Raw genomic sequence first — 65,979 nt, 5'->3', positions numbered from 1 at the left:
TCCCTTCCCAAACCTTCCCTTCCTAAACCTTCCCTTCCCAAACCTTCCCTTCCCTTCCCAAACCTTCCCTTCCCTTCCTAAACCTTCCCTTCCCAAACCTTCCCTTCCCTAACCTTCCTTTCCCTTCCCAAACCTTCTCTCTCTCTCCCTCCCTCTCCCTTACCCTCCCCCCAATTAATTCCTATGGTTTAATACCATCTAAGAGTCCTTAGTGAGAAGAGGATCTGCTTGCTACGCAGGTGCATGTTTTCAGCACCACAGCACAGCAGCAATACCACCCGCTCTGCCCTCCTCAGGGCTTCTCTTTGTGAGCCACTTTTTCTTTTCTTCCTTTTCAACTCGGTGCTGAACAACCCCATGCACTTAATCTGATTATGCTAATTTGTACTTCATGAACCCAAAGACTGTGAGGGGATCTGCAGAGGCTGAGCTGAGCCGGGGATGAGGGTGGTGAGGACAGAAGAGAGGTTTGGGAGGGGGGAGCACAGACAATGGGTTCAAGTCAGTTAACAAAACAAACCGTCGGTATTGTCAAACAAAGCACACTCCGAGTAACCCCTTGCTGCTCTTGACAATTTAGAGTGTCCCAAACTGGCCTGTGCTACTGAGCAGAAAAGGGAACATGGAGAATATACAATGAAGGGGCACAATGAGAAGTCTGTTTCCTGTTGAATGTTGCCTTTTTTTCACTCCTTAACTAATCCTTCCCAGAATCTAGTAGTTGAAGTAGGGTCCACAAATTGTTGGATGGTAGCTATGGCACTAGACAGCTTCTGAGCACATGCAAACTTATCTGTCCAACTAGATTGACGATGCACTCAAAATGTATTGAATAATGGGCAGTAACTTTGCAGACACACACTCACAAATCTACGTTTGGACTCCTCCCTCTGCAGAAGCTGACAGTGTCCCAAGCCTGGTTTTACACTACCTTTGTTGCAGCTGTAATTGGTTGGGAAACCGTCTTGAGAAGAAACATATAAAGGGTATGGAAAAAAAATATTTTCAAGATTAAAGCAATCCTATGGTAGAGTTTTGGCAATCATAAAGCAGTCTGCATTGGCAGGGACCGGAGATCATCTGGTCCAAACCTCCTGCTCAAGACAGCTAGAGGTGTCTGTTCAGGACTGTGCCCAGTCAAATTTTGAATATCTCCACAGATGGAAAGCTCACAACCTCTCTGAGAAACTGATTCCCATGTTTGACTGCACTCATATTAAAAAAGGTTTTTTACTGTGTTCAGATGGATTTTCATGGGTTTTAATTTTTGTCCATCACCTCTTATCCCTTCAGTGGGCACAACAGAGAAAAGACTGGCTTCCTTCCCACACTTATTGGTACACATTGAGAGGCTTCCTTTCAACCATCTCTCCTCTAAGTTTTCCTCCAGGTTCAACTGTGCCATCTCTCTCAGTCCCATCTTCTTAGAAAGATGTTCTGGTCCCTTGATTGTTCTTGTGCCTCTCCACTGGACTTGTTCCCGTAAGTCTATGCCTGTCTTGTACTGGGAAGCCCAGAACTGGGCACAGAACTCCACATTTGGCCTCACCAATGCTGAAGAGAGGAGATGGATCATATCCCTCAACCTGCTTGCAGGACCCTGATTGTTCCCAATGATATTAGTATCGGTGGAGGATCAAGTCTGACTGTTGATCTGAGCTGGTTCCAAGGATGGAACTCTGCCACTTCCTGCTCTGTATACATGTGTCACCACTACAACCAGAAGTATATTTTGTCTTTCAAACCGGAAATCACTGGAGGGAGGCATCTTGTTTCCACACATAATAACAGCACTGTCTATAAGTACATGACTGAAGAGATGACAAAAGAGAACAGGTGGCAATTCCAAACTGCCAGAAAGAGATAGGCTTGAACTTACTATCCCCAAAACTCTGTTTGCTACGAAAAGTACATGGATGAACATTAACTGTTTCCTTAACATCTGCTTTTTGGTCTGTACACCTTTTAGGCAGAAAATCAGGAAGTTAGTTTCCTGAGAGACAGTTCCTGCTGCTGGTGAAGACAAATCCTTTGTTACTGAGAGGTAAAAGGGAAGAGGGAAGGAAGACACTTGCTCTGTACTCCACTTTAAATATGATTGCTTGCCTTTCTCATGTAGAACATATTATTTTGTTCAGTTCTGCAGCCCTAAGCAGAATATTTCAGGATACCATTTGTCATGGGTTTACTAGCCCCCCCGGGGCTGAAAATGGTTAGTTCCAGATGGACTTCCGATGCAGAGTCAGTCGAAAACTTTGGTAATGCCTCTGCAAATTACATATTTAAGTAGCCGAAAGAAGGCTTGCGGTGCAGAAGAAATTAGAGCTGCAAAGGTGGCAGAGAGAGAGAGAAAGCAAATGGAGAAGGAAAAATAACTGTCTTAAAGCTGTCATCTCAGGTCTAGTCTCAGGTTCAGGTGCATTTGCATTAGAGTATTCCATGTAGTTTATCTGATAGGGTAGAAAAGATGCAGCATCTTGCCAGGATTGCTCTTCCATATTTGAGATCTCATTTGCTTAACATGTAGTGCATTATAATGTATATATCAGTATTTAGAAAAACTAGATCTAAATAATACTGTGAGTGAAGGGACTGAGCACAGGAGAAAAAAAAGTATCAAAAACGTAAGATTAACAGGTTAAATTCAAGTATAAAGAGCATTTTGAAATTACCACAGAGCCTCTATGTTCATAATATGCATGGAGATGTCCCTTGCTTTTCTTCTTTCCATGGGAAGTTAATCAGATAAAAAACAATATTTTCATAACTGTGTAATATTATCAGTAGATCTGTTTAAAGAAATAACTTTAAATCTGAGACAATCAGCAATCCCAGATCGTATGCTCCCTGAATGCCAGGTTCTTGAAAGTCTTGGAACACTTAAAATCCACTGATATCTAATGGGCTTTAAAGACTTGGAGTTTTGCCCTACATGTAACAGAAATGGCAGTGAAGGCAGCAGGACTCACGTCACAGGATTAGTTTGAGGCCTGGTCATTTGTACTGTATGAGGTCTTACTGCATCCTTTTCTTCCCTTCTACAGCAGGTCTTGGGTGAGATCAGACTGGTGAGGATTTGACAAAAGAGATAAACAGAGTAAGTAGAATAATCTTGAGAAGAAAGCTCTGTCGCCTTGTCTTTCTCCTAACCTGAGGGATGACCTCCAGACCACTGCTCTTCACAGTTTTTTGTTTATATAGTGAGTTAGTACTAAGTGAGGATGTTTCTTTTGCTAAACAAGGAGTTTAATGCGCTGGGCTTTGGCCTCATTTGAAACTCCTCAGTAATATTGTGACATACAATTTTAATACACTACAATTATAGTAACAGGAGTATGTAAGGAATGTATTGCCAATTGTTGTTGACTATACCCTTGAAAATAGCTAGCAGTGATTATCAGACATGCATTTTTCCAGAAAAAGAAAACCCTGAGAGGTTGGCTGAAGTAGTTCCACAACTTTCAGGCCCAGAACAGACTGTGATGTGGATGGAGTGGAACTGGTCAATTACCTACAGTGAGTCATGCAGAGATGAAAGGTACAGGAAGACGTATTGAGCACGCGCTCCTGAGAATCATGTATGCAGTGAAAGGAGAGAGAGTGTGGGAGACCAGGAAAGGTTTGATTATGAGCAGTGAAAAAAAGAAATAGAGATATGTGAAGAGATCTGTGGGACCCCTGAGGACAACACCTTCTCTACATTCAGATAATGGATGGGATTGTTGAGACTCTGCAATTGTGTTCATGTTCAATGCTCATTGTATTCTTACCCTTTATTGTACCCTCTTCCCCGTTTTTTTATAAAAAATCCTCAGTGTTCTGTACCCTGGTTTATGCCCTTCTCCCTGATTGGCTTGCAAGTGTCTCATTGCAGTAACTCATTATTTAGTAATCCCTTATTTGGTTATTACCTCCCCTTTTCTCCTTATATAGTCTACATTAGTACCCTCCTCCCTAACCCATCCCTAACTCCTCCCTAGCTCCTCCCTACCTCCTCCCACTGTTCCAGTACCTTCTAGCCCTACCCTTTGTAAGTCAGCTCCTCCCGTCAATAAAAGTCCATTTCATCCTCTGTCTCCGAAGTGGAAGAACCCTTATTCTCCCAGGCTGTGTCAGCTGGCGCCCAATGTGGGGTGGAGCTAGAGGTCCTTCATATTGAGGGAACTCACCCCTCACAAGGAATTCTTGCTGCGGTACTGAACTGTCAGTGCCGGCAGCTCCCGAGACCACATTGCGACCGTGGGTCCACGACTGGCAGGCTCCACAACACCTTGTACACTAGAAGTTGAGCAGTCTTGAAGAGACTTCCTTCCCACCCCATCCTGAAGCCTTTAAGTAATAATTATGAGAACTGCAATGTCCAGGTCCGTATAGGACACTTATCATTGAATTAAAACCTTTATACTTGCACATGGACATCCTTTAGATAGAAACTCCCTAAAGTCCCTTGCCAGATGGCTGGAAAAGAATAAAGAGAAGATCCCTGAAAAGTTAACTTATGAACAGTGGGATCAAATGGGACTTATGCTTTGGAAAGCTATAGAAAAAGGAGATCAACTAGCATCCAAAGTGCAGATTGCATGGAGGATGGTATTAGCAATTTTGAAACAGCGTGAGATAGAAAAAAGAGGAGTTAAGTTCCCTGAAAATAACCCTAGAATGGAGTCTTCCTGAAGAGGATATAAAACACAAAATGGCGCCGGGAGCCCAGCTACTCACAAAATCGGTGGGAAAAACCGTAATGGCGACCAAAAGAAACTAACACAAAATGGCTGCCCAGATAACCTTGACACCCAAAATGGAGGGCTCAGCCAAGGACATCTACAAGATGGCTGCTGGGAAGTACTAACACTCTCTTCCAGTGTGGGAAAAATTAATAAGATTCAAGATGGCGTCGCGGCAACCCCAGTTCCTATGACAACAATGATGCATGACTCTTGCCAAGATGGCGGCGCACAGGCCACTTCCAGTTTTCCAGAAGTAAACATCCGGCAAGATGGCGGCCTCCATGCCTTACCATCGGCAGATACTATTAATATTGGTGACAATTGTATGAGACATTCCCAGGAATATGCAATGAACAACCAAGGGACAAATAGGTTGGCAATCACTTGACAAAGGGCAGAAGAAGATGGAGATCTGGATTTAGTGCCTGCCTTTCCAGTCTATCTGGAAGAAGGTAAAATACCTACATGGCAACCAGTCTCCTATCCCATATTGAAAAATACCAAAAAAGCAATAGTGGAATATGGCCTTAGCTCACCCTTTGCAATTGGACTTAAAGAATCTTTGTTCTCTGCCTACACTCTAACACCCAATGATTTATGCACTATTGCTAAGGCAGTTCGTAATACCTTACAGTACACAATGTTTGAAAATGAATGGCATAGCTTGATTAGAAAACATGTTCAAGATGCATTAGCAATGAAGTGAGTACTGATCCAAGAAACCATTAACAGATTATTTGGGGAGGGCCCATATGCTAGTAATCATGCACAAGCCCACATACCCCTGGACTACCTGGACCATGCTAAAACTCTGGCACTTTCTGCTATAAAAATAGTTGCTGATGCTTCCACACCTACCCAATCTTTTTCAAAAATCCAAAAAGGGCAAAGAGATTCCTTCTTTGATTTTGCCACCCAACTGAAGGAAGCTATCACCAAACAAGCTGCTGAAGCACAAGAGGCATTGTTCTTGAAATTAGCTGTAGAAAATGCTAACAATGACTGCCAAAGAGTTCTGAAAACTCTTAAAGATCCTACAGCTACTGAAATGATGCAGATGTGTAGAGGCGTTGGCTCTTATCAATTAAAAATGAAAGCCTTAGCAAATGTGATCATACAAGGGAACAAATATGAAAGAAAATGTTTTAAGTGTGGCAGAAATGGGCATTACCAAGAAGACTGCACACAGGATGTTCCAACCTACTGTGAAAAGTGTGACAGAAGCCCACAATTAGATCCACCACCCAGCCCATGTCTAAAATGTCACAAGGGTCACCATTAGACACACCACTGTAGAGCAAAATATGATGCCGATAACTGACTAATCGTTGATTCTCCAAAACTCTATAAAAAGCAGGGAAACTGGATGCCGAGCGCTCCGGGGAGCGCTCAGACAGAAGAGCCCCCAAGGAAAGCTCATTGCCACCAAAACTCAGTTCTCCTGGAGAGAGAGGAAGTAAATTGACACCCTCTCCAATAGAACTTGTTCCTGTCACTTTGTCAACAATATGGGACAATAGAATCTATGACATTGTAACTCACCCTTCTATGTTTGTTTCACCTTTGGAAACTTATTTACTCTCCGGAACCTCAGAAGTAGCAGAAGCAAGTTTAATAGTAATTCCTCAGATAATACATCAGCCTAAGAAAGATCATGTTTTAGCGAAAGTACAAGCTTCCTCCCCACCTGTTGAAATCAATAGTGAAGATCCAATTGCCAAATTATAATCTATAGAAGAATTAAAGGAACAAATGGGAATCAAACCACCACTAGTCAGCTGGTCCCAAGACATTCTCAACCAGTGCCATATGTTAACCTGTTCAGTTTTTTCTTCCTCTGCAGGACAAGAGGTGAAAATAGAGGGTTTAATAGACACTGGGGCGGACCTAACCATTGTAGCTGAAAAGGATTGGCCTAAGTCTTGTTATATGATACAGGCTTTTGCAGAAATCACAGGTGTAGTAGGAGCCCAGATTCCATGACAATCTCAGGATCTCCTGGCGGTGACAGGACCAGAGAAACAAAATGCAACAGTAAGACCCTTTATCCTGGATCTCCCTTTAACCCTTTGGGGTCGTGATCAACTGGGGCAGTGGGGAGTTCTCACTTCGAGTTTTCATGGGGGGCCACTGGTGCGCAGCACCTCCCCCGCCTAAACTGGCTCTCTAGTGGACCAGTCTGGGTGGACCAGTGCCCTCTAAGGGGGGACAGGCTTCAGGTTTTAAAGCAATTAGTTGAAGAACAATTAACTTTGGGTCACATTGAGCAGTCTACGAGCCCGTGGAATTCCCCTGTCTTTTGTATTAAAAAATCATCTGGCAAGTGGAGACTCCTGCATGACCTTCGGAAGGTTAACAAAGTTATTGAACCCATAGGAGCTCTCCAGTTGGGGATGCCGTCACCAACCATGATTCCACGGGACTGGCTCATAATAGTAACTGACATAAAAGACTGCTTTTTTAGTATCCCATTACATCCACAAGACCGACCCAAATTTGCTTTCTCAGTTCCCTCCATCAGTGCGGCAGAACCCCATCAGAGATACCAGTGGAAGGTTCTGCCGCAAGGAATGAAACATGGCCCCTTGTTTTGTCAACGCTTTGTAGCAGATCTCCTGTCTCCACTCAGAAGACAATTTTCCAAAATGCTTTGTTACCATTATATGGATGATCTTCTCCTGGCAGCGTCAACCACAGAGGAATTAACGGAACTTGTGCAAGCAACCATTTCAGCTCTGTCAAAAAAAGAACTTAAACATCCTCACCGTGGAGACATCTGGGATGGCAAATTTTTCTGAGAAGTATCTCCCCACAACAAGTCATTATAACTCCAAAAATGTAGAGTATTTGCAGGAAAATGGACACATTATGAACAATCCACATTTTTAAGAAGCACTAGGCCTCGCTTGACAAAACTTTGGAGGTTACAAGCTGTGTGAAAACTCTTTGTTTATACTTGCAAACTGTGTGAAACTATGCAATGTTTATAGTTGTTAGCTGTGTGAACATTGTATGTTTATAGTTAAGGTATTGAGAAAATCATGTGTTTATGGTTGAAAGTTGTGGGAAAACTGGAGATAAAGGGACACCTGGAAAATCTCAGAAAGCCCCTAAAGGCGGATCGATGGGAGGAACTTTGGGTGGCATGAATGATGTCAGACCACGTGGACAGAGCACCAGAACCAATGAACTGAAGGCATGAGACGCGCGCACAGCCTGAGCTATCCAATCACCTTGTTGTGATCACGTACCAGGAAAAAACTAAACTGTATAAAAGTTAACTCATTTAAATAATAAATTGAACATTACCTGATCATATTGATCGTCTGCGTGTGTTTCCTGAACTCCTGCCATCCATACAAAAATTTCAAATTTGAACAATTTACAGAAGGTATTGGGTGTAATAAACTGGTTGCGTCTCGTAATTTATGATCTCCACCCTTTGTTTCAACTCCTGAGTGGAATTCCAGGCCTGACCTCTCCCCAGAGACTCACTCTGGAAGCACAGAAGTCCTTACAGATTGTTAACCACAAACTCTCTTCCTTTCAGATCCAAAGGCGCCTCTCGGGAATACCATCTGTACTAGTCATCCTTCAGGGTCTGACACAGCCTTTCCGGCTTTGGGGCCAATTCCATCAGAACCAGACACAATTTGCCCTATGGGAATGGATTTTCCTCCCTCATCAGTTTGGTAAAACTATTGTATCATTACCCAAGTTAATTTCTAAATTATGTGTAAAAGGCAGAACTAGGTGTTGGGAACTCTCGGGCGCCAATCCAGAAAAAAATTATCTGCCCTTGACTTCCCAACTCCTAGAACAAATGTGGACAATCCACTTGGAATTTCAAATTGCCCTGTCAGATTACAAAGGCCGGATCAAAATCCATCTGTCTGCATGCAAATTTGTTCAAAAAATCAATCAAATTCCATTGAGTTATCAATCTAATTGGTCACAAGGTCCAATTCCAGAGGCACGCACAGTTTTTACAGATGGCTCTGGCTGGACAGGGAACGCTGTGATAGTCTGGAATGAGTATGGCACTTGGCACCAAGATGTCCATAAAGTTCCAGGCTCACCACAGCTAGTGGAATTGTCTGCAGTTGTTAGAGCCTTGACCCTTTTTTTCAGATAAATTAATATTGTTTCAGATTCGAATTATGTTGTGGGCGTTGTAAAGAGGTGTGAGCATGCCTACCTTAAAGAAATTCAGAATGAACAACTATTTACCTTATTTAAACAGTTAATTTTTTCATTAATCATCATTCTTCCCCATTTTTTATAATGCATTTCCGTTCCCATACGGCACTCCCTGGCCCAATAGCCGAGGGGAATCACCTTGCTGACCATCTGGCAGGAGCAGCAGTGGTCCCCCAGTGCATGGAGCAGGCAAGACTGTCCCATTTCATCAGAATGTGAGAGCCCTTCAAAAGGAATTTGGACTTATTAAACTACAAGAGAAAGATATAGTGGCAACCTGTCCAGACGGCCAGTTACTCACACCTTTACCAACAGAAGGAGTTAATCCTTGAGGCTTAGAACCTCTTCAGATCTGGCAGACAGATGTCACACATATTGGCTCATTTGGTAAATTTAAATTTGTGCATGTGTCTATTGACACCTTTTTGGGCTTTGTGGTAGCAACAGCATATTCTGGTGAAAAAAGCCAAGATGTTCAAAGACATTTTCTTGCTACCTTTGCCCACATGGGAGTTCCTAAACAAGTCAAGACTGACAATGGACCATCCTATGTGGCAAAGAGAACACAGGCGTTCTTTGCACTGTGGGAAATTGAACATTGGACTGGCATTCCCCACTCTCCAACAGGTCAACCTATAGTAGAAAGAGCCCATCGGACTATTAAGACCATGTTGGAGAGGCAAAGGAAGGCAAGTGTCAGACTCACCCCCCAAGAGAACTTACATAAAGTTACAAATGTTTTAAATTTTCTGAACAGGATGGAGAGTGAGAAAACACCAGCTAATAGACTTTTTTCTTCTTCAGGACCTACCAGTCCCATGCAAGCTAAAGTATTATACAAAGACTTAGTAACTGGAAAATGGGTGGCACCCTTTCCCCTAATAACTTGGGGGAGGGGCCATGCCTGTGTTTCCACAGACAAAGGACCTACCTGCGTGCCATCAAAATGGGTACGGCCTTTCAAAGAACCTTCTACGCAGCAGCCATCATCTCCACCATCATAAGAATCGTCCATCCCATGCCGCTACCAGCCTGGATGGAGCAACTCCAAGAAAACCTTTGGGTATCACTGGTTAAGGCCACTGGTACAGATACTATGTGCCTGGCCTTAGCTAGTGTTCCTAACCCATTCCAGACGTGTTTTGTGAGAGTTCCAATAACCCCTGGAGAAACATGGAAACTGTTTCTGAGTCATATTTCCGGAATCGTTCCTCTAAATCCCATTACTTTGTCGCAGAGTATCTCAAGGCAGATCTTTGGCACAGCAGAGCCACAAGAGTTAGACCTCCTTGGGTCTATTCCTGCTAGCTCTTGTGTGACTTCTCATAAATACACAAATAATAATCTCTTTAAACCTTATGATGTATCTCCCGCTGTGAAAATCTACCAAAATGCCACCATGTGGTACAACTATTCCAGCCCAGGAATAGTTGCCACAGAACATATTCCAAAACCCATGAAATTACTAGAGGGATTTTTTCTTCTCTGTGGAAATAGGGCCTGGCAGGGAATATCTGCTTACCCAGAGGGAGGCCCTTGCACAGTGGGGAAATTATCCCTCTTCAACCCTGCCAAATTCAAACTATTGGACCAAATTAAATCTAATTATGACCATTCTACACAGAATAGAGTAAAGAGACAGGGAGTAATTCCCTATATTGCCCTTAGATTTCCTTCTGCCAAAGAATCAAAATCAAAAGAATCGAAACCACAAGAATTGAAACCTAAAAAAGAAACTCCTACAATTTTAGGAACCCAAACAGTGCCTCCGATAATTTCTAAACAACAATTATCAGAAAAAACTTTCACCCCCCTACCACCATTACCCTTTCCGGAAGACTGTGACTCTAAAATTGAAATATAGTCGCAAATGAAAAATTTTTGGGCCTCATTCCCTATTCCAGGTATAGGTATGGCCCATACTTTATCCCTTTTAACCCACCTCAGCTGCTGGCTTACAAAAGAGGCTAATGCCACTACAACAGCCATCGAGGGATTGTTAGCTGACACCCAAAAGTTAAAAGAAGTAAGTCTTCAAAATAGAGCAGCTATAGACTTTCTGTTCCTGGCCCATGGCCATGGGTGCCAGGAGTTTGAAGGTCTACGCTGTATGAATCTTAGTGACCATTCACAATCATACATAAAAGTATTCACACCCTGAAAGGTTTAATTTCAGACGTCTTTAAGGAAAGGGACAAGGGACTGAATGGCATTTTTAATTGGTTACATTTTCCCCAGTCACCAAATTGGGCAAACAAAATTATTGTCACTCTTGTTGTTTCTCTGTTTACCTTTATTTCTATTATAACTTTTATACCTTGCATAATACTGTGTATTCATAAAATGATCTTGAAAAGTTTTTTGCAGGCATTTCCCGTGTTAAACATGAAAGGGGGAGATGTGAGAGACCAAGAGAGGTTTGATTACGAGCAGTGGAAAAACAAAATAGAGATACGTGAAGAGATCTGTGGATCTCTGTGAAGACCCCTGAGGACAACATCTTCTCTACATTCAGATGATGGATGGGATTGTTGAGAATCTGCAATTGTGTTCATGTTCAATGCTCATTGTATTTTTACCCTTTATTGTACCCTCCTCCCTGTTTTTTTATAAAAATTCTCAGTGTTCTGTACTCTGGTTTATGCCCTTCTCCCTGATTGGCTTGCAAGTGTCGCATTGCAGTAACTCATTATTTAGTAATCCCTTATTTGGTTATTACCTCCCCTTTTTCTCCTTATATGGTCTGCATTAGCAATCTCATCCCTAACTCCTTCTTAACTCCTCCCTAGCTCCTCCCTACCTCCTCCCACTGTTCCAGTACCTTCTAGCCCTACCCTTTATAAGTCAGCTTCTCCCCTCAATAAAGGTCCATTTCATCCTCTATCTCCGAAGTGGAAGAACCCTTATTCTCCCAGGCTGTGTCAAGAGAGGATGCCCAGTGTTTGTTGGAGCTGACCACAAGTCAATACAATGGATAAAAGTTCACCGAGGAAACATCACAGGACAGTGGCACTATGGCACTCCTGCATCCCATGTGTCTGCTGAAGGAAATTCAAGACTGCAAGGAAAGCCATCTTTGAACACTTCTTGGATCAAAAGAATGCTGGAACTTGTTTCAGACCTGTCAACTAAGAAGCTAATGATATATCTAATGATGCAGTAGGGAGATGAAGGCAATGAGAGTTCAAGCCCACATTATAAATCAGCACTGCTTGAAAAGAATATTGTTAAGGAACAAGATGAGCTAAGGAGAGGCTTAACCCAACACTGAAACCTAAGCAGAGAAGAAAAGAGATGAGCATTCAGGAGTCCAGTGACCATATTTAGAAGAGCCACATGCCTGTAGCCAAGTTCATAACTTTTGTACAGTACCTGAATTCAGCTCTATGCAAAGTCATGATTGAGTTTACTACTGCAATAGAGATACAAAGTATGTGGAGTATGTATTTTGTAGACATACAAACTTGTATTCTGTACATACAGTCTGCACCTAGGAATGAAGACAATGATGCTGCTTTAGAGGTTGTAGAGAAGAGAAATTTTAAATGTATTCTTAAATATTTGTGACACTCTAATCTGGTGCGAGGAAGGAGGGATCTGAGGTGGATGTAAGTCAAAACGCCACTGCTCAGTTTAAAAGACACTTCAGTTTCTCCACTTTGCAATCCAGATTGGCACTAACCAGCACATAAGGAAAATAAGCCAGAGTAATGTTGTGTTAAGAGATGAATGGCCACATGAACTTCCTGTGATTTGTTCTCTCACCTCATTTTTTTTCAAAGTACTTTAACAACACAGGTCATAGAAAAAACTGAAAGGAGACAAGCTGTGACCTTCTGGAGGAAGATTGTGAAAAAGAAGGAGGGTAACATTAGTGAAACACAAAGTTGGAAGGTATGCAAAGGTAAAGCTGAAGGCTGAGTATATGAGTATTGACTGAAAGGTGACAAAGATGCGATGAATAGCCAGATCCGCAGAGAGAGACAGGAGACTGAGGTGTACTAAGCCATGACTAAATGCTGAGGATGGCATGGAGAAAGCAAGAAAATTGGGGGGAAAGCAAGGAGTGACACTGAAAGAAATAGGCAGGGTTTGTGAATATATGGTGCTAGGGAGAGATGAAACAGAAGAAAATGTACTAGAAGATCAAAGTAAGCAGCCTGAGGGGGATAAAAGACTCTTGGAAAATGGGAAAACTGTGTGGCAGACAGTACAAACCACAAACATGGCAGGATGAGAGAAGACAGTAGGAATGTCCATTGCCATATGTGACAAAGATTACTATTTTCACATGACTTGATTTTGATGCATAGAGTTGAGTTTGAGAGATCTTCTTCTTAGAAGATAAATAAATTTAATCTAATAATTCCTAAAACAAGAATATTTCTAATTTCCTAATTTTGGGAAGTAGAGCACGGTTTTGAGACATACTGATGACTAAAGAAGTCCTCCTTTTTTTTCCTCTAAGGCACAATTTTTGAATTCCAGGCCACTGTCTGCAGAATCCCACAGATCACAAAATAAAACACGAAATAAACATATCCCACATATAGCAGCAGCTTCACCAGCCATACTTCCACTCTAGGTACACAGACCTTTTTTTTTTCAAACACTAAATTAGCATAATCCTGCTGAAGACTACTTTGGAGCATGTGCAAATTGGGTAGCTATTCAGCAGGTGTTTACAGTGCGGTTTTTAAAGGTCATGATAACATTCCATGGGCAAGAGAGACAGTTCAGGCTTGTGCTTTGATTTCATGTTGAGCTTTACACCCATGCAACAAAGCAGTCTACTAACCAGGCCATCTTTAAATTTCTTATATGCATAGTGTGCTCAGCTCTTTTATTAGCCTACTCCCAAGAAATGAAGAAAAGGGCATCTGTTCTTCTTGTTTAAAATCAGCAAAACACAAGAAATTGTGTCACGAACACACACATACAAGTGTACCTGCTCACACAAGTGCCATCTGCTCACACTGTCACAGTTCTCTCAGCATCAGTAAATTTGGTTCAAGGATGAACAGGATTATTTCAGAGGTTTTTATCCTCTGCTGTCTTTAAATTATTCTTGAAATATCTGGGACAGCTGGAAAATCAATGACCAATTTTAAGTTTTCTTATTTGTTACTCTATTTTTATTACACAGACTGTGTTCCCTGATCTGATTTCTCCCTGGTGGCTGTTCTGTGCTCTGCTAGGATGCCACCCTCAGTGCACAGGAATCTTTCCTTGGTTACCAGCAGACTTAGAGAAACTGTTGTTCTTATCTCCTGCTGATGCTGGAGGTGGAAAACCCACCAAAACTTCTTTCTTGTTTAACTGCATGGCTTAACATGCATTTACCATTCCGGTGCTGTGAGATCCACCTCCACACTCCCTATATCTGTGTCATACTTTAACCCCGGGGCCTCTGGTGGTCTAGTGGTTAGGGTGCAGGACTCTCACCGCTGCGACCCGGGTTCGATTCCCGGCCCCCCGGGCAGATGGAGCTCGTCAGCCCTGTAAGGCAATCCATCTAAGAGAAGGTCACTCTAAACAAACCTACGTCCTGAGAACCTCACTGCCACTGTCCAAGTTTGCTTGGCCCCGGCAGATGAACCTCAGGATTAAAGGGTGGGCTCAGTTCAGCGCACGCTGTGTCTCACCTAAAAAATCCACTGCGCAGGCTCGAAGGGTTAATGACCTTTCCCAAATCTTCGCTCGCGAAGACTGGCCATTATTATTATTTTTTATTACTTTAACCCCAGTCAATCCAGCCCAGCCACTCACTCACTCTCCCACCAGTGGGATGTGGGAGACAACTGGAAGGGTAAAAGCTGGAAAACTCATGGGTTGGGATAAAGATAGCTTAATAAGGAAAGCAAAAGCCATGCAAACAAGCAAAGTAAAACAAGGAATTAATTCACTGCTTTCCATGGGGCAGGCAGGTGCTCAGCCACCTCCAGGAGAGCAGAGACCCATCACATATAGTGGTTACTTGGGAAGACAAACCCCATCACTCCAAACTTGCCCCTGTTCTTCCTTCTTCCCCCCACTTTATGCACTGAGCATGATGTCATATGGTCTGGAATATCCCTTTGGTCAGTTGAGGTCACCTGTCCTGTCTGTATCTCCTCCTAACTTCTCATGAACTCCCAACTTCCTCACCAGTGTGGCAATACAGAAAACCAGAAAAGGCCCTCTGTAAAAGCCCTGCTCAGCAATAACAAAAACATCTCTATGTTATCAACCCTGTGTTCAGCACAAACCTAAACCACAGCTCCATACCAGCAACTGGGAAGAAAATTAACTCTACCCCAGCCAAAATCAGCACACACTGCTTTGGAGAGCAATGCATCGGGTGCAGTGATGACCTCCTGACAGAGCACGGAGTACTATGTATTTGAGGACCTGACTAGAAATTCAAAATTCAGGTGGCTATTGCTGATCTGCTGTGAGATAGCACCAGTAGAGGTATCACTGCTGGCACAGCAGTATCTGCAGTGTAGATGTTGTGATCAAGCACAACACGTTGCTGGCCCAAACTGTGACTTTTTTTGTGTCACTATAGGTTTGTTGTGGTCACTGTCATTTTTATTTCTCTCCCTCTCCTTCTATGATCACATATGAGATAGTCTGAGTAGTTTTCACTGTATAGCAGTGAAACGGATGCCACTCTGTGGGAATAAACCAGTACTGCAAGGAGTGAAAATGGACTGGGCTCCGTTGTTTAAAATCCTTCTAGTAACTCAGTTGTTGCATGGACACATAGCCCTGTTCAGTGGGAAAAAAAATGATGTCGAACTGATTTCTGCCACAGAATGCAGCTTACTGATGTATTATGTCTTATAATACATAAATCATCATTCTGCTCTAGAAAACAAACTGTGGTTTCTATGTCTGTACATAAGCACAACAGAAGATAAGAATTAGAATTGTTAATGATAAGACTAGTAAGAGATCACTATGGCTTAATTAAGATCTCTTCACATAGATGACATGCAAATGGAAATGTTCAGAAAACATAAATGAGCTACAAGCACAGGGCTCAAGCGTTAGTGAGAAAAACAGAGTCACTGAGTACACAGAAGGGAAGAGGTATTAAGAATAAGAACTTATACTATGAATATGGTACTGATAAGAGGAAACTCAATGAAAAGAATGGCTTGCTATTCATGGTGAGCTGAAATTATTCTGGGAAAAGTTCAAGTGTTTGCTATCTCACCCTGCATAAACTTGTTTCCCAGAATGATTCTACAATTCCAGTTATTTCCTGAAATTAGTTCTTGGTAGGCAAAGATCAAGTTTAAGAACACCTGTGAAAGTTGTATGTTTTCAGACTGCTCTGCTTAACTTCACCACACAGTAGGGAAAATTTAGAGCGATTAATAGTTCTTTTCACCAGCATGTGGAAGTTGAATGGAAAAGACAAAAATGGTGTCTTTTTTCAGTAGGGAAATCCAGCCAAACCCTCAGAAACAAGTAAACTTAAGTTCCATCTGCAAGGGAAAAAAAAAGTTAATATGATGAAAAGATGACAACAACAAACCTTAATATGGCTACATTATGAACAATGTCAAGTTAGTGTAATTTGACTTTGGACTGACCTAACTGTAGCCTTCCAATGCCTGAAGGGAGACTACAAGAAAGATGAAGAGGGACTATTTACAAGGGCATGGAGTGATAGGACAAGGGGTTTAGTTTAGATATGAGATAAAAATTCTTCCCTGTGAGGGTGGTGAGGCCCTGGCACAGGTTGCCCAGAGAAGTTGTGGCTGCCCCATCCCTGGAAGTGTTCAAAACCAAGGTTCAATGGGGCTCTGAGCAACCCAGGATAGTGGAAGGTGTCCACCCAGGGAGTGGAACAAGATGAGCTTTAAGGTCCCTTCCAACCCAAACCATTCTACAAATTTCCTTCAGTTCCTTCAAGGCAGGTAGTCTGGTGAGCAAAGAAAAGGCAAATGTCATGAGCAAAGAAAAGGCAAATGTCATGAGTAAAGAAAAGGCAAACGTCATGTATCTGGGAGTTGGCAGATCTTTGACAACATTTCACTTGGGAAGCTCAGGAGCGAACTAGTTTTGCTGAAAATACTGTAGGATTGATGCAGAAATGGTTACAGATCTGCTCTGAGAAGGCAAAGTTAGCACAGACCTTCAAAATCAGAATGGATGTAAAGATGTATTAAAGGGTTTCTGCTGAGCCCTGACCAGGATCTGGTGTACATTCATGCCCTCAGCGACTTATAAATAACCCTGAGTGACAGCCTACGTACACATTGGTAATCCTAAATACTACTGATGAACTTCAGTACTGAAATACTGAAAAAAGGGGCGGGGGGGGGAGGGGGAAGAGAGAGATAAAAGGTATCAGGGCGTGTGCGTAAGGTCTGCCAGGGAAGCAGCACCAGTGTAGGAAAGGCTCTAGGGGATCCCAAACTGTACATGGAGCAGGACTACCAGTATTTTGACAAAAAAAAAAAAAAAAGCAAACACAGGACATATTGAAGATGTCTAGTGTTCAGACAGGCACAATTCAGACAGACAGTTCAGACGGCCCACGCCGAGGAGGGTAATCCCCTGTACGGCGCTGTCCCCTCGCCGCCCCGCCCCGGCGCTGACGGCGGCCGGGAGCGGCCAAGCCGCTTCATCCGGACGCACCCGCCTTCTTCTCCTCCTCCTTCCCGGTGCTCAGTGCCTGGCCATGGACCTGTGGCAGGTGCCGCTGCTCTTCTCCCGCCTGCCTATGTTCCCTTTCTTCGACCTGGCGCACTATGTCGCCTCCGTGGTGGCGTTGAAGGAGCAGCGGGGTGAGCGGGGCGGGGGGACGGGACGGGACGGGCACCTCCCACCCCCTCATCCCAACCCCGGTGTTCCTTCGTCGTGTCCCTGTGTTTCCCTGTGTCTCTCCACCGTGTTTGTGTGTGTCCCCTGTATCACCCGGGATCCCCAGCCCCGGCAGGATGACGGTGGGCGCCTCTCAAGTGCCGGGGGGTCCCCGAGGGAAGCTGGATAGTCCAGGACGGTGCAAATGGGATTGTGTTCCCTCTGCATTAGTCCGTCAGTAAATTATGTCTAATTGTCTGCAGAAGGCACCGAACCAAGCTTTTCTTCCTTCCCCGAACTCCTGACGAAATCAGCCACGAGTTTGTTGAAAACCATTTTCTTGAAGTGTTAACGTTTTGAAAGTCTCGAGAAGAAAAAGGGCTGAAACTCGTAATTGCTTAATTTCAATTGCTTGAAATTAAGGTGCAGAGAAGGGGTGTGGAACACAGGCCAGTGTGTCCCTCTGTCCAGAACTGCATCAGAGGGGTGAGAGGAGGAATGCTTAACTTGTATCCTTATATCGTTCACACACCCGATGTGTGCAGGAAGTTGTGAAGGCAGTTCTGCCTTCTAGGAAACATAGTTCTGGAATCTAATGTCACTATGCCTGTGACTTTTCATATAGTACCCTGTAGATTGTAAAGTGAATTTGGAGAAGCTTGTCAGTCTCAGGACTTTCAGTGACAGGACTTACTGTGAGTGCTCTCTTCTAGAAAAATCTTTTGCATTATGGCTGTTAACCCCAAGCCTGATTTTTTGTTGTCACAAATATAAGAGACTAGCCTTGTTTTAATATTTAGAATTAAACTACTTGTGGTGTGCCTTTGGTTAGCTACAGTAACTGTGTATCCGAGATGATAACTAGGAAAATAAACTGGCTTTCAGGATTATAGTGCAAATTTGGGAGTTTCTACTTGCCTCAGATTTCTAAGGCTCTGCACTGTTCGTTTATTGAGAGCTTGTTCTTTAGTCCCTTACTAAATGTGTCGAGGTGAATTTTGACTTCCTGCTGAGGAATTGCACTTAGCAGACTGTGAAGACTGATACAAAATGCTTAGGTACTCTAGAGTCTTCACCAAATTTTGTTATTACTGCTAAAATTTTTTTAGGGTGCTGCCTTATGGCATTATGTAATGTATCTATTCCATTCAGAAAGGGACTTTCTAACATTATCATGCACTACTTTTAAACTTTCCTCTTGAATGGACACACCTAAAGACCAGGATGAGGAGCTCTCCAGTTTGCATCAGCATATTTTTAGTGAGACAGCACTTAAGAGCAGTAGAACTGCTGTCAGAAATCTGATCAGATCCATGCCAGTAATTTATTTTTTTTATTCTCTAATTTTGATTTAGTAGCTGGGTAGTTCAGAACCTTTTTCTAATACTTTGAATTAATAACTGTAATCCAGGTGTCTGCATGCTGCTCTGTTTCTCACTTGTAAGCAGTTTGAACTGAGTATTAAATCATAAATAGCAGTCATTATGAAATAGGATGGATATATTATTGTGGATTAATGCTCTCTAGGCATTACTATATGTTCTTTTTGGAAACTTACAACAGTAGCTATATTTGATGGGGAAATAACAGGGCAGCCCTTAAGTGCCTGGTGATGTAAGATTAAGTGCCTGGTGTGGTCAAGTTACAGCCACGTTTATTTTATCCCAGATTACTGTCTCATTAAAATACCAACCCACCCCCACTGCTTAAAATCAGGCTCAATGTGGGCATTTGTACCACGGATGGGTGCACAATAACTGGGACTTTTCCAGCCCTCCTAACTAGATTTTCTTGCTCACTTTTGAGTGCTGGCAAACTACAGCAGTGACAACCAACATGTTGCTTTCCACATGTTTTAAAGTAAGAGTTCTTGGTTGGTGTATTTGAGATGGCTTAGGAGTTTCTAGTTTGTGACTCCAGTCAGTTGTAGAACTGGCAATTTTCTCTCTTTGGGATGGAGGGACACCAAGAGGTGTTGAGGGTTGAGGATATCTCATATTTGGAAGCAATGTGCTGTTTTTGTTCTTGCCATTTTTCTGTGACATGTTTCAGGTGACTTGAAAAGAACTAATTTTTTTGGCGTAGGTTTTGCTAAATCAAGTCTGACTCTGTAAACCTTTTATCTTAATTAATATTATTATGTATAGTTGAATGGGGTACTAGAAAAACTTGTAAAAATCCTCCTGGTCTGCTCTCTAGATGTGTATGTGGTATTTATTCCTGATTGCCTATTTGGAACATGTTGGAAAGGTTAAAGCAGATCTTCTCCTATTGACAGAAATAGTTAGCTGGCAAGGGTTCTTGGTTCTTTTTTTTTGTTACTGTCATCTAGAAACAAGATTTAAAACTATATTCAAAAATAGTCCTTGTGTTTTGAAGCCTTATGTTTACTTTCTAAAGTGTACCTTTGCAGCAATCTGCAAAGAAGTGGCTTTCTGGCAGATGAACCTTTGCATGGTTGTATGATGCCTCATTAATTCTGCAGGATGCATCAGAGGACAAATATAAATGACCACTTGTTTAAAAACATGTGACCTACTTAAAACTGAGTTTGTCTTCTGAAACATTACACCCCAGTCATAATTTAGGTGGCAATGCTAAGATGATCTTTAAATTAGTGTCAGCATTTTTTGCCTCATTTGCTTTTATGTTGGGTATATTCCTTGTTAGAAAGTGGGTGTGAATTGTTACATACTGGCACTTGAGCTGAGAAAATTCTAATGTTGACCTGCAGAAAAATCTTGAAGTGCAGTAGCATTTCTAGTCTCTTGTAAAATGAAAAAATTTACCTGCTTTGTTGTGGACTTTACTCATAGAGGGCAGTCTGGTAATAATAGTAGTAATTCTTATATGTGTCCTCAAAAGTGAAAACCACTTGCTGCTAGTCATGGGGAAGAGTGCAGAAGTGGTGATTACTGAAAGGCAGGACAATGGATTTGGAAAGAGAACAGATACCTAATTAATTTTAAAACAACTCTGACATTTCATTAATTTTTTTTTTTGGTATTTTCTTGTCGTTGCAAGAAAAGGAATTTGGTCTTTTCATGCTATATTAATGTGGCTGTGTCATCAGACAAGAACAGTGACATGTGAAGCTACTGTAGTTCTTTTGGACCAACGTATGTCCACTTAATATAATTTTGTATCTGTTTGTTTTTCTGAATGCAATGGTTGTCNTTTTTTTTTTTTTTTTTTTAATTGAGGAAATCTTAATGTAGTAAGGACAAGCTATTCATATTTTGCAAGTGTCCTACCCTTTTCAAATATGTTGGTGAAAATAGATCTACATTCAGTTATATGGGATCTGGGTGTAATGGCCCACTTTATATTTTTACTTTTGCTCTTAAGTAACATTATCAGACTTTAGAATTTTCTCCTGTGTTAATTTTTTGCACATGAACACGATTGATAGCTATTTTGAAGAAGTGGTCATATGCCATAACAAACCTGAGCACAACAGATTTGGAGCACCAGGTATGAAAAATAACATGCAAAATAGTGAAACATATAACAGATGTTATTTTATATTCAGATATTCTGAAATACGTTGGAGTGCTCATTTTTATAAGTTGGCTGTTACATAGGAATTTAGATAGTGCCACAATACATGATATCTGTGCCAGCACTAAAAGTATAAAAGTCTTGTTAATATGTTAAGTGAGCTGTATTGAGAGTGCTGTATGATCTTTTATATGTTTGAGCATCTCCTTTTGGGCAAGAAGCTTCTTTTCGCACAGAAATGCTTGAAAAATCCAGAGCTTCCCCTCTGAATTGGGAATAGATGCGAGATTTCATTTTGGGGCAGACAGAGGTGCTTTTATGAACTTCAGCCTTTGGACTATGGAAAGTTAAACTTGTTCAGGCAAACAGAGCTCACCAGCAGTGTAAAGGGGAAGCTTTAACACTGGACTTTTGAAGTGGAAAAAAACAACTACTTGAGAATATTTTTATCTTTGATAAAGTGTTTCCCCCTGAAACTACTTAATGCTTCCCATTACCTCCAGCATAACCCTTTAATATTGAATACTGTTTTGGCATATTTCTATTGCAATTTAAAGGGGATAATTTATTTCAAAATAACAAAATAAACCAAACTGTCAACCTTTTAATAACAAGGGAAACTTACATTTATTATTATGGCTTCAGGTAACCTGTTTTCAACTCTCCAGGAGTCAGGTAAAACTATTTAATAATTGTTTTGGATACTGTTTTCATTTTTATCAGCAAACACAGCAAGGCATTATGAGGGAAAAGGAAAACAGTGACCCTGAATTCTTGGAACACTCAAAAGCAGAAATGGAATTTGTAGAATAACCCTCAAAATGTAACCTATCTTGTGCAGTTCAGGAAAGCCAATTCTGTGTTTTTAATACAAATTTGAAAGCAAGTGTATATCTGTACCAGGCTATTAACAATGAGACCTCTCAGCCATGCTCTGAAAGCTTTTTCTTCTTGGTAGCCGAACAGTTATAACAAACCAATGCACAAAAGATGTTCAGAGAGCACATTCTGTTTAGATAGCGAATGTTAAAGCCAGTGTGCTTTAACTTTGTATTTCTGAAGAGTTTTCCTGTGAAACCCTACAAATTGCTGGAGGATTTTTTCATTACCTAAAGGAGCAATGTTGGACTGAATGGTTGAAAAATACTGGCTTTTAGAACGTTATGTGAGTCTCAAATGTTCATTTCTGTTTTTGCATCTTTTCACAGGAGCTGTGGAGGTGTCAGTCCGGAGTCCATTTGCCTGCTGGTTTAGTGCTATGCTTTATTGCTTTGGTGGTTCACTTTTGTCCTCGTTGATGCTTGCGGAACCTCCAGTTTCATTTCTGGCCAAGAGCGCAAATATTCTGCTGGCATCTTCAGTCTGGTAAGCAGCCACAATTGAGTTGGATGGGTAACATTGGTTCTGATGAAGATACATGTAAGCTGATACTACACCATCGAGGTTCCATGAAAATCAGTGCCTTGACTTAAAAGTGTTATGGATTTGGATCCTATTTCTTCATCCAGAGTCACTGCAACAAAATAGCTGTTAGAATCCTTCTTCTGTAGGAATAGAATGCTTGTAAGGGAGCAATTCTTATGGGCTGTTGTATAACAAAGTGCTCTGTTGCTAGACTAGACTTGTCTTAGGTTTTTATAGTTTTCCTGGTCAAACAGCTGAAAACATTATTTTGTAATAAAGTGATTTTCATTTGCTGGTTTTCTGGACACAGGTAAGTCATAGATGCAATCTAGTTTTATAAAAGTAGCTCTTGAAGGCTGTATGCAAAAATTCTGGACTTTTCTGTAACTGCGGATCCAAGACAGATCTTTCTTCACCTCCAGTTTCTGCCACCAGACATGACTTTTTTTTTTTTTCTGTGTTTTGTCCCTTCCCAAATGGATGGGTGTTGTAGTGGAAGACAGAGCTGAATGGGAAGTCAGGTATGTGGCAATTTGGCCTGTTTTGAAATTCAAAAAAAGAGCTGGAGTTATTGTCATATAAATGTGGCCTTCCAGTGAATTTAATTTATTCCAGAAAGTGATCTTTGAAGAAAACCTCAAACTTAACAAAAATTATGATCAGCCCTGGAGTTTTGAATTTTAAAAGCTCAATTCCTGCCTTAGAAAGAGTCTGACCTGCTTAAAATCCTTTAGCTCCTAGTAGCCCCTTACGTTTTATAATTGCAAATGAATTAAAATGAAAGTGTTTCTGTCTGTCTGTGTATGTTATATTAGTTTTCTGGCCTTTGTGTTGCAGTGAAAGATGACAGATTTTATTTAGGCAGGGGAGTGAAATGAAAAATGTGCAATAATTAGTGCATTATTAACAAAGCTTATAGAATCTGCCAATAGTTGCTTAACAAGTGATATGACTTAAAAGTACACTTGAAGAGAGCATGATTTCTCTTGAACTTTACATGGTCAAATGTGATTTGCTGTGCACAAACAAAACAGGGCTTTAACGAGGAGCTGTGAATGTTATGAAACCTTCTAAGCTCCTACTTTTACTAAGTTCTCTCTTCATGACTACAATGACCTTAATTCTCGGTCCCGGATGGTGCAAAATGAAATTCCCCAAGCCAGACATAAAATAAGGGGGGTTGTGCTACACTTGAGAAGTGCTCCTAAATAGTCTGTAGGACAGCGGCATCTACTGTTGGCAGAGGTTACAGGCAGAAGTGCCGTGGTCGGTCTGCAGGGTCAGGTTCAGTCCTATTATCAGTGCTTCAGGGTCCTAATCCCACCTCCTGCAGCTGTAAATTAATTCTGATGAGGGTTGTCTGTTGAGTAGGTGGCTTAAATGGCTGTTAGCAGTAGTCTCTAAAATACATGCTTTGTACATGTCTTTGGCTTCCTATCAGCTGAAGCTTGGTTGCATACAAAGGCATCTGACTTTAGAGTGAGAGAAAAAGGGAAAGGAAAGGCCTTAGGAAGAGAGGACTGAGCTCAAAAGCCTCAAGAAAAGGGCCTGTGTCTCTTTTAGAAAATGAAAAGGTATCCTTCCCATTTTTAAATACTTTCTCTGCTTTTACTTAATTATTACTCTCTTATTCCTGTGCTGAAATAATCTACTTAAGATAACCGAATCAAGTTACTTAGTCTTGGTTGTTTGTTTTTAATTTAATTCAGTTCTCTGTAAGAACTAAATTTTGTTTATTAAGAGATACAATAAAACAACACATAATCTAATCTTTTAAAATATACTGTCATACTAGAATTTCACTGTTAGCCATTTTTACTTTTGATACCTTAAGCCCCTAATGTTTTTTTTATTTTTCTAATATTGGTAAGCCTTATAAGTTTTATAAGTAGATTTTAAAAGCAGCAACCCTCCCTCCCTTGTCCCTTGTCCCTTTCCCTTTCCCTCTAGACACATTCCTTAACCCTCCTACTCCCGAATCCAGTAGAAATGTTTAGTCTTTTGTCAAGGCAAGGCCTAGATTGTTGGCAGAACAGCGTATCAGGGCCTAAACCACAGAACACGGTCAAAAACTGGGTGACTATGTACCCTTTGTGCTCTGATGAAGATGAAGATGGGATGAACAGAGGGCCCCAAAAAGCCCCCAGACCCATTCTCAGGGGGTGGACCAGGGGCGGACCAGAGTAAAGGCCACAGGGTGGACACATCTGAGATTGGATGGATGGTATTATAAAATGTAACATCTCAGGCACGGCCGGCGCGTCTTGTAACATCTTTGCCTTGGCGTAATAAACCCTTTCTTATCTCACCCCTAATTAACTGCTCTGGGAGATTTTTTCAGCACCTAACTCCCACATCAACACTTTGTTCTAAAAGCAGAGGTGATTGTTAAATTTTGAGTTGATCAAAGATATTGTTAAATTTTGAGTACTGTGCTTTCAATGCTTTGAATAAAGAAATGTGCTTCTTACTGGCAAGCTGGAAAAGCTAGAATTGGTGAGTACTAAGATGTTAAATGTGTTTGAAAAGAGCTGTGCATTTCACTTGGCATGACACTAACTAGTAGAGGCATTCTTGCTGAAGTTACATAATTCCATGTACCTGCAGTATGAAAGCACAGGTCAACATTTAATTTACCACCCTGTTGTAATCCTATTAAAAAAACCCCAACAAACAAAACCAAAAACAAACCCCAAAACAAAACAAAACAATAAAAACCCCAAAAAACCCCAAACAAAACCAAACCCCCAACCAAACATAAAATAACTCACAAAATAAACAGAAGGTTAGTCAGACACAAATTTAATAATTTGAATCATAAAAACATGATATGCAAGCTATAGAACGGGTGGTAAAATTTAACGCTGTTTCTCATGTACTTTAAGAGGTTCTTCTGTGGGACAATGAGGCAGTAAGATAATGTTTGATTTTTGGTGCAAGAGCTCAAGCGTGCTTAGAAGCTTTCCAAATTTGTCCCAACGTGTATCACAAGACAGTGAGTTATGCATTACTAATCATATTCCAAAAAATAGCTTTAAAGATTATTAAAAGGTAATTCCTTAGCAAAAATGTTCTCATGATTTCCAGGTATCTGGTGTTTTACTGCCCACAAGACATTTTCTGCCGGTGCTTTTCCTTTCTGCCTCTTCGTCTCCTGGTTGCAGGAATGAAGGAAGTGACTAGGACTTGGAAGATAGCATCTGGAGTTGCACATGCAGACAGTCACTTCAAAGATGCCTGGCTTGTTATGGTGGCTGTGGGCTGGGCCAGAGGTAACATACACCATGTCTTGTTCTGACGGCTTGTGATTTTTTGAAGTGGTGTTTAAATGTCTGGCCTGCCAGCATTAACTGTAGCACTATCCTTGCTGTGCTGGATGTGATAGTCCTGATGAAGTCTGTTATCCCCTCAAGGAAAAAGCCTATGCAACAGTTTTTCTGTCTGGATTAAGGATGACATTGAGTGACTTGGAGGGAACTTTGTCTTATCCCTTCAGGTCTTATGAGAACTTGTAGGATGGGCAGTTGATGACAATAAAGAAGTAGATCTTCTGTGTAGCTGTTGCTAAACTTATAAACAGCGTTATTTCCTCAGAGCTGTCTCTTTACACATGGCTGAAGAAGAGAACTGGTTATCTTAGTTTTTTGCGTTGTAACTATTACTCAGTTTTAAACATAAGAATGAACCTTCTTGCCTGCATGCTGTTTGGAGCAGAACTCTGGCAGCCACCTTCCTAGCATCTCTATTTGTAGTCACACCATTATAAGAATCCCTCCTGGAGGTGACTGTGCAGCTCTTGTTTCTGCTGGATTCTGTTCTTCTGTGGGAAGCAACAATATGATGATCTAACGTGTTCTGTTCCCAGGTTACAGCACAGATCAGTCTCATTGGCCACAGTGTCCTACACCTCCTTATATCTTGTACTCTTTTAATATAAAAATACATACCCATTTTTATCACAGAGGGTTGTCATAGTTTATAGAGACATTCTCTGTACTTATGATGACATGATGAATGCAATCATATAAACCTCTAGAGATGTACCTTGGCAGTCCAGGCATTTGTGGTGATGCGTGCCTCAGTTCAGGTGTTATCACTTAAAGGTAAAACTCTGGAGTTTCATGTGGGCTGTTCAAGTCATGCTTGTATAAAAGATTGGATTAGTCTTTTTAAGTCTGGGCTTTGGGTGCCACATTTAGCACCTGGTGTCATGACTTTAGTTGTGAGCAATAATAGATTGCACAGTAGTGGTAGCAGTCAGTGGAGGTTTATCGTAAATCTTTGCCATTTCAGGAGCTGGTGGTGGCCTAATTTCCAACTTTGAGCAGCTGGTGAGAGGAGTGTGGAAACCTGAAACCAATGAACTACTGAAGATGTCCTAGTAAGGTTTTCTTTTAACATGTTAATTGTTGTTTTGTTACCTTCTTCAGTTGGCACTCACTTTTAGTGTTTGAGGTCTAAAAAAAAGCAGTAGAACGAGCTTGTACTCAATGTTCTGTTCTGTATCCTGTGAAAGAGGGGTCGATGATATTTTAATCCTTTTATGTTCACATCAGTAGAACAGCAAATGGGAGAGACAAATCAACAAAAATTATGTATCAGAAAGCAAGTATTGAGCCAGTGTGGAGTTGCTAGAAAGTAGTATTGACTCAATTTTCTTACAGGGATGTGGTCCTCTAGTGAAAATGAAAGGACAGTGGTACCAGAAGTGTATAAGTGAAGTCTGCACTTCTGGTATGTGTTCTGAGCATCACTAAAATGGCTTCCTTTGAACATTGTCACTCTTACTTTTGCTTCCGGTGCTACTTTCCTCCATAAATATCAATTATTTGAGGACGTGCAGGTTGGTTATTCAGTATAGCAAAAATGTCCTGCAGGATAGGAAATGTTACTTCTCTTGCAGAAGGAAAGAATGGAAATATTACATGGCTCTTGTAAAATGGGAATTGAAACAGGCTAGAAAGACACAAGCTATTATTGTAAGTCAAAATAAGGTCACTGCAATAATTTCCTAAAATTCTTTTGATCTTTCCCATGTTACTCTCAGGCCTTTAAAAATAATATTTTTTTTAAAGTTATCTTGCTTTTCTGCAGCCACTCTTAGACACAGAATAACAGAAATGACATTTGCAGCCTGTTCTTTGGCAGTATTTCAACTTTTTGTGGATTGTGTGAGTTGTTGGCATTTTCTGAAATTCCAGGTATTTAGAATTTATCTCCCTCTGTCAGTGCCTAAGTGGCAGTCTTGAAAGCAAACTTCCAGAAAGAAGAAGACACTGTCAAAAATAGCACTGTAAACCCAAATAACACTTGTCCTTACAGGTGCAACACCAGAGCAGTGCTTACTGACTGTCACCACTTGCATATATTCTCCTTTTCCGTGGAGGATATGGCTCAAAGTAACTCAAAAAAGATCTTTAAAATTTCGTTTATATATAAATCTTAAGAACATTAAATTGAACTAAGTTACAAAGTTAAATGGATCAAACATCCTGCAAGTGGATGAGTTGAGTGTATACACAGAGTTGCTTTTTGGAATTCCTGAGCAGGAAGTTGGTGTGGCAAATCTCTGAGTTATGGAAAAGACAGTGAAAAGATGTGTCTACCCTGTAAACTCTGTAATAACAGGAATGTCACCTGCACAGGTCACATGTAGGTGCAGATTAAGAAATGCATGGAATTCTTCTGCCAGTGTACTGGTGCTCTCTCTTCAGAAGACTGGAACTGACCAAAGTTCTCTTGTTTTCTGGCTGCATGCCTAGCAAGGGATTTACCATCACAACCAAGATCTGTACTAGAATGGGAATCTTTGCATGTCTTAAGCCAGCACAGCTGTGTTGGCAAAACCTGGTAGCATAGGCCTGGCTCAAATTGGGCCTAAGCTGACTACAACCCTAGAGCTGCTGGACTGTTACAGTGGACCAAGACCTTGACTATGTTGCACTTCAACACCTTAAGCAACCCCTTGGAGTAACTAACTACTGGAGTATAGTAGAGGAACCTGTTTTTAAGTCTAGTCTGAGTGCGCAAGCTTTGTGATTTAACTCTTCAGTAAAATGTATTGGGAGAGGAAGAAGGGAAGCAAGCTGATGTATAGAGTTTGAATAGAAGCATTATTTGAGAAGGATTTGCCAAATAGAAACTTGCTGGGTGTGTAAAGTAGTGCTGAACTCGTTCTTGTCCATGTTACGGACAGAAAGTGTAGTAAAGTGAAAGTCTTAATTTAATTATGTCTAGGTTTTAGACCTTATTACTGTTACAACAATTTTTCATTAGTTCTATTCAGAAAAAATTCTTTTGCACAATTAAGAATATTTACTGCTTTCTAGGCCATGGCAGCTTTTGCTGTAAAGAAGAAAAATTAACATTATTTGTTTGACTTCCAGCCCTGTGAAGATAACTTTGATAGGAGCAGTTCTTTTCACCCTGCAACACAGCCAGTACTTGCCAATTGCAAGACACAACCTTGTGTTTTTATACACCATCTTTCTTGTCATCTTCAAGGTAAGAATTTGGAAGTGTTGCAAGTAACTGAATAATAGGAAATATTTTATTTAGTTATTAGAATGCGTGCTTCTGGGTGGGAAAGCCAGCTCGTAGTAAAGTCAGAAAACTGTATTTAGTCTTCTCTACACAAGCAGAACAGAAGACCTGTTCTGTTACTGACACTGTTCAATGTATGGGGAGAAAAAAAAAGAGAAAGAAGTCAGGAATTTAAGCACCCAACATTTGATATTCCAGGCTTATATGCCTTTAACCTCAAACAAAGCTTACGCTTGTAGAAAGAAACAAAGTTCTTTGTCTTTTATGTGTTTGCAATACAAGCCAACCAGACTCTCATCTAGCTTAAAGTATTTGCAAAACAAGTATTTAGACAGGAAGAGAAAGTATATCAAAACCACTCTGAGGTAACTGTTTCTGCTTTTATAATAAAATAGGCACTCTTGAATTCTTCAGTCCCTCCAGTCTTGTTCATTTCCAGGATGATACCTGTCTTCAGGATTATGAGCTAATAAGAAAGCACAGTCTCTGTTAACAGAAATCTGTCAATTTTAAGAGCTTCAGAGCTGCTGTTGAACAGATCAGAGACTGACTGAAAGTGGTGGTTGCTAGTCCTTTCTGTGAAGTAGCTGACAACTTTAGTTCTACAGACGTTGCTTTAGGGAGCCGAGACTTTGAGTTAATATTCATGATTCTCCACCTAAACCAGTAAGGTGTTGTTGAACTGGGGATGCTGGGAATGGAGAAGGAAAGGAATGTTATTCTGGAACTGAGAGATTACAACTCTCTTCAGGAACTGGCTGTCAGAGTACACTGAAGTGACTAAATCCTTACACTGATGGTCTTACTGACAGTCAGGAACTTGAGCGCCCACTTAATAGCAACCCACTAATAAAGCAACAGTTGTGGATCTGGCATAGTCCTGTAATAATGTCTTTTAGAAACTTGTCATGTCTCTGAAAACTGTAGTACCTGGACCTATAAACTGTTGTTTTTTCTGCCCTGATTCCAAGTTATGTGTCCTAAGGAATGTCTGCCTAAACCTATGAACTTTATGGAACGAGTATGGCTGTCTGAAATTCTAGTTAAAGTCTGGTTGTGCATATATGTTTAGGTGCTTACACATTTATTGTAACTTGATCCTTGTTCTTAGGTAAAAATGATGTTGACAAGATGTGCAACTTCTCCACTTGCTCCCCTTGAGGCTGCATTAGGCCATGTGCTTTTTGGCTTGCGAAAGGCACCTTCCAAAGTGAAGGGTGAAAGTGCCACATCTTCCAATCGCTCTTCAATCTGTGACCGGCCCTCTGAGCAGCACCACGATGGTGTTAAGAAAAGACAAGCAAAGAAAACAGAATAAGTGACTTGAAATCCTCGATGGTCTTGACTGCTGAAGATGTTTTAATGCCAGATTAGGCTGGCTGAAGAGTTTCTTTAAGGAAATGCATTTGTGAGGAGAGAACAGGACTGTGTTGTGGTTCGCCTTTGGAATGTGTTATGTAAGCTACTGTTCCTATGTCTGAATGCCCAGGTTGGATTTGTAAGTTAAAACTACAGTTTTTTATATACTTACAAATTTACTAATTTTTGTATTCATGATAACTTAAGGTGCTCACGTGCTAGTTTTGAAAACGTGAAAATCATATTTGTTATTTTTTCTGATATATCACTTGTTTCACCTCTTTCTAGCCACCAGATCTTATGTTTCATTTGGATAACATTGATTTGTACTGTCAAGTGTTCACTGCAGCACATCCCAAATAAGAAAGTCATCATCTGAGTAAGGCATAATCACATTGTACTGTGTAAAATCATAAAAATGTACCACACTAATGCCTTTAACTAGAAAAATGACCGAATTATAATTATAATAATTATTATTATTATATTATTATTATGTGTAATTCACATTGCACTGGTCTGGGTTTTCTGCATTTACTGAAATATTTTTCAATATTTTTATATTTTTTAAAATGAGAGTAAATTACTGGCACTTTAAAAAATCTTTACAGTTAGCAAATAGAAATATTCGATATTTTTGTTGTTGGCTTACTTTGACACTTACTTTGCAAGCATTTGATATGTAGGTGTTTTTCATGTTACATTGGGGATTTGCATGTGGTTTGTAGTTATCTTTCAGTTCACCTGAGACTAGACATCTCTGCCTGCATTTTTGTCAAAGCATATGCACTTTTTTCTTTTCAAAGACAAACTTTCTTATAAAAAATAAGATTGGACAGTACATTTGCCTTGTTCACTCAGCACCTTGGGCTGGAAGACAGGGATGAAAAGCAGAAGGAAGCCCCTGTAATCCATGATGGAAGGGTCAGTGACCTGCTACACCACTTAGGACACTCAAAGTCCATGGGGCCAGATGGGATCCATCCAAGGGCACTGAGGGAGCGGGTGGAAGAGCTTCCTGAGCCACTTTCTGTCACTGACCAGCAGTCCTGGCAAACTGGGGAGGTCCAAGGGCTGGAAGCTGGCAAATGTGACACACATCTACAGGAAGGGTTGGGAGGAAGGATCTGGGGCACTTCAAGCCTGACTTCAGTGCTGGGGAATGTCATGGGGCAGATCATCCTGAGTGCCATCATGCAACATGTACAGGACAATATGGGGTCAGGCCCAGCCAGCCTGGGTTTAAGACAGTCAAGTCTTGCCTGACCACCCTGATCTTCTATGACGAGGTGACCGATCAGTGGATGAGGGAAAGGCTGTGGATGTGTCTACCTGGGCTTTACTAAACCTTTTGACACATTTTCCCACAGCATTCTCCTGGAGAAACTGGATGCTCATGGCTTGGATGAGTGCCCTGTTCACTGCGTAAAAAACTGTCTGGATGGCCCAGCAAGTGGTGGGGAATGGAGTGACATCCAGTTGGAGCCCCTCACAAGGAGTGTGCACCAGGACTCAGTGTTGGGGCCAGTCCTGTTTAATATCTGTATTAACAGTTGGGATGAGATCAAGAGTACCCTCAGTCAGTTTACTGACAACACCAAGCTGGGCAGGAGTGTTGGTCTGCTGGAGGGTAGGAAGGCTCTGCAGAGGGATCTGGACAGGCTGGATTGATGAGATGAGGCCAATTGTGTGAGGTACAACAAGGGGAAGTGCCAAGATTTGCACTTCAGTCACAAAAACCCACAGTAGCGTTCCAGGCTGGGGGAAAAGTGTCTGAAAAGTTGCCTGTTGGAAAAGGACCTGGAGATGCCAATTGACAGCGGCTGAACATGAGCCCAGGTGTGCCCAGGTGGCCAAGAAGGCCAAAGGCACCTGGGCAGTACCAGCCATAGTGTGACCAGCAGGACCAGGGCAGTGACTGTCGCCCTGTGCTGGCACACCTCGAGTGCTGGAGGCAGTTCTGGGCCCCTCAGACAAGAGAGACATTGAGGGGCTGGAGCATGTCTGTATCAGGGGTGAATTTATGCTGATACTTTTGGTCTGTGTTTGGCCCAGCCACCTGTAAAAGTTTTGTTCTTTCCCTGCCAAGTTATGAGAAAACAAGCACTGATAAAATGGGAAATTTGTCCTTGAAGGGAGTTCTTGTATAAACTATATTTAATTTGTATTCTGTGATTGGCTAATTGTTCTCCAAGGTCGCTTGAAGGAGAAATTGAAGACTATAGTGATGAAGGAAACCCCTAGACTCATTTGGGAAAGACCCTCCCCCCCCCCGCGCCCCGAGTGCAGTTCACAGGCACAGGGAAAGCCGCGCCTGTGCAGAAGAGATGCACTTACATAACCAAGGAGGTGGGACTGAGGGCCTGTGGTGGGGTGGTGCTGGCCACACCTGCCTAGACAGACGTAATCAGTTAATTGTATAAGAAGCAGTTAGCTCTTGTTGGGTAGGTAGCAAGCTTCACATCAAGGACAATGCTGCCTTTTGGCGGGGATGCCTGCGAATTTGTGAACTTACTGACTTTCCAAGGATGCAGCTTCTGCTATTGTTAATTATAGGCATTCTAGGTTGGTAAGATAACTTTATGGGCAACAGTTGGGTGACTGGGGAGGTCGTGCTGGGGGCTTATTTCTCTCTTCCTTCTTCCCTTTTGGGTTTGTTTGTTTGTTTTGTTGGCCACCTCTTGGTAATAAATATTAGTTTCGTTGAGCTTCCAATGGTGTCATGGTTTCAGATTCAGTATGGTCCGAACCTCTCCCTAATACACATGTCCAGAGAAGGGATTGGAGCTGGGGAAGGATCTGGAGCACTAGGAGCAGCTGAGGGAGCTGAGGGGTCTCAGCCTGGAGAAAAGGAGGCTCAGAGGGGACCTTCTTGCTCTCTACAACTCCCTGACAGGAGGGTGGAGTCACATGGGGGTCAGGCTCTGCTCCCAGGGAACAAGGGAGAGGATAAGAGGAAACAGCCTCAAATTGTACCAGGGGAGGTTTAAGCTGGATGTTAGGAAAAATATATTGACTGAAAGCGTTGTCAAACACAGGAACAGGCTACCCAGGGAAGCAGTGGAGTCACCGTCCCTGGAGGTATTTAAAAGCCATGTAGATATGGCACTTGAGGACATGGTTTAGTGTTGGGCCTGGCAGTGCTGGGTTAATGCTTGACTTGATGATCTTTAAGGTCCTTTCCAATCTAAACCATTCTATAATGTCAGAAGCATGGAACTATTTATTAGCATTTGCTGAAATCTTGCTTTCTGCTGGTTGCATCTTTTTTTGCTCATGATATAAAGCATTTCTAAAGGGGATACACTTCATAACTGAGAACTCTGACATTTTAGAGATGTTACATTGCATAAGAATATAATCTTTTCAGAGGAGTCTTTAATTGATGTGCCAATTTTTAGAATAAATTATTTTTATAAAATTAGATTATTTGTCTTCAGAGAGTACTGCTCTGAAGAGTATTCTTCAGCAAGAGGGGGTAGGTTAATCTTCATGCAGGGATGCCAAGAACCATGTGGAGAGAGATCTAATTTGAAAAGACAAAGTTCTAGTTCCAGGTATATACCTAAATTTAGAAAAGCTGTCACCAGTGCTGTGCTTAGAGAAGAGAAGAGAAGAGAAGAGAAAAAGAAAAGAGCACCAAAGAAATTTCTTGTGCCTGTCTAGTCACATTTTCATGGTAGTGACCAAGACCATTGAACTCAGTTTGAAATCAAACTTTATAGCAAATGTGCTGTACCTTGAAAGCTAAAATTACTATTTTCTTTAACACTGAAGAATTAAAAAACCCCACAAACTCTTCAGTCAAAGTAACAGTATTGGAGTATTCACTTGGTGTTTCATTTTTAGTAGCTTGATATCAGAGATGTATGGACTAACTTGGTGCTGCCAACTAACTAGTTAATGATCAACTAGTTGTTAAGAAACACCAGCAAATGATGCGTGTCCGTGGTTTTTAAAACTGGTGGATGGTTTTTTGAAGAGGTGTAATTGTGTATACTGGATCACACACTGGACTGAACACCTTAAAAGTAATACACGTCACACTAAAAATGTATTTTGTTGTGAGACAGAACAGAAGTTATGCTGAAATAAATCCTGTTATATAAGCACCATGAAAACAAACCTTTTGTGTTTTAAAGATCTCACAGGCTTCTGAAGGAGGAGTGCTTGAAAGAACCCCATACTGAATATTTACATGCAAATGTTCTGAGAACTACATTTTGTAATGCAAAAAAGATAAACCAGTTGCTCAGGGTTTAACCTGAATTTTGTAGAAGGCTTAATACACTGTCCAAGATAAATAAAATAAACAATACTTTCCTAGCTTTTGTGCTGATGGTTCTCTGTCTCTGGTAACGTTCTCTGCATGAGAATTCTGGTAAGAATTTCTTATAACTGTTCTGGTAAACTGTGTCAGATGCAGCACAACTGCACACATGAACTAGTTGGCTGTATCTAATTTTGTCATTAGCTTGATAAAATTAGAAGTAGCTGCCTTTTGCCCTTCAGAAGTTGCTTTATCAGCTTAGTTCTTGGGCTGGAAGGGCCTATTCCTGATTAATCCAATTGTTTTTCTGAATAATTTGAGTACACTTCTCTGTAAAAAGAAATACCTTAATATGTGCTTCAGGAACACAACCAAAGTTTCTTGAGATGATAAATGCTATTTGTTTTCCTCTTCTGTTTTTTCTCCACTTCATTTTATTTTTTAGAAAAAAAGTGGAAATAGGAGGATATCATGCAAACAGTGCTGTCATCTGCAACTTGATTCTTCAGTGTATTATTAGGCAAGACACACAGTTGTTCAAGAATTCCAAACATCTGTCTTCTGTAGGAATCTGAATCTGCTCAGCATAAGGGCAGTGCTGAAATCTAACATCTTCCAATAATCTAGACAGTGAATGCAAGCTTTACTCAGAACAAATGCTCTTAATTCATAAGGAGAATCCTCATTTCTAATGTCTAAGTGAAGTCTTACAATAAGTAGCAGCAGAGAAACAGCATTTGACGCTTAGATGAGAATCAAAAATGTGTTGTAAATAGTAATTTGCATTTGTTCTGATAAAACCGCTCCATTAAGCAATCAGATGCCTTTTGTGAAATGTGTGAAATTGTTCAGCAAGGAACAGATAGCAACATGAACACTGATAGAGAAATACATTAATATTCCCAGGCAAGAACAGCCTATTATTGCACACACTGATCTGCAAGTGAGTTTTATCTACAGTCCAGAAGTAGACTATGGTGATCAAAATATAGGGAAAAATATATATATATATAAGGAAGATATTCTTTATGATGAGGGTGATGAAACACTGAAACAGGTTCCCAGAGAGGTGGTGGATGCCCCATCCCTGGAAACATTCAAGGTCAGGTTGGATGGGGCACTGAACAACCTCATCTAGTTGAAGATGTTCTTGCTTCTTGCAGGGGAGTTGAACTAGATGACCTTCAAAGGTCCCTTCCCACCCAAACTATTCTGTGATTCTTTGATTCTGTGAAAAAACAAAGTTTATTCAAAGTTGTTGATGAAGGCTGCTGTCAAAGTGGTTGAGACAGCCTTACTGACCTTGGGAGCTGATAGGGCCACTGACATGTAATTCTTATGAAAGGACTCTAAAAGCAAGAAACTTTTCTGTCTTTGGCTGAAATTTTATCAATCCCTCTGGCACATTTTTCTATGATAAATTAAATACAAGCTCCTCTAGTGGTAGTCATTTCAATCAGAGTCCCCTTTGGTTTGGTCAGATTTTCTCCCTCCTGTTAAAAGATGACCATTATCAGACAGTTTAATATCAAGGCTGTATTAGCTAGTCTTGTGGATTTTTTTTAGTTGAGGTTTTTTTGGCCCAATTTGAAATAAGAACACTGAAAGATACTTTTATCCAGAGCTTTTTGGCACATGTTCTGTTTTCTGAAACTAACATCCATTTATGGTCCTGAGATGTTTATGAATTACATGGAAGTATTTATGAGTGTCTTTCAGTGAAATCGGAGCATACCTTTAAGGTACTTAACAAGAAGGTCATTCATCTTGCTGAGCAAGATGAAGATATGAATTTATATGGTGCTACAGTTGTAGTAGAATATCAGAAAAATCCAAGATAAAGAAATGAGTTTTATATTGAAGAGAGTACAGTTTCATGGGAACCGCCTTGTCACATGAGTGACTTCTTCAGTTCAGATGTTTGTATGAAAACTCGGCTATCTTTACTTACCTGTCACCCATCATGCACAAAGGCCTGGTCCTGACTCTCCCAAAATGAGCTGTTGTCCTGCAAAGGAGGTGATTGATGTTTGATTTCTAGCTCATGAAAGTTTAAAACAGCAGGAGAGATGCTGAGTGCTTGACTTGAAATTTCCAAGTTGAGTGAAGGGGAAGAACAGAGCACAGGAGTGAGACTCATCTCCCTGAGCAGCTGCCTTTGTATGAGCTGAGAAATGTTCTTTGGCTTCAATGCAGTCATCCAATATATTTTTAGTCCCCTTTTATTCAATATAGCAGGTGCATGTTAAGGAAACTTTCTTGTCTGAGCATTCAGATGCTACTCTTGGTAGTCACACTCCCATCACCCGAGACTTTCAACTGCTGGGACTGAAGCTCCTTCACAGTGGGTGGCTCATGTAATACATTGAGCTCATAGCAGACCCTCTCTGAGAACCAGCATGCCAGGAAAAAGGGTCAGCAGAGAATTGTCCTTTCAACAACAGCCTCTTTTATAGGGGTTTGTAGAGTTTTTAAATCAATCTATGCATTAGACACTGGTAATACGCAAAGGAGAGCTGGTGACCTTATGGCCAGACTTCAGTCTGAATTTGGAAGCAACGTTGCACAGTTCCAAATGCTTACGTTCCAGTAAGTTGTGCATCTTCTCCTGTAACTAGCACACATGCGCTTTATATTTTTATTGGATGTTATGGATTAAAAAGCTCAGGATCAGGCTGAGTTTTTCTGAATTCATCTCTCCAAAGTGTAATCCAGATGTCCTAGATTTGTTTCAGAAAACTGGCTATGGTTTAGAATCGTCTTGCCAAAAGAACAGTTCCTTAGAAATAAAATGTGTTGATGACTTTTTTCCCTCCCTTATCTTTACCTAAACCTCTTGCTTATATCAGACTGAAGTTTTATTTGAGTAAGGTTGACAGGAACTGGATCATAATAGTTAGAAGCTGAAACACAAAGGCTGTTAAAACCCAAAGTTTCAAGGCTAGTATCTATTAAGTAAGAAGATACAAATGCCAAATGCTAAAGAGTTTACCAAAACTCAATAAAAATGTAGTGTTAATACTTCAGAAAAGCAGTGAATTTTCAGAAACCAACCCCAGGCATTGCTATTGAGGGCATCCACTGTTCACAGACACAGGAATCAAGTTCCTATATTGTACATTGCTATGTTTGTGTTCTTGTTCTCAGATGCAAATGTAATGAAGCACAAGGTTAATGAGCTTCAGACCAAGTTGAAGAACACAGGGAGTCAGGATGAAGTGGAGTAACGCCTGGGAATGCTATACAGTGTGCTATTACTATAGCAAGAGAAGGGAACCCAGACTGCTGTCAGAAATTAACTAGGAATACGGTTCTAACACTACTACAAACCTAATATTGCTAAGAGGTGACATGCTGCATTTCTGGGTCTGCAGTCAGTGTATATGGATATCTATGAAATTAGAGCATCAATGCTGCAAGGAAAAACAATGATTAAGAAAGTCAAGCTGGGTAAGACCCCTGAGCATATGTTTGTATGTTTGCAGCATGAACTACAACAATGTGACCAGGCATTTCAAGTTATTAATGAGATGAGCTTCTGATACCTTTAAAGAGTGCTGATTTTTAATTATTATTTTTTTTACCTAGGCTGAAATGATGTGGAGAAGAGTGGGATTATGAGTTCATTAATGCCACCAAAAAAAAAAAAAATAAATGGGGGTGTTGAAAATGATACTCCCTAGTAAAATGCATCCTTGCTTCTTGGTAAGCAGTGCTTACGTGAGGCAACATGGAATTTAACCACCCCTAGTGTGGGCTTCTAAGTGCTCATCTAGGGCATCAAAGCAGTGCATCTACCAGATCTTCTTTATTGTGAAAGGAAGGAGCAATAAAACTAATAGAAGTTATGAGTTGTCTTTGGCACAGAGAATGACTGGCTCTGTAAATCAAGACTGCTGGCTCAAAACAAGCAGAAGAGAGAGGAGAACACTGCCTTTCACAAAGGTCTGCACAATCACCTTGAACCTGATGCATGCGGAATGATTTTTTCATAATACAGCAGTTTCAAGTGAAACTGGTAAGTAATGGACACTGAGCAAACAGCAAAAAAAAAAAAAAAAAAAGCCACTTGAGTTACACAGTGTATAATTAAGCTGTGGAACTCGTTGCCTCAGGTAGACCAAGTGCTAGAAATAGAAAGCAATTAGATACCAGTTCTGAGTCAGGCAGGTCTCATAGAGTTTTGTCAGATGGTGGAGAGTATTTACAGAATGGCAGAATTATTAAGGTTGAATGGGGCCTCTGGAAATCATGCAGTCCAACCCCCCTGCCAAGGCACCTGGAGCAGGTGACACAGGACCATGTCCAGGTGGGTTTGGAATATCTCCAGAGAGGGAGGCTCCACACCCTGCCTGGGCAGCTGTTCTAGTGCTCTGCCACGCTCAATAGAAAGGAGTTTTTCCTCATGTTGAGTGGAACTTGAGTGTTTTAGTTTATGGCCCTATGAGTGCCTTGGATAGTACATGTCTGACCTAGTCTCAGATTTTCTCTAGGCATGTACCCTTGGCATCTACTTCTGGCAGACCCTCCTACCCAGGGAAAGGCACAGACAGTCCAGGGAAATTACAGGCATATCTGGAGTGTGAAGGATTGGCTTCACCCTAGGAAACCCACCTTCCATTACCATCGTGTCTCCCTTACCAGGAAAACAAAAGGCTCATGGGCTTTGGAGACCATTGGGCTGGTCCTGTGTTGCAGTAGGAGTGTTTATATTTGCTTCTGAAAGGTGGGCACTTGTTTTGCTAGTGTTTCCTCTCTTATAAAATAGAAGTCATTTTCTTGCTTCAGTGCAGTTCATTCTGTTATTTTTAGAATACTTTCAGGTGCTCCGATGAAAGGGTATTCTAGACACATTAATTATTAGTATTGAGCAGGGCTGCTTTGTTGAGGGCCTTTTTTCCAGCTGAAAATGGGTTTGACTGCAAGGAATCATATTTTTGCAAGAAAACTATATTGGTGAAAGTTGTTTTCAACTCTGAGAAGCAAAGAGAGACAATAAAACTATTCTTGTTTAAAAAAAATTAGATTTTTTGGGAGAAGTGAAAGTTATTTGAATTAGAAGTAGTATTATTTATGAAAAACTTACATTATTTGTCATGGGAAAATGGTAAAACACTTTAACAAAATTAATAGTTTTTGGAAAAAAGTAATTTCCCCAGTTACATTCTATTCACTTGCTTAGGTATAGACAGAAAATTTCCTTTGAAGCTGTCATCTCATTCAGAAAGCAGACTTTGAGTTTAGTGAAAATTTTCAGCAAGTATCTGCTCTGTGTGTGAAAAAGCATCCACTTTTTTTTTTCCCCTCAGGACAGATCTTTAAGAACCATAATACTACATTTGGAAATTTTCGGTGATGATACAGTATTTTGAAAGCTTGAGTAGTGGGAGAGAAGTTCTTACCGATCAGGTTGTGGTCATGTGCTAATATAACTGATGACTTGCCTTGGTGTTTAGGTTGCAGATAAGAGCTTTATTTTAATACTCTGGTCATAAAAGAGGTTTTGTTATTTTCTGATGTCAACCACATTAAAATAAGCATTGTTTTTCTGTTGGAGGGCCTCAAAAAGCTTCAGGCTGACAAAAACCCCAATGATTTAGTCTTATTTACAGCAGTCAGGTCCTTTTTCTCTTTCACTGTCAAGCTGATGCAAGAAGTATCTGTTTAAGCCTATCACATTGTGCTATTAATAGTGAGAGGGTATAGATTTTTTTTTTTAAACTTGTATGAACTTATGCCATTGTGCTTCTCATTTTATAAGAATGGAGCATCTCAAACAAGTAGGAAAAGCTTCTGTTTATCTGACTTGTTGGTGTTACTGAAACATAAATACTCTTGAAAGACAAAGCAATATAGGAAAAGTGTTGAAATGGGCACAGGTGCAGTGCTGAGCTTCTACTTTGATAGTGAAGCCTCAGTGACCAAGAAGAACATCTGCAGCAGAGGAATGTGAATTTCTTTATTCTTTGGTCCATGGTGCCCCACTCAAGGGTATTTATTGCCTGATGGTTCTTGGGGCTGTAAAGCCTGGTAACCACCTCCCAGTGGAGTCAGGGCTGGAAGGTGTGTTTAACATTGGCTGAACACAAAGGTCAGCCTGGATATGAGCAGTGAAAGGCCATGGGTCACCCAGCACAGTTCTCTTGGATCTAACTGGAGTACCTTACTTCTGTTATATTTGTCTTGTTATGTTGATCAAATCTGAACTACGAAGGCTGGACTTGATGATCCTAAAGGTCATTTCCAACCTAAATGATCCTGTGGCTCTAAGAGAGCACACACCTCTCCTTTACTTGCTTGGTGTTATTTTGCCTCATATTTTTATGATTGGTTAGTGGATGTGCAGAAGTTTTCATACAGCAGGACTGTTCAGCATGAAAAGTGTGGGTCAGGTGCCTCCAAAATAACCTGTGAAAGGGCCTGAATGCTGTTGTTGACCTGAACAGGTTTGCTATTTCCCAAAAAAACTCTTTGCCAAAGGAATTACAGGTAAACTGTGAAAAAGTTTGAATGACCATTACCAATTGTAATGGCATTCACGTAGCAAAAACACTGTCCCTGTGTGCCCCCAAACCACTTAAGATGTGTTATAACTAGCAAGATCAGACAACGCAGCTCCTGTTTCCAACTCTCTGTGTTTAGGCATTGGCAGTGCAGTGAGGGGTCTACAGACATCCATGCTCATTTAAAGCTTTAGCCTGAACATTTGGTAGAGGATGCTTGAAAAGATGCTGAACACATTTGATGTTTTATTCACCTTGGGTGCATGAACTTCCAAAGCTGATTTGATAATCTTGGCCTGCAGATCCATTACTGAGCATATTCTCTGAGGGACTGTGTGTCCTTAGCTCACAGTCAGGTGAGAAGAGGTTCTGGGTTCTGCGTTTGCACGTGCCTCTGCTTTTAGAAACAATTTGGGAAAGTGGAAGAACGGTTCTATGAAGCCATTACACTCTCATCTATACATGGGCAGATTTTAAAGCCTTTATTTCCTCAGCCATGAAATCTTTTTCGAGTGGTTGCATTTTGTCTCCTAAGTGCTCTACTCAGGGCTTTTCCAACATGTGTTTACAAGCCTCTATGGATGTGCTTGCCATAATAATTCCTGTCTACACTTTATTGTGAACATCTTTCTATTCATAGGGTTTGGAGAGGGGAGAAGCATTTCAAGTGGGACTTGACATCCACTCCCAGTGGCATGGACCAAAGCTGAATGTCTAAGTCTTCTTTAGAAAGTCCTCCTCTTTCTAAAGGATGGACAATAAAGACGTGCTACTTCCATCAACATATACAACTGTTCTCATTTTACCCTTTCTCTCTGCTCACTGTCATCATCTGAGATAGTATCTAACCAAAAAATAAACTAACCTCCTCTGTTTTTTATTTGCAGTTTGCGTAGTTAAATGTGTTTCAACTGATGAGCTATTGCTTGTTGAGCCATGACAAACTTGTCCACACTCTGACTAGTAGTTTTTTAATTACCTGCTAAATTATATTGTTTCCACCTTCCCATGGTTATTTTATCTCCTTTGACATTCTCATTACAAAGTAACAATATTGTAATTATTTTTGAAAAGAATGAAATTACTTTGCCTGTGAGACATTCAATCTTAGAAGCTCTAACAATGTACAACTGTTGGGTGACATACAATAGTGTCATTCTGCAAATTATGAAAGAAAGGTACAAAAGGAATGTGACAGTAAAGCCATGAGCCTGTAATCATACACATGATTTAAGAAGGGAGGAGTCATCTTGATGTCGTCTGAAACAGATGTGAACCTGAAGATCACTGTGTAGGGTAGGACCACATAGGTGTTGAATGTGGTGGTTGAGACTCATGAAAGGGATCAAGTTACTTAATTACCCAGCATGGAAGGTATTACATTAGTACACACACACTTAATTAGGCCAGCACGGACCAGAATAGGGGAGGCATTATCAATGAAGTAATACTCCATCTGCAGTGACCAATACTTGTCTTCCAATGCTCACCTCCATAGCTGAGCATTCCTAGCCCTGAGAAGCTGGAGTTATGATTGCCAAGGTGTAGATTTTGCTGAGAAGCATGATAGGTTGTACACGTGCCCTCTAAACTGGGCAAGACCTGTGAGGGAGATGCTGAGCTTAAGGTTGTGGAGAACACCACTAAGCTGCTCTCTACATTTAGGGAGGTAATCTCTATCCTTGTCTTTGCGGTTCCAGTAGTCACAGTATCCTGATGCCTCAAGGGGAAGAAGAACACACAACTTGGTTCCTTGTCTGAGCACAGTGTTTCTCCTTGTGAGCTTTGCATCATTGTGCTCTCTGCACACATAGCCATGATGGTGTCCTTTAGCTTTCATATTTGAAAATATATTAGGAAAAACTTACTGCTTTAGACTGTTCCTAGATTCTCACGTCTTCTGCCTTATTCTTGTGTTTCCTGCCACCATCTGGGGTCTTCCTATTGTGTTCCCATGGCTCTGAAAATCCACGTTTTTGTTTGGTCATTTCCAACCTTGGCCTATGGGCCATAGTACTAATAAAGCAATGATAAAGCAGTGTACTCTGATTTTATCCTTGTCAGCCCTGAAAGCAGAGAACTTGCTTTAGCTTTTTACCTTGTCTGCCCATAAGCAGTCGTTAGAGGATGTTGCAAACAAGTGGTGGTGGAGCAAGAGAACCCTGACACTAAACAGTGAGAGGTATTCCAGATTTAGAGTGTGAGGTGCAATCCATTAGGCTTTGCCCTAATACTTTTTAAGTGCAGCAGCTGTGGTGCCGAAGCACGTCCTTTGGAATTTCAGTGTGTCACATCCTGGAGCTGTAGGGGTTTGTAGCTGTTCAGATGCCCGACTGTCTTACCTGCCACAGGGTCACACCTGCTCATGCTGTGCTTCTGCACGGCTCCGGGGGACATCTGGTGGAGAAAGCAGTCCTGGCATTCCGCAAGGAATTCCGCAGAATCCAGGATGCAGCCCAGTCCAGGCAGCACGACAGAGATGGCAGTAACAGCTTGCATGTCCAGCAATTCAGGGAGCAAGATAAGAAAAAACTAGGAAGTACGGAGGCAGAAAACTAATCCAATGTCACCAACTGCCTAATTGTGTGGATAAACTTTTTCCATACACAAATGCTACCCTGGTTTGAAAAGTAAAAGGGTATGTTTAGGCTCATGTTTATGCAACTAAAAAGTGCTTCTTGACCTGCCTGAAATGGTCATGGGATCTATTCAGAAATTGTAGGATTTTTTGTTTCTTTTGGTAAAAGTGGGGAGTGATCTTTTATCTGTATTCCAAAACAAATAAACAGCATTTGCTTTGAAGAAGCTGTGCTAATCCTAATTGGTTGATGACCTAGTCCAAAAGCTGACAGATTTTTCTTTTCTTTTCCAAAACTAGGAAAATAGGATGACCAAACAGCATGCAGGTCCTTTTCTGAGGAACAAAAGCCTTGCATTTCATGTCCTGCATTTAAGTTGTTACGTAAGTACAAAACAGGTAAGTTAAAAACTATCAACAGTAATGTAGATCTAGTAGACTTGCATGTTTATTTAACTCTTACTGCCAAGGAAGAGGTTTGCATTAGAATTGAGACATGTAAATTACATGTAAATTACATATAATTTATATTTCTTATAAATTACAATTTATCTTTCACATAGCAGCTTTGCTAGTTGAAATATGGTCAACCTGTATCCAACCATGTATGTATGCAAAAGTTCTGTTTCTTTCACTGGAATTTAATGGAGGATAGAAATCTGCACTATCAGAACTAGTTGAAGCATAGCCAGAGATCAGAGACATTCTACAGGACAAGCATCAGGCTTTGGAACAATCCCCCACACCACTGTTTCAACTGAAGTCTCCTCCTGATAATGAGCATCTGAGTCTGAAAATGGCCTCATTGACAATAGCTGTAGTATGAGAAACTATCACTCAGCATCAGTAAGAAATATTCAGTTAAGTAAAATTGAAACTGTGTTACATCATGATGTTTTCCCCACAACACACTTTCCCATGGTCATTTTATCTACTGGTGACTGAATCCCAACTGGAGCAGGCTGGTAAAATTAATCCAAAGACCTTGAAGTCAAGGTGATTTAAATGGACAAGAGATGTTTTTCTAAGGTTATCAGTTTAAAGATGTCTGGCATTTGGTCTTCAGACTGTGAGCTGTATAATCCCTGTCTTGGTAAGGTCAGAAGCAATGTCTTCACTGACTTGAGTAGAAGCCCTTTGAATCATTTCATCTTCTACAGCATACAGCTGTGTGTCAGTTGTGATTATTCCATTGCTTGTTATTCAGGTTTTCTCTCATTTCTTTCTGATTTTCTATTGCAAATGGTATTTCACCTTCACTATTTCATTTTTCACAAGACTTAATTTGAAATGCATTGGTCTTATTTACAATTTTTAACACCACACATTTCTCCTGTTCCTTGTAATTTTCAGTTCCACAATCTGGGCTGGGATGTAAAAACATCTTTCCTAAAAGTGTGGTAGTACTTCATCTGGGAACTCTTTGGAGATAATGTCCAGTCACAAAATCTCAGTGTAGATACAAGGTTGCTCAGAAATTGCATCTGGGAGTTTTATTCCTTATAGACTTTTTTAATAAAAAGGTAAAAAGGAGCAAAATATCTAAGCTTGATTATGTTGTACAAATTTTCCTGAGCTATTGTTTTTCGGGTTTGAGATTTTGTTTTAGAATCATCCTTCTTCTCACTTAAAAAAAAAAAAAAAAGGTAAATCAACAAACTGAAAACATGTCTGTGTCACAAGGCTATTTTTAATTCAGCTGACAGGGCTGAGTGATCCCAGAGAAGACAGAAGGGTGGAAGGGTGAAAGTAACTTTCTACTGCTGTTATGTCACTTGGAATTGCATATGTTCATGAATACATTCACTTTAGGTACTGGTGATCCTTTTAACTTTAGAAGAGGCTTTGGCTCTGTGTCACTCTCTTTGGAATGGTTGTTCATGTTGTATCCTGCAAGAGTGAAGTATGTAAGTGTAATAAGTAATAAATATGTATGCAAAGAGTATTTGACTTAAAACCCCAAAAGATATACCTTGTAATCTTTGAATTATTTAAAATAGAGGAGCAAGTGATGATTTCAGTTGCAGTCAGCTGGGTAGATAGTGTCACTAATCAAAAAATTTGGCCTAATGCCTGTTTATTGTGATACTTGACAGTTTTGACAAATTACATAAACAAATATTCTGGTATTTTTCTTGGCAAACAACATGAATACCACTCTTGCTTTATTCTTTTTGTCTCAGCAAATACTTTATGGCGAGTATTCAACACTAAATAAAATATGAGGCCAAGTACAGTGCAAAACACATTAGGCCATGTATTTTGGCATTCCTCTAGTCTGCAAGGTCTACCACAAGCTTGGTCGAGCTGTTCATGATGCTGACAGTATTTCCCACGCTGTAGAAATCAGATATCCTTTTCCCTTTGTACACAGAGGTGTAACTTGGCTTAGTGGACAGTATGTGTGGTACACTACTCCTAGACTTGTCTGCCTAACCAAGACCTGCGTGTAAAAATGACACATGTAAAACTTACATGTTTAAAATATGCCTTTGTTAGGATTTCTTAAGAGGCACTTACATTTACTTCTTTTTACATTTACTTCATTTGCATTTGCATTTACATTTACTTCTTAAGAAGCTTCTTAAAAGCATTTACACCACTGTTGCATTCATGTGCTTTATTCCTATCCTGTCTTTGCCCAACATCTAACACTTTCTACCTTTTGTAGCACATCCTTAACACTAAAGACCTTCCTCTGCTACTGTCTCCCCTACCCCACTGCTATTGGTGGCTTCGATCAGCTTAAACAACCATCAATTGCCTCGAGTAACGAGCTCTTCTTGGAAGATCTCCCTGGGAAATTTGAGACTTTGGCTTCTCCATCAGTATTTAGTTCTGCAGAGGATGGCTCTGGCATGCGTCCTTCAGTTATCAAAGCAGAAGTCAAGGGGTTTTGTGCATGCTGAAGCTCCTTTTCCAGTAACACCCTGGGGATATGAAAAGCAACCTGCCTTTAAGTCTCCTTTGATCATGAAACTCCTGCTAACTGATTGATAAATGGGAGGTAGTCGCCTTAATATCTCCGTGGATATGACACTTGATTCTTAGGAATTACTGTGTGCTGGAGTTTCAGATGGGCCATGTGCACAATACATCTTACTCTTGGCCTTCCAGTACCAAGCTTAATGAACCCTCATGACCCTGATGACTATTGTACTCCACACACGTACTCAGTTGTTTTTCAGCATTTCTCAGAAATGCTTAGATGTCAAATTTACTGGAATCAGTGGAAGGACTCCATGTAGCAGCATGTACTCTAAATCAGTGGTGAAGACAGGAAGTGTTTACAGACAACCTGAGAGATGGAGCAATTCTGCAGGAGGTTCCTATCATGCTCTTGGGGGGGTCTGCTAACAGACTGAGTTATTGTTCAAAAGAAGTAAAAAAAAGTACTGCTAGAAGTACTTTGATAATGTTTTCTGTAATTAAAGTTTTTCATTCACTTTTCTCTGTGCTTTTCCTATTAAAAAAAAAATCAACATTTTCCTCTTTACACCTGATCACTCCCCATCCATTTAAATGAAAAGTCTGTGAAAACAAACTCAATTTAAGGTAGAGCTTGAAATGTTTATGAATGGAACCATGAGATGCAGTTACTACCTTAATATGGACTCTCTGTGAGAAATGAAGGGGCCCTTTTCAGTCCTGTTTTTCCAAAACACTGATATGTGCATGCCACAAAAATTCAAAAGATACAAAACTGCATGTATCTGCTGCAGCACTTTCGTGTATTTACAATTTTAGTCTAGAGCAGCAACAAGACTCTGACAAATTCTTGTTATTTATGGAATCATAGAATCAATTAAGCTGGAAAAGACCTCTGAGATCATTGAGGCCAACATATGACCGAACACTATCTTGTCAACTATATCATGGCACTATATATATAGATAAAATTATTATATAATTATTGTATGCTTATATAGTATTATTATATTTCTACATTATATTATACATTTATGTATTATTATATATTATTGCTTGTTGTATATATTATATATATTTTATATATATACTATGGTGGGTGATGGCTGTACCTGGCCATATATTTTCACCCAGAAATCTTGGAGAACAACATTGGAATGTCTTGTCCATGGTACTGCTGTCCTTAGGTAATCATCTAGAACTGAGCACCAAAGGGACTCATCTGTTCTGTCATACTCAGAGAAGAATCAAGCTTCCTTAGTGCAGGTGGTGACATGACAGAATTGCTCACATAAACCTTTCTGCTCTGGGATGTTTCATGATGTGGTACAGAATTTTGAAAAGAAATAATGTAAGAAACATCTCAAAAGTTTGACACTATCAGAAATTATTTCTCTGTTATCTCTTGATATTAAGGATATGCTCTAACAGGGCAGTTGATTGTTGACAGTTGCAAGTGTTGTCTTGATTTAAAACAAGCAAGACTGGAGCACTGATACTCCTCAGTCAATGCTCTTATTTCTTCAATGGTTCTGGATTAAAGCTAGAAAACTGGCTTTGTTTAAGCCCCCCTCTAACAACTGGCAAAGTTTCTACTTGGCAAAGTTTCCCATCCTGATCTCACCTACTGTGGCTTTGTTTTAGAGAACTGTTTTTATGAATTTTGCACTCTCTCCTTCCCCCAAAAAATGTCTTTTCTGGATGGCAAATGATCTGCCACAAAATCTTCTTGTGCCCATAGACAGTATAGGTGGCTCTTATTTATTCTGAAGCTCAGAGCTGTTCCTTCTTCAAGAAAAACTCACATGAAAAAGTACACCTAAAACCAGTCAAACCAAAGTGTCTGGTGTACAACTGGTACCACCTTTCCCTCTGGAGCCGTGCTGGCTTGATTGTAGATGCTGGAATGAAGGACACCATGTGTGAAGCCATCCAAGGCAGAACAGAAAAGCTGCAACACTTTGATCACCCTGCATGTTGCCACATGATCTTTTGGATAAAATGGCTAAACTGGCCATCCAAGTGGCTGAGAGTGAAAAGGGACCATGCACCCAGAGTGCTGTGACCAGTTCTGGGCTCCTCAGCATAGGAAAGACAAGGAACTACTGAAGAGGGTCCAGTGGAAGCTCACAAAGATGATTAAGAGACTGAGGGAGTTGGGCCTGTCTAGAGAAGACTGAGAGGGGATCTCATTAATTCTTATAAATACCTCCAAGGCGGGTGCCAAGGGGATGGTGCCAAACTCTTTTCAGACTAAGGAATCCTCTTTTGAGACTTGGGAAGTGATTTTCCCCCTGTACTGGACACTGGTGGGGCCATGCATGGAGTGCTGTGTCCAGTTTTGGGTCCCTCAATTCAGGGAGGACATTGAAGAGCTGGTGCGTTCCAGCAAAGGCAACAAAGCTGGTGACGGGTCTGGAGCACAAGTCCTATGAGAAGCAGCTGAAGCGGCTGGGGGGGGGTTAGCTGGGTGAAGAGGAGGCTCAGGGGTGACCTTATCACTCTCTGCAAGGAGGTGGTAGCCAGGTGGGGGTTTGGGCTCTGCTTCCAGGGAACAAGGGAGAGGACAAAAGGTCACAGATAGTCTCAAGCAGCTCCAGGGGAGTTTTAGGTTGGGCATTAGGAAGGTTTCTACACAGGGTGATTATACACTAGAACAGGCTGCCAGAGGAGGTGGTGGAGTCCTCATCCCTGGAGATGTTCAAGGAAAGACTGGACGTGGCACTCAGTGCCAAGGTCTGGTTGACACGGTGGCTGGTCACAGGTTGGGCTCAGTGCCCTCAGAGGTCTCTCCCAACCTCACTGATTCCGTGACTCTGTGATCCGGCGCGGGTGCCGGAGGCACGCAGGAGGCGGGCGCGGGAGCGCGCCCGGGCCCGGCCGGCGCCACGTGGCCGCGCCGGCGCCGCGCTCCCGCCGGCAGGTGGCGCGCGCCCGCCGGCGCCGGGGCACCGCGCGCTCCCGAACCCGAGGCCGCTCCCGCTCCGTGTCCCGCTCCCGCTCCATGTCTCGCTCCCGGCCGGCCGGCCGCCCTGTGCGAGCCGCTGTCCTCCCGGTGCGGGAGGAGCCGCGCCGGGAGCCGGTGCCGGCTGTCCCCATCCCATTCCCTCTCTCCGTCCCCCTCTCCCTCCTTCCCTCCCTCCTTTCCCTTTGTGCTGCCCGGTGCTCCCGGGACCGTCGATCCCGGGGTGCGGTGATGGCCGCGGTCCCGCCTGCGCGGCACGTGCTTCGGAAGCGGCCCCGCGAGGTGTCGGGAGCGGCGGTTCCAGTCGGCAACGCACCGCTGAGAAAGGCACGGTCATCATAGAGTCACGGAATCACTATGGTTGGAAAAGGGCTCTGAGGTCATCAAGTCCAACCTGTGACCCGACACCACCTGGTCAATTAGACCATGTCACTAAGAGCCATGTACAGTCTTTCCTTGAACACCTCCGGGAATAGTGACTCCACCACTGACCTGAGCAGCCCATTCCAATGTCTAATCACCCTTTCTGTGAAGAAATTCTACCTGATGTCCAACCTAAACCTCCCCTGGCGCAGCTTGAGGCCATTTCATCTTGTTCTGTCACTTGTTACCTGGGAGAGGAGCCTGATCCCCACCTGGCTACAACCTCGTGTCAAGGAATGATAGGGTCTCTGCTGTGTCTCCCTTTTCTAAACACCCCCAGCTCCCTCAGCTGCTCCTCACCAGACTTGTGCTCCAGACCCTTCACCAGCTCTGTTGCCCTTCTCTGGACATGCTCCAGCCCTTCAATGTCCTTCTTGAATTGAGGGGCCCAGAACTGGACACAGCACTTGAGGTGTGACATCACCAGTGCCCAGTAAGAGGGGAGAATCACTTCCCTAGTCCTGCTTGCCACACTATTCCCGATAAAGACCAGGATGCCGTTGGCCTTCTTGGCCACCTGGGCACATGCTGGCTTATGTTTGGCTGCTGTTGACCAGCACCTCCAGCTCCTTTTCTGCTGGGCAGCTTTCCAGACACTCTGCCCCCTGCCTATGGCACTGCAGGGCGGAAAAAACCCACTGGCGTGGATCCTGTGGCTCCCCAAGTTGTTTGAGGTTCACACAGCAAAATCTGAATTGTGTTTTTTGTATTCTAATAATTTGCTCTTTGTTTTCTTTTCCCTTTTGTGTAGATTTAATTTCCTTACACTAAGTTGCTTCCCGTGTTACGACAGGACTCAAAACACTGATGCTTCTCCTTCAAGCTTGTCAGTGCTCCATACTGTATTACAACGTGCTATGTATCATATACAAATTAAAATCCTTATTGACAGGAGGAAAAGTGGCAGCAAGACTTCAGCCCTGAACATGAGGAGAGCAGACTTCATGCTGCTGAAAGTAGCTAAATGAGTAAAGTCCCCTGGGAAAACACTTTTGAAGGTACTGGGGTCCACCAGTGCTGGTCACTTTTTAAGCACTATCTCCTAAAAGCACAGGAGCAGGCAGTTCCAAAATGCTGTCAGTGAAGCAGGTGAGACAGAAGGTCAATTTGGCTGAGCAGGAATCTTCTTTTGGAGCTACAGCAAAATAAGAAGGTGTGTGCCCAGTGGAAGCAAGGTTGGATGACATGGGAGGAACACAGAGATGCGGCTTGCTGCTATAGAGAGAAAATTGGTGTGGCCAAAGCCTAATCAGAGTTGAAGTTGGCCAGAACTGTGGGGTGCAATCAAAAGAGGTTCTTTTAAATAAGTTAATTGCAAAAGGCAGTCCAGAAATAACGTTGGCCTGTTACAGGATGGGGATGGTTACCTCACAAACAAACACAGAGACAAAGCAGAGGTGTTTAATGCATACTTTGCCTCTGTCCTCAACATGATGATGGATCAAGGGGGTCTCAGTGCCCTGAGCTGGAGGACTATGGCTGTGAGACTGATGAACTCTCAGTCGACCCTAAACTTACCCAGGATCTGCTGCTCCAGCTGAATCCCTACAAATCTATGGGCCCAGAATTCTCAAATTGCTGCTGAAAACCACAGAAAACTTGCAAAACCTCTCTCAATGATTTTTGAGTGGTCTTGGGAATCTGGAGGGGTCCCAGCTGACTGGAAGCTGGAATCTGTCCCAATTTTCAAGAAGGGCAAGAAGAATGACCTTGGAAAGTACAGGCCTGTGAGTCTCACTTAAGTGCCTGGTAAAATGATGGAGAAGATTATTCTGGGAGGTTTTGATAAACACCTGAAGGACACATTGGTCACAGCTAGCATGGTCTCATGAGGGGAAAGTCCTGTTTGTCAAACCTGATATCCTTTTACAGCAAAGTAACCCACCTAACTGATGTAACATTTTTGGATTTTAGTAAAGCTTTTGATCTTGTCTGACCCTGGATCCTTCTGGACAATCTGTGCAGCCCACAGCTGGATAAACACATCATGTGGTGGGTAAGCAATTGGCTCATGGGTCAAGCACAAAGAGTTATAGTGAATAGGGTGACATCAGACTGGTGATCTGTCTCTAGTGGGGTTCCACAGGGCTCCATCTTAGGCCCAGTTTTCTTCAATATCTCTATTAATGACTTGGATGGACTTGAAGGAATACTAAGGAAGTGTGCCAGTGATACTAAATTGGAAGGACCTCTTGACACCCTCAAAAGCAGAGAGGCCCTACAGAGAGACCTTGACAAATTAGAGGGCTGGGCAATCACCAGCCATTTGAAGTTCAACAAGGGAAGGTGATGGATTCTGCATCTGGGATGGGGCAACCCCAGATGTACACACAGGCTGGGGAATGACGTGGTAGAAAGCAGTGCCGGGAAAGCGACCTGGGGGTCCTGGTCAGTAGCCAGCTGGACATGAGTCAGCAGTGCCCTGGCAACCAGGAGGGCCAACCGTGTCCTGGGGGGTATCACGCAAAGCATTGTCGGCCGGGCCAGGGAGGGGATTGTCCTGCTCTGCTCTGACCTGGGGCAGCCTCACCTGGAATATTCGGGAAGTTTGGGACACCACAATATAAAAGAGGTCTAAAGCTCTTAGAGGGTGTTCAAAGGATGGCAATGAAGATGGCGAAGGGCCTTGAGGGGAAGTTGTGTGAGGAGGGCTGAGGACACTTAGTCTGTTCTGCTGGAGAAGACGAGACGGAGAGGAGACCTCATTGCAGTTACAGCTTCCTGGGGAGAGGAAGAGGAGGGGTAGGCACTGATCTTTGCTCTGTGGGGACCAGTTACAGGACTTGAGAGAATGGCCTGAAGTTGTGTCAGGGGAGGTTTATGTTGGATGTTAGAAAGAGGTGGTTCCACCAGAGGGTGATTGGACCCTGGAACAGGCTCCCCAATAGCAGTGATCACAGCACCAAGGCTGACAGAGCTCAGGATACAACTGGGGAGGAGCAGAGGGTATGATACTCTCAAGCACATGATGTGAGTCTTGGGGATGGTCCTGTGCAGGACCCAGAACTGGACTTTGATGGTCCTTGTGGGTCCCTTCTAACTCAAGATATTATTTGATTCGTTGATTCTATGATATTTTAATCCTGCACTTTTTAAAATCTTTCTACTCACTGTGTCAGGGACCTTTGGCTGGTCTGTACAAGCAAGCTTACACACTGGGAAGAAGTTACTCACACAAACACTATTATTTTTTCTGTGTGCATTACACACATGCACACATGTTGTAGGTGTCCTGGAGAGGAGTTCTGCTGGGGCGAATGGAGTTCTTCCCCTACTAACAAATTACCAAGTGAAGAGCTTTGGCCTACTGAGATTTCTTCTTCACTCTCACCAAGACAAGCCCAAACACCAGGCATGTATCTGACAGTCTTTATGCTGCTTTTGGGATGTGGTGTTTTTAAGTCTGTGAATTAGCAATGTGGCTGGGTTTTTTTAGTTCTGCAGAGTGAGGTTACATTGGTAATGCCACCTGTCACCCACAGTGTGACCTTTTCATTGACATTGTCTAATAAAAGTATTCACAACAGTAGTACTTTCTAGTCATCTGGGTTTAGTTTGTCATGTATTGGCAATGTGTGATAGTCATTCTCCCAAAAACCTGATTTGTAAATAGCTAGAGTCCCAGACTGGAGACTTATGGAAGGAGATGTTCAATTCTAAGTGCATGGCAGTCTTTACTTATTCTTAATGAAAAATTATTAATATAATACAGGCAAATACATCATTTCAACAGCTCCTTGTTTTTTGCCATTCTCTCTGGTCTTGTCCTTGTAAATTCAATTTCACAGGCACAATCTGTAACACAGGAGGTGCCAAGTGTAGCCTTCTTGTTTCACAGGATCCAACTAACTGTCTGTGTGGGATTAATTTAAAGAGTAGCACAAGCAGCAATGAAAAAAACTTGTGTTTTTCATGCACAGAAAAAAAAGGGTGCTTCTCAAGTAGCCTCCCCCTGTAATTTCTTGCAGGGTTCTAGAAGACCATCTACTACCATGCTTCTGTGCAAGCTGGTTCTTTGTGAACTCCGTGGAGAAAACAGTCATGAGTGTGGTCTTGCTTTTGCAGCTGAAGTTTTATATGTCAGGCCCAGGTATTCAGTGGTGCTGAAACCAAAGGCATCTGAATACCTTTGGGGATTTGGACTTCAGTTCTTTATTGTGGTCTCTCATTAGCTTGGGCTATTGACTGCAGTTTTGAAGATTCTCTGTGACTTATGCCAAATAAACTGATCTGTGTACATACCTGCTGTAGGAAAAGGAGCTACCTAACTTATTGCCTCTGCACTTCCTCCTGATTTTTAGAGCAGATGCAGGCTCTATCCTGAAGAATCTCCCAGAGGTTCCCCTGTGGAAAGCCTCTGTGTAGATACACATCCACGAAATATCTGTGTGTCAGAAACTATCCCCACAGAAAATTTGCTCTAATTGACACTGCAGTAGTGATCAGGGAGGGCTTGGTGATTGGTGGGACTGAACTGCATTTTGCCAGTGGGATGCCTGTGCATCTGGAGTTCACATCTGCAGAGCTCAGATGCAGAGATCTGTACACAAAGCCGGCAGAAGAAAGGACGGGTGAGCACAGCTGAGGGTGTGAACACAATTAAAGCTGAAGAGAAGGGCTTGGCCAAAGAGAGAAGTGACTGTTTCCTATCAGCATTCTGTACTCAGCACCAGATGAAGCAGGATCTGAGCAGGGATTTGCACCAGGGCAGAAATCAGCAGGGAAACAAAGGCTACTTTAAATTTGGTGGCAAAATTATAAGCTTCTGTGTCTGCTCCTATTCAGGTCTTACAGGCAGATCTCTTGGTTCCAGTGTGTGACAAGGCATGGGCACCCTAAGGAAGTCACATGCTGAGTGAGGAACACTCTAAAGGCACCTAGCTGGAAGCTTGCAAATGCAGGAGGTTGCTTGCAATCTCTCCCACTCTCTGGACTGCTGGTGATGGACTCAGGGTTTTGGACAAGCAGTTCCAAAAGCCTCTCCCCAGGAAGAAATGCTTGTGGTTACTTTGAAGTGAGCAAACAGAAAGCACCCTTTTGCAGAGTAGCAGGAGCAGGAAGGTGCTTTGTGCATAGTTCAGATCCTTTTATTTAGCAAGGGAATAGCCAGTGTACTCGTCTTGGAGACCTATATAGGGAATGCAAAAGGTCCTTTGACCGTGAGAAGTAGATACGTGCCAGACTTGCAGGTGAGCAGATGTGCTGGTAAAAATCACTGGCTAGGGTCACGTGTTCTGGTTGAACAATAGCGTGTAAGACAGAGGAGAGACTGAGACAGCCCAAACCCCAGCTTTCCCAGGTGTGAGCTTGCCAGAATGGCTCATTTGATGCATGAGTGTATTTCCCTGCCACTTCTGAGGGGCAAACTGAGCAGCCTGCACAGACGACTAGAGGATGTGGCTGTAATGGTGACAGGTATTTGGCTGCTGGCCTTTTATTTTTTTTTTTAGAAAAGGTACAATTAGTGCCATAGACAACATTCCTAAGTGTCTCAGAGAGCACTTTGCCCCAGAGAAGCTTTGCCTTTTACTCTTTAGAATCTCTAGCCGTAATGTTAGGAAACAGTGTTGGCATGTTGGCAAGTGTCCCTCTGCTAACCTTTTTCAGGAGTATTCTAAGTTCATGCCACAGATACTGGTGGTGATGGGCTGCAAGTAAGTGATAAGGCATTAGCTGCTTTTTAGGTACCTGGTTATGTGTAAGACTTGACTATTTTAGTGTAAGTAGGAGGAGAATGTTTTTATGACCTTATAATTAGCACTTGTGGTGAGAATAACAGCCAGACTTATTGAGTCATTCTGATAGCACAGTTTCCCTTTTTTTGCATTGCTTAATTAAAAAAAAAAAAGAACACTTCAGCATGTTTTATAACACAGCTTTGAATAAGCAAACAGACAAACTTAATTTCAAGAGATGATCCAGAGGTCTCTACTACTGAGATTCATGGTGACTGAAGTGTCTCTTAAGAAACTGAAGAATGCCGATGGTTTGGCAAAGAGTGAATTGGGCAAAGGCCACAGAGATGATACTCTGGAACATCTTGGAGTGATAATTAGAGAAGCTTGGAAGATCTGAGAAAGATCAATGAGTGAACAAACTGGTAATGGTATGCTAACATGCTACAGTATATCCTTGCTGACAGTGACAGTGAAATGTAGTTCTGTTCACATCTATTGACTGTGAGTTCATGGTGCATTTACCTCCTTCATCTCCCTTACACGTTCTTTTCTCCTCTCTTCATTTCCAATTCCTTCCATGATGTGCTTGTGACACAGTCATCTCTGATCATTTTCCCAAAGACTGGGATTTCTAGAAAGTTCAAGGGCAGTTACTTGCCCACATATCAATGATTTTCAAAAGACATGAGAATCCCAGTCTCACTTTTTAGAGCATTTGAGCTACCCCTCTCCCTGAGTTCTACTGCTGGGTGGCCATTTTTGTTTTCAGGGTCTAATGACTTTGGTCACTGCTGTAGCAGCCCTGCACCTAAGTCTGGATTACAAGGCACATAGTACTGGAAGTGTGCTTATATCTAAAATTCCCAAAAGGAGGAAAGTTCAGACAGGGCCTGGAGAAATGTTAGAGGATCTCTTATTTGTGTTGGTTTTGAGATACACTTTGAGAAGCTGAAGAAGAATGCTTCTGTTGAGTCCTGAACATTTCTTCCTGTGACAGAACTTGGAGGCAGTCTTCTGTCTCCCTGCTTAGGTTTTTGTCTAATAATCCCTGGTGCATCCCAGGCACTTGGTTTATTTGTTTTTCTGAGGAGAGAGACTCTCTCTTCCTTGAGTCATATCAAAAGAATCACACTCAGCAGATGGCTGTCAGCAGTTGCTGGGGACTGCAGACCTACATGATGTTTTATGAACAGAAACATGCACCACACTGAAGCTCACATACTTTTCCCAGAAACAGGGCTTTCTTATTGCCTTCTTTTTTGATGGGGGTGAGATGGTAGGGTGGTGGAATTGCCCTCTATCACCCCAACACCTGATGGTTGGTTTATCAGCTGGTGTAAATCATTGTCACTCCAGTAATGTCAAAAAGAATGATGTTTGAACCACACTCATTTACCATCTGTCTCCTTTGTTTTCTATGTGTGTCTCTGAGGGTGGGGCTGCAAGTCTGCTGAGGGAAATGGGACGTGCATGGACATCTATAGACTGTGAGTACTCCTCCTCCTCCTCCTCCTCCTCCTCCTCGTCCTTGATTGTGTCTACCCTTTACTGTCTGCCATCCATTTCACATGGTTTCAGATCGCCCAGATGTTTTCTGGGCTCAGAGCTTCTGGAATTTTCATTGCAGCCAACATGCTGGTGGGCTGTGGTATTGAGGAGCCTGCATCTGAGATGCAGTGAGAAGCACCGCCGTGATCTCTGAGGCTGGAGGCTTTACTCTTCTGACTTGTGAGAGGAAGACCTGGAAGATGCACTTTTTTTCTGGAAATGAAGAGTCCTGCCAAACTGGGGATGATGGACTTTACAGTTTGTGTGCTTTATTAGATTTTTAGGCCTCCTGGTCTTTCTGCACCAGGGAGACAGAAGAGTGAGAGTGTTTTGACAGGCCACAACATGGCTGTATGGTAGGTGAGAAGCTCACCCCATGTGGATGCTTTGTGGGGTTGTGCTACCACCATGGGGGGTAGGCAGAGAGCAGAGAATTACAGATCCCCGACAAGAACAAGGTGGGGGACTCAACACCCTTTGAGGCAGGTGTACTCTGTCAGCAGTCAGTGTCATGTGAACTGATCCTTAAAAAACACCAAAATTCTGACAGTAACACCAGGTTTGGAGCCAGGTGTTCTCCTGTAGGGTTTTCCTGTTTCCACCCCCATCATTCCCTGCAACTGGCAGGATAGAGAACACCATTTGTCCCCCCAAGACCCTGCAGTGCCTCTCGATTGCCCTCAGGCTTCTTGCTGGGAGTTCATTGCTGCCCACCTGAACCAGAAATGGATAATAACCAGTGGGCTTCACCAGACCAGAGGGTTTTCTGGTAACTTCCGTTACCCAGGGAGGAAACACAATTCCCAGGGTGGTGGGTTGGGTCCAGTGGGCATTTTGGGCCCTCTGTTCCTCTTAGTGTTATCCACTGCTCAGGATAACCACCAACAATTACCCTTCCTTGCTTCTTGACTGAGGGGGTGTGGGGGAGGTGGACTGACTCATCCAAGGAGGTTCCTCCAGCCTGGGTAGACTTTGGTCCAATTTGTTGTGTACCTGGCCCTCAAGTTCCAAAGCCTTGTACCTATTGTATAAAGGCCCCTGAGAAGGTGAGAGAGGCTGGGGGGAGATTCATCTGCTATCTCAAGTAGAGACCTGTTTCCATTCCTCCCCATTTCTTTGGTCCCCTCCTCCTACCTGCTGGCAAGAGAGTAGTTGATCCTCTGCTTGTGATGCAGTTGGCTGATGCATTTGCCTCAGGTATGTCAGAGAAGGGCTCCACCAGTCAATCTTCTCTTCAGGGTTCCTGATACTTCTTAACCTTCCTACCTCCCTCTGCCACCAGGCTGAGCAGACCATCCACCTCACCCATCTGTTGCCACCATCTCCTCTGAGACAGAGCTTTTGTGCTTCAGCACTCAGGATCTGGGGTGTCTTGCTGAAATCTTAGGATTAACTCTCCAGTCTAAAATTTTAGAGTTTTTCTGGAGATAAGCTTTGATATGTCCATGTTCAATTTTTCACCATGCTCAGAGACAAAGCAAGGTTCTAACAGGTGAAACACATTATGCTTCTAAGCATCTCCCAGCACTTTCCAAAGCTGCATTTTAGCCACATCAGCTTTTTTTGTTGACAAAATGAGATGGAAATCATGATTTCCCCCCCCACTTATGTGTGCTCAGATGACATAGCTATTTAGTCTCTTGCAATCCACTCTTATCTTAGTGATACTCATGAGAGGTGTGTGAGTAACATTTGGGAGAGCTGTTTGATGTTGTCATTTGCAATGTCATTTGCAACAGAGATCATGAAACAAAGGACTCTGTGTGTTTTACCAAGAGAAGCACAGTAACAGGTTTCAATGAGAGTTGTATTGCCTTCCATCAGAGATGACTTGAAAATAAAGTACTTTGATGGTAATACTGCAAATGTCTGCAGGAAACCCAGCACAGCCTCAAACACTGTAGTTACATAGCTGTGCAAAAAAGTACACGAAGGGAAGAGCTAATGTGCAATACTTCTATTTAAGATAGAGGGAGGAAATAGAAATTGTGATAGCATGCTATTTCAAGTAATAATAGAAAGTACTTGATGTTTACATGGTGAATGGATCAATACTAATTCTGTAGTCAGGGCACATACAGTAGTTTGAATTATACAAGTGATAGATGCACTTGGTATAGCTGAAATTTCCAGCCTGCAACATTTATTTCTCACTGTTTGTTAGATGGAATTTTCCATCCAACTATCTGAAAGGATTTGCATAAGAATGGTGATACAGCAGTATTCTTTAATGATGTGCTTTTCTTTGTTAAACTTCAAAAATGTCTACGATGCATGATGAGGTTCGGATGAATTGCCAGGCTAATGCTTTTATATTTTCTTTAAAGAGCTTATCTTCACTGTGTTGTGGGAGTTACTTTATATTGTTGTCATAAAGGCAGTAGCAGTAAAGCCGACTTTGTGGCAACCCTGGTAGGCGCCCCCTCCTTCTTTACCTTTAGTTCTTCAGCACTGCTGAAGGAGACAGATCACAACACCCCTTACCCAGCACCTGTTTGCCCTACTGTTAACTTGCCTGTGCTGCTCCTGTGGTGCTCTACAGGACATTACTCACAGCTGGCTCTGTGTCATTTTACTTTTAAAACAATGGCCGTCTTGGCATTTAACCTAGATCAGCCCAGGCTACTGCAGTGTTTGGAGGAACTGGGTCATAACCAGGCTCTTCCCAGAATGACATCTTGATTTAAAAGAAACTCAGGATTAAACCAAAGGTGAAAATCTTCTGCCAGCAGTGATTTTTACAAAATGATAGAGAAGATAATTTGTTTTGTTCTTTCAGTCACTTACAACAGAAGTCTAGTTTTCTTAAAATATGAGGGGAAAACTGCTTGAAACTGGTGAATTTTAGAAATGTCACATGTTGAGAAGCAATATTCCCTTCCTTGGCCATTGGCCCAGTGAGTCACCTTCTAACCTGCACTGTAGTGAAGCTATTCGGAAATCTCCAACGGCAGGAAAAATAAGCAACACAAGTGACTGCGAGGTTTGTCATCAATTACAGTTGCATGTAGGGTGCAAAGATTCCACTTTCACAACAGCTATTAGAGAGAGTGCAGCTAATTCAGTCCTGAATCAAGACTTCTGTAGCACAGCGTGAGTGTAATGGAGAAAAGATTTGGATTTTGTTGGGTTTGCTTTTTTGTTTTATATTTGCCTTAACTGATAATAAGCATTAGTTAGAAAGAAATTTAAGTGGAAATTATAACTTTTTCCTAATGATCTGGACTCTGTTCGGATATTTGAACTTGTGTCAAAATCACTTACATTTTCTTTTGTTTGTACTTCTGAAACAATAGTAGTAGCTGTATATCTTGTACATGAATATTCTAGCTATACATGAGAGCCCAGCACATCCCATATGTGTGCCTTGGTTGTCAGTCACATCCACAGGACAATCACTCACCTTCCTGTGTTCACTTCTTCAGCCTGTCTTCCTCCGCCTCCTCCAAACTCTAGGATAACTCTGTAGTAAGAGGAGAGCACAAGTTTCTAAGCTAAAAGAAAGGAGGAAAATTTTTATATCAAATATATTTCAAAGCCAACATTTCTCACAATGTCTGAAAAAATAATCAACTAAAAATCAAAATCTGCACAGTGGCTTCCTTTGTGGTCCCTGGAGAAGGTGGTGTTTCACTACAGTGCAGTGCTGCACATGTGCACATGGACATAGGTATTTGTGTGTGTCCATTTACAGCTATACTCAATGTGTATTTATTTATGTACTTATATTGGCATTTATGATGTAAGATCACAGGGTAATTCAGGTTGGAAGAAACTTTGAGACGTCTCTTGTCCAGCCTCCTGTTGAAAGCAACATATTGCATATTTATGTGCAAACATTTGTTTAAACCATGTTTTTAAAAATGTTCTCATGCTAACATTTAAACCAGAATGTCTAAGACATAGCATCCTTAAATTTAAGCTTGTAGTTTTAGTGTTCTGTTGAATTTTTTTTACGAGTGACAAATCCTCACATCTCTACTCTGTCTTGTGTGTAGCCCCTTGCCACAGCATGTCTTTTGTCTTGCCTCTGGAAACATTTCATCATGATGGCAAAATATGTTTAAACTTGGCATCCATTCTGTGGGTTCAGGGAGGGAGGATGTCTTAGGTGTGAAGATTCTTGTTAGAGGAACTGACACTAGGATGTACACAAAGATGACCTAATGGACTAGCTATTTTGGAGGAGGGGATACCAGCGCAGTCATTGATGCTAGGGCTGAATGTATGTGGAAAAAAAAAGCAAGGTAAACTTTAAAACACAAACAGTTCTCTTTGCTTGAGTGCTGTTGTACTTTTTTTCCCCTCCTGAAAATGTGCAGAGCTGGTTTCTGCAATGCTCTTCCAATCACATGACAAAATAATGCCTCTGTGGCTTGGTTCATCCATCACTTCCCATTCCATGTATGCCTGTCCCACAGGGTTGCTCTGCAGTGTTGAGTGAGGTGTGCAGGTACTGGGATAGCTGTGTCTTCTTGGAGTAGTGCATCCCAGAGTCTGTGTCTTGTCAGATGTCACATGTCTGACCAGCATTGCTAGTTCTGTCTGCTAAAATGGCAGTGTGCTTAAAAATACCTACCCAGCTTCAAAGAGCAGCCAGCCTGAGAGTATGAGATGAAGCTGCATGCGCATCTCTTGCTGTGTTTTACACTCTGCTCTTAGTTGCTGTTCTGCTACAGCCCTGTCTGACACCTCAGCATGCCAGCTGTACTCGTTTTACACAACAGCCAAATCCCCAGTTATTGCAATTGATGTTGTTTTGCCATTTATACCTGTTTTCTGGCTGGGAACTTGGAGGCATCCCCTTTCCCCAGGCATGTGCTGGGTGTCTCTGGGACAGAGTACTCTGCCATGGCTGGAGAGTCCTAGAACCCAGTATTTATTTTGTTTTATACTGCAGGTGAGCAAATACCTGTTTTGTGGGATGTGAGAGGAAAGTAGGTCCCAGGCTAAAAGACAGTTGCTCCAGATTTAACTGGCATAGTGGGGAGGGGTAAGTTTATGTGGAATTGTGTAGGACAATCGCAGCTTGATGTCTCTTTGCTTTCTGGATTTTGTGTCCGCCCTACAAACTATTTTAGTTTGGTTTTGGTGTTTAATTAACCTGTGTGGTGGGATGGAGAAATAACTGCTGCCTTTGCATGGGCAGAAGACGTGGTTTTTGTAAAGCTGCAATGGTGAAGATAAAGATTTATAACAGTGCAGGAAATAAAGCCCACAAAATTATTTGAGAAGCCACACTATGCAGGAGAAATGTTACAGGAAGCATTAACCTTTCGTAAAAAATTCCTTTACCAGTGAGGAATTTATTATGTAGCCTTTGTGAGAGAAGATATTTTACCTCAATCATGTTCTGAAATGATTTATTTAAGAATTAGACATGAGGAAAACCTTGGGTTTCTGCAGTTTAGACTATTTGCATTTAGATATTTTAAACATTTTCTTTAAGCATTGATGCTTAGTAGCTCATAGATGCATAAATACTATTTAAATATAAATTATATGTGCTGTATCTTATACACGTGCATGATTATTTTGCTTTCTCTCTTGTTCTTCTGTGTGTACAGCAATCTTCTGTGTATTTTTTTTTCTGAAATGGGCACTTCGAAGAGGATGTGATCACAGCTGAATTGTACAAGCCTGCTTCTAACTACATTAAATGACACTGAGGTTTTTATCATTGCAATTTGGAATAATAATTCTTTCTAAGATGAAAAAAACCACTTTTCTTTCCCTCCCTATTAGAGAAGTTATGATTTTTTCTGTCAATCTGTTCAGCAGAGTCTTGGCACTGACACTACCAAGGCCTTATCCTCCTCTCCAGGATGGGGACGTCCTGGGAGAGCAAAACAAAAGGAATGAGATGGATGCCTCCAACCTGGTTCACCAGGCAGTCAATAGATGGTACAGTTACTCCACCAACTGTAGTTTGGTCTCGTTTGGAACAAGTATTTAAGGTGTTTTTCCTGTCTCATGTCTAACACTCCGAGTGGTATAGTTTTAGACTCCTCTTACTTGTGCCTGGTCAAAACAAACTCAGCATGTTATTTTTTCCTTTCCTTTTGGGTGGGAGGACCTTGATATCTATCCTTAGTGGCTTCTCTTGCTACATTTGGCATGACCTTTAGCTGCATTAGGGTTTTGTTTTTTTTGTGAAGCCTTCATAGAACACAAACATGTTTTGGATTAAGACAGCTCAAAGAAAGAATTTTGTTATGATTTTTTCTCTAGTTCTCATATTCTTGAAATCTGGAAAAACTAAATTCTCACTCTTATAGTCTCTTGAATTCTGTGCTGTTATTTAGTTTGCACTCCTTTGTAGGATTGGTCAGGCAGTATACTGTCCCATGATTTTAGACTTGGGTTTAAGAAATATCTGATAGAGAGTTAGCTTTTGGAAAGACCTTCCTTAATGACTCCTAGTGGTGGAGTATCTTTGGGGGAGATTCTGATTTACTTCTCCAAAAGCATGTCTATAGTGCACCTATTCTACCCTCCCACTTTTGCCTAAAAGATAAAATGTACTCTCCCTGATTCCTAGCCCATATTTCATCAGAGGTTGTCTCCTCAGCTACACCTTCTGGAGTTTTCTGCAACTTTTGATGGCAAGACAATTCCTTGGTTGGTAAATATTTAGAGCTGTCTGTCCTTGGTATGTACTTAAAACAAACTGCAGATAAATGCTTGCAAATAATGATCTGTCCTGACTGTTGCATGAAGATTTCCAAAAATAGTTTTCTATAAGTAAAAATAATCCTGAGTTTCGATATTAATAGAATGATACTTCAGGTCTTCTCCTTACTGCTAGTGCACTAGAAGAACTAAAAATGATAGGTCTGAAATATTTTCAGAAGAGACTATGATGTGAGGGGATCTTGATCTAAAGACACTCAAAGTCTTTTGAAGAGACTTATATTTAGAAGGAATGATGAGTACCCATCTTCTGAAAACTGAGTGATTTTGTGATGGTTTAATTTTGACACAAGCTGATACAGTCTTTTTTAATGTCTTAGCCAGTTTCTGTATTAGTGTGCTATCATCTCACAAGCTGTCCACTGTAACATGACCCATGTATATGGGTTTTTTTCAATTAATTTTGACATTTTTAAAGCGAAGAATGTTTGAAGTAAGTGAGTTATTAACATCAGGGACATGCATATGGTCCTGTCAAAGTATTCCCACCTCCTCCCATGAGATTTTTTGGAAAATAATAACTGATATTTCACGTATTTATTGCTTAGCAAGAACTGCTTATGTTACTTGGGTGCCTAGAGGTTCTGATTGAAATTTTACACTGTTGTGCAAGATGCTGTACAGATGGTGACCATTTGACATCCTCTGCAGAGTTTGCATTTGACAGAGAAAATGCAGATGAAGGACAGGATGAAGAAGCACCAAAGAAGTTTGTTTTACTCTGGTTTGGGGTTTTTTTTGTGGTTCCCTTATCACTCTTATATTTTCCAGAAGTACGTTAAGTTATGTGATTAGTGCTCATTGTGTTATCTGTCTTTTTTTCAAAAGAGAAAAATTCACAAGCTTCTTGGTCTAGAGTTTTAAACCCACTTCCATATTGGTCCCTGCCCTGTTTGTGTTTGCCAGCAGCTGCACAGAGAAGGACTCTTGGCCCAGGGAAGCCTGGTGTCCCTTCTGAGGCCTTCCTGCAGCTGACAGTGGCAAAATGGCTCTGCTGCCCTTGGGTGTAACCAGCTTGGGGCACTGTTTTTTGTAGTTTTTTGCTCACTTTCACTAGCTTGTAGGCACTATCTTTTTCCTTCTACTCTCTTCATACAGGGCAATCAATCACCTCCTTGCTCAAATACAGCTGCCTTTGGACCACGGCTGACATCTGGAAGCACCCACACCACTTAAGCATGCTCTCTCACAGTGCTCTGCCTTTGCATGAGGTTTTGATTTACTCTTTACCATTTCAGGCTTGTAACAAGTAGGCATCCCAAAGACTTTTAGACACACTTACTGTCTGAGTCACATAGTCCAAGAGGTCGTGTACAGATTGAGACTGAACAGTAAAACATCTGCATATGCTTAACCTTGCTTCACTTTTGGCATTGCTCTTGAGTGTTATTTGGGCTTTGATCAGACATATTTATTCAGTCCAGGATCTTTCTTCCTCAACGTCCTTTCACATGCCCCTTCTCCAGAGTCTGGAGTCTCCTCGTATTTCTGAAGTCAGGTTTTGCTTCTACCTTTTCACTTTTAATCCAAAATGTTCAGTAAGAACAGAATGTTTTTGTGATTGTAGGTCCTCTTTGTCAAGGGGATTCTTGGTTAGTCAGTAAGACAATACATGCACCCTCAGGAACCGACCTGTTTGTCAGACTTGAAAAACTGGTTCATCTCAACATATTCTTTGTACAAGTGACTCTTTCTGAATGGCATGGATAATTATCTACTTAAAGACAATGCATATAACCCCAATTTTCATAAGAGTTTGCAGGATGCAAAGCCAATCCATGCTACATAAATTCCCAGAACATGTAACCTGGCTTTTGAGTTTCCAGCCATTGCCCTGTTAACTGTTTCCGAGCAACT

General features: G+C 41.7%; 1 protein-coding gene and 1 long non-coding RNA gene across 2 annotated transcripts in view; both read left to right on the top strand.

Annotated features, from left to right (window-relative positions):
* The first annotated feature begins 17,530 nt into the window (after nt 1-17,530).
* TMEM38B (transmembrane protein 38B) lies at nt 17,531-31,372 on the top strand. The gene is made up of 6 exons (XM_017823684.1): nt 17,531-17,713; nt 22,439-22,595; nt 25,722-25,906; nt 26,928-27,015; nt 29,021-29,138; nt 30,289-31,372. The coding sequence occupies exons 1-6, from the start codon at nt 17,608-17,610 to the stop codon at nt 30,493-30,495; spliced, it is 861 nt and encodes a 286-aa protein (XP_017679173.1). The 5' UTR covers nt 17,531-17,607; the 3' UTR covers nt 30,496-31,372.
* Nucleotides 31,373-57,302: 25,930 nt separating this feature from the next.
* The window catches only part of LOC108501574, a 38,623-nt gene continuing 29,946 nt past the window's right edge, over nt 57,303-65,979 (top strand). The window contains exon 1 of the long non-coding RNA XR_001876223.1: nt 57,303-57,368. This is a non-coding gene — a long non-coding RNA (uncharacterized LOC108501574). The remainder of the gene's footprint in view (nt 57,369-65,979) is intronic.

This window comes from Lepidothrix coronata, unplaced genomic scaffold, assembly GCF_001604755.1.
Source record: "Lepidothrix coronata isolate B3197 unplaced genomic scaffold, Lepidothrix_coronata-1.0 Scaffold104, whole genome shotgun sequence".
NCBI classification, from domain to species: Eukaryota; Metazoa; Chordata; class Aves; order Passeriformes; family Pipridae; genus Lepidothrix; species Lepidothrix coronata.
The sequence above is the reverse complement of the archived record's forward strand: the minus strand, read 5'-3'. Positions and strand labels throughout refer to the sequence as shown.

Excerpts from the sequence above, each read along its gene's own strand:
- TMEM38B (XM_017823684.1), top strand. The coding sequence starts at position 17,608 with ATGGACCTGTGGCAGGTGCCGCTGCTCTTCTCCCGCCTGCCTATGTTC. Across the intron at positions 17,714-22,438 it reads GGCGTTGAAGGAGCAGCGGG|GAGCTGTGGAGGTGTCAGTC; the intron begins GTGAGCGGGGCG and ends ATCTTTTCACAG. Across the intron at positions 29,139-30,288 it reads TCTTTCTTGTCATCTTCAAG|GTAAAAATGATGTTGACAAG; the intron begins GTAAGAATTTGG and ends CCTTGTTCTTAG.